The sequence below is a fragment of the Cyprinus carpio genome, chromosome A12 (genome assembly GCF_018340385.1).
Source record: "Cyprinus carpio isolate SPL01 chromosome A12, ASM1834038v1, whole genome shotgun sequence".
In the NCBI taxonomy this organism is placed as follows: domain Eukaryota; kingdom Metazoa; phylum Chordata; class Actinopteri; order Cypriniformes; family Cyprinidae; genus Cyprinus; species Cyprinus carpio.
The window spans coordinates 14,718,564-14,790,652 of record NC_056583.1 but is presented as its reverse complement, the minus strand read 5'-3'; the positions used below and the strand labels follow the sequence as shown (position 1 = coordinate 14,790,652).

Below are 72,089 nucleotides of genomic sequence, written 5' to 3'. Positions count from 1 at the left end.
ATTAGGGCAACAACTTGATCTATGACTCTATCCCTGCCTTATCACAGAAGGTATATTCTCTCATTGCATGTAATTTGGTATGAAGGCAGGGAAGCAGTGTTTCGGTTAGAGGAGATATGGAGAGAAGAAGTGGAGCCAAAAGAAGTGATTTTTTCCTGAAGATCCCTGCGTTCGATTAGCCGAGTCATTTCAACCATATCTTCAGATCTTCTCTCAAGGACAAGCCAACACTCTGGGGAGCTGAAATGTCCATGCATTTCTGTCGCACGTCAAACAAGCCCGAATGAGTCATAATATTTGCCAATGATGATAAGAGAGCCTAGATAAAATTCTTAAAAATAATTTCCTCCATATTTGTACAAAGGGCATTGGCTGGTTTTAATTGCTGCAATATAATGTCCAAGCGAGCACATCAGGAAAGAATGCTGGCCGCTTGCGTAGTGATTTCATTGAGCTAGCATGAGTTCATGAAAATGCTTCTGAAGAATGCTCTTTTTTTCTTTTGAAATTTAGATGTAGAGGTAACAATGTTTAGAATAAAAAGGAAAATCTTTCATTCAGAACTACAAAACTATGTAATGCCATTTACATCTTAAAGTTTAAAAAAAAAGTAAAAATAAATAAATAAATGAGACTTTGGATCTCATAGTTGTGAATTTATTCCTTAGAATTTAGAAATTTTGACTTTTTATGTATACAATGTATACAACATAATTTTGTACACCATTCAAAGTTTGAGATAAGTTTTTTAAAGGTTATTTTTATACCATTATTATTATTATTATTATTATTATTATTATTATTATTATTATTATTATTTTTGAGAGAGACAGAGAGAGAGAGAGAGAGAGAGAGAGAGAGAGAGAAAGAGAGAGAGATAGAGAAATTAAGCAACACAACTGTTTTCAACATTTATGATAAGAAATGTTTTTGAAAATTCAGCTTTGACATCACAGGAATTAATTTCATTTTAAAATAGAAAACAGTTCTTTTGAATTGCAATACAATTTTGATCAAATAAAGGTCAGTCTTGGTGAGCATAAGAGACTTTAAAACATTTAAAAATCCTACAAACTTATGAATGGTATTGCATCTCAAAATTATGATTTTATTTTTTCACAACTGTGGCTTTAACTCACAATGTGACTTTATATCTCAAAATTGACATTTTCTCACCACTGTTTATCTCACACTCCAAGTGGAGTCCTTAAAAAATTGGGCTCAATGTACTGTTAATATGAAGGATTTTTGGTGTTGTTGTTGTTGTATTCTTGATTATTGATTATTGTGTGTGTTTTACCCATATTTTGAATTATTGTTTCATGTTTAAAGGTTAAAGTAAATGTCTGTAAAGTTAACGAATGATTTCCTGGCAGAAAAATTACCAATACCTTTTACATTATTCTACAGATTCTTCCTTACAGTGCACAATGTGACTTTATATCATGAAATTATGACTTTATTTCTTATTTTAAATTTGATCTTAATTTAATTTTCATCAAAAAACAGGGGAGGTTTTCCTTTGAATAGGAAAACCTGCTCGAAAATTCCATTTGGTGACACCAGCAGTGCAAAAAAAAAGAAGTTTTGTCTTGATGTGTGCAGTCACCCATCACTGACAACAGTACAGCAGCTGTACCTCATGCAGTTAACCTCTGTGACCGTGAGGGTACAGATGGCAATGCCTGTTGACAGTTGCGCATCAATATTCTCGCCTAGTTTTGATTAACTCCTCTTTTCCTGTCTACATGTGTTCAGAAATGTCAACAAATGTCAAGGAAATGTCAAGGGCTGGTTTTGCAAAGCCAAATTTCTGGTCAAGCACTGGCCTGCTCTCTTCATTCCCAGTTTTTCGAAGTATCCTGGGACCTTCAACAGCCCCAAGGATGACAGTATCAGACTCAGCTCATCTGAGATATCAGAATCTCTTTATATGATGAATAAAAACATCCTGAATGCAAAAGCCTTTGGTTAACCTCATCCTATCAATAAAAATCCAAACAAAAATATAACTAGCAAAAATATAAAAAATCAAAATAAAAAAAACAAGATAAAACTCACATGACCTATACTGACCCAGTGAACAGTTCTGGAGAAAATGAGCAGGAGCGTTCGCTAAATATGACATATATATGAATAAGTAACAATAAATATTAAATATAAACAAATAACTAATAATGCTTCAGGTAACGAAACGGGGTCACGCTCAACATGTGCCTCATGGTCATTTGTATCATTAGGGCAGAATATGTAAGAGGAGGGCAGTGACGCTGCATATGAAAGGCACAATTGATTTTCCTGCCACCTCTGTCTGCTTCAGGTAACTAGGTTAACATGATAAACTAGTCTCTCCATTTTCCCACTAGCACCCATTGCTCTAGTTAGCATGAATCCCACATGCAAGAACATTTTGGTCAAACCCAATAAATCTTACAAGTGCGAGAGATGGGAGTTTCTGGCTGTATGTGGATAATTTAATGTGGAGGCTTTCTTATTGAACTTCATCCTCTGTAAAGTATAATTCATTAATAATATTAATAAATATTAGCTTTTAATGATCAGCGCATAAATAAGGCCAAGAGGGATCTACAAAGAGTAAACCTGAAATAATTAGAGACATTTTGATCATAAATGTATAACTACTGTGTATACTCCTAAATGACAACTGTTTGATTGCATTCACTGATTGTCACCCTTTATTCTTATAAGAGGGGGGAAAACAACAACAACAACAGATCTGCCTTCATAAACATACAACTAGATTAAACAGATCCAACAACAACAATGAGCCCATGTGAACATCACTGATACTACCCTATGGACACATTTGCAAATGTAAAGGACAACAGATGTTACAAAACCCAGAAATACTATCATCATTCAATTTTCTTTTCATTTTTTAGTGGTAGGCTAATCAAGATTGGCACAATATAACTCTTCCATGACTTTTGTATCATTACTAATATTTCAAGATGAACATTTACTGGACTGAAGTAACTTAGGTTTACTTGATTTTCCATACAGTATATTTTCTTTTAAGAAAAATCATGTTGAAGTGAGTATCAAATATGATACATCAGTCTTTGTAGAAACGTTTACGTTAAGTTACGTCTTCATCTCTTAATCATCATTGTATTACATTACGTTTTGCACCCCACCCAACCCAAAAATAAAAACTAATGAGCTTTAACGATAAATCTAAGGCTTTAAATATCATCTATGTCATATTATTGGAAGATATAGAGTGATAACTGATAGTTATATGCATTTTATGCAGGTATAGTCTGCTATACTTTTATAAACATCTCATCGATTTACATTACAATCTATTTCATCTTACATTTTGATTTTATAACCAGCAAACTGCACAAAATTGCACATTTTTGTTCAGGTGTTATTTTTTTGTGTTTTTTTTTTTTTTTTTTTTAGCTCCACATTCTCCTTTATCATACAATATGAACCATAAAAGCCTGATGTATCATATGCATATCATGTATATGATACTCAATAAAAAACATGGAATTTTTTTTAATAAGGTTATTTCATAAAGGTTGAGCACACAACTGTTTTTAACAATGATAATAAGACATGTTTGAGCACCAAATCAGCATATTAGAATGCTGTCTGAATGATCATGTGACACTGAAGACCGGAGTAATGACTGCTAAAAATTCTACTTTGTCATCAAAAAAAAAAAAAAAAAGTAAAATATATTAAAATAGATTTGTAATTATATTTCCCACTATTTATATTCTATTTATCCCACTATTTATATATCTATTTCCCACTGTTTATACTGAAAAAAAAAAATCTTGAAAGATTAGTTCACTTTCAAATTAAAATTTCCTGATAATTTACTCACCTCCATGTCATCCAAGATGTTTACGCCTTTGCAAGGCGAGCATTTCTGTTTATAAAGCATATACATCGTTTCGCTAGATAAGACATTTATTCCTCGTCTGGTATCGTGTAGAGCCCTTTGAAGCTGCACTGAAACTGTAATTTTGACCTTCAACCGTGTGGTAGCCATTAAAGTCAACTATAAGGAGAATAATCCTGGAATGTTTTCATCGAAAACCTTAATTTCTTTTCGACTGAAGAAAGTAATCCTTTGAAAATAAAGTAATCCTTTAACAACTTTAAAATCTTATATTAATATTTCAATAGTATGGCTGGCACCCATACAATAGAAGCCAAGCAGAAAACGAAGCGATTCAACACGTTAGGTCTGTTATTTTCTTATACACTGCGGGACGGAATTCTGGGATGGCATCACCTTGTAGGACTAGATCTTCCTGATCAAGAATACAGATATGTAATAGCCGGAACTGATCAGAAACAGAGCTAGGAACTGGGCACAGAGAGAGCTATGGCTGCATTTGATTTATGTAATGGTTTGAAAGAACGGACAAGAAACAGAGGCAGCCTCTAAACGCTGAAGGGATGCCGCACGACAGTAGGCATCTTCTGGCAAGAGCTCACTGACCTCACTTGACCACATCAGCTCCTTTGTGTCTCCTGTATATGATTACCCAGTTGCAACGCAACAAAAATGACTGACCTCTCCTTCCCTGCCTGCCGCTCTCTGTGTGTACAATATGAAATGTCACGTCTATCGCCGACCGCCGCGGCGCACTGGAGTGAATTTACTGCCTCAACACGGTCCCTTGTGTTTGTGTTCTTCCTCTCTTCCCTGACCTTTTTTACTGATGAATATGTATGGCCAGGTCCGTTCCTCAACAACAGTTCGTGTGCCGGGCACTGGGGCAACGGAGAATACTAAAATCAGATCAATCACCGGCAGTGTCAGTGCAAGCCCACCACACACTCTAGTCGGTCTAGCTGGAAACATTGGAAGGAAGAGAAAGTACATTACATGCTGAAGAATTAGGCTACCAACCAGCTGATGACACATGGAGTCACATTGTTGCTGCTATATTGTAACAATTTTCCAATTGGATGACACATGCTGCTGGTCAGGGAGTGTGTATTGTATGTGAGCATGTGGCAGAATGATGGCTAATTGTCTCCTCTGGGAAGAGCAGACCAGGGCAGAAATGCTCCACTGTGAAGACGGCCCAGCTAGCTTTGATGCACTTGCAAAAAGGGCCTAGAAATTGAAAGAGAAAACAACCAATCAGTCAGCATCAGGGAAAAAATACAAAATGGTTTTGGACAAGACAATTGTATTAACTTTAGTAAAGTTGAAATGTGATTTCTGTGCACTTAAATCAATTGTAAAAACAACAACAACAACACTTTCAAACAGGTTTCCCAAACAATTAAACTGTCTTCCAATGTTCAGAAAACATCCTGCACAGTGTAATTATCAGTAGTGAAAACTAAAACAATAACTAAATGAAAACAGTGGCACTAATCAAAATAAAAACATAGCTGCGAAAAAAAACTGAAACTAAAATGACTCCAAAACTGAAATGTAATTTATTTGTTTACGTGGTATGTAAGAAAACATTAAACTTTTGTCAACCTGTCTGCATTAAATGAAAATGCCAGGACAGGACAGGACAGGACAGGACAGGACAGGACAGGACAGGACAGGACAGGACAGGACAGGACAGGACAGGACAGGACAGGAAAGGAAAGGAAAGGAAAGGAAAGGAAAGGAAAGGAAAGGAAAGGAAAGGATTAAAAATTATATATTTCTAAGCAGCCATGCATTAGCAGCCACCAGACTCCGCCCCTTACCTGGACTCTTCCTTCCTGAACACTGCCCCACCTACACAAACCCCGCAGCAGGACAAGGACACCAGATTCCCCATTTATTTTGAACACTCTTCTCCTTTGGACACTTTATTCTCTGTTTTTGTTACTTTTCTGTTAATAAAAGCCTCTCCGAGGCATGACGCCACACCCACTGTGTGTGTGGTTTGCACCTCCCGCCACAGAGTAGAAAGCCATTTCGTTGACAGCTATGCATTTGTGTGTGTGTCATTGAAGCTGCGCTCACACAAATAGGCTGCTTTCACCGAAAACTAGAGTTCCCTGATTCGATTACAGGTCCCCTTCTATGAAGGCGGGCCTGCCTCCCCCACCCTCATGTTTCTCTTCTCCCAGTCACCTCGGAGAAAGGAACGGTGAACTTGCGAGTCTGAGCAATCAGACTTGAGTGATTTTTCATGCCGGCACCTGCCAGTGTGTTTAAACTGAGGATGAGCGCCTCTTGTTTGTCGAGCGGCTCAGTCCTTCAAAGCAGATCGGAGCAGAATGCTGTCACCTACAATTTACAATATCGCTTCTATTTGAGTGCGCCGCTTGGGCCACACCCACGCTGAGGCTGCACTCACTAGACAGACAGCTCTCATTACAAGAGTTTGTGTCTCACTCTGCTTTGCCTGTGATTCGCTTTCAGTGAAGGTGGCCACACCTGAGATGATGTGCACAGCACCTTTGATCTGCCCGACGTGTGAACACATAAGGATTTTCAGTACCCCTCTTTTAATGAGTGTTTTGATCTTTTTAGGCAGATGTAAAGAAAAGGTTGTCACAAGTGATTATTATCACTGACAGCTTCAGGGTTGGACGCTCAGACTGCCCATGGGGTCTGACTGCTCTAGCTGCAAGAGCTTTGAGTCCAGCAAAGCACTACAGCCTCTTTTATGCCTCCAAGCACCCTGTTCAGTTCTGGGTGCTGACGGCAGTGTGTTTATTGTAATTACGGTTGTGATCACTGGGCCCATTCAAATAGTGCCCACACAACCAGCCGCTGTTATAACGAGAAAAATAAAGACAAACATTTTCAAAGGGTACCAAATTTCTTCTCAAACTTATCACGAGTGTCTGGCCCCCACAAGGCGGATACCCGCCCAATGAATATCAACCCCTTGTCACACAGGCCGAGGCCTGGCAGGCCATCCCTGGAGTGTCAGATTGGGTTTTTGGGGATTATAAATGAGGGTATTCACTCAGTTCACTCGAAAACCCCCGCGATTCAGTGCCGTCGTCCCCACCTTAATACAGAGCACGGACGCTCATATCCTTTGCTCTTGCAAAAGGTTCCACCAGCTCAGAGCGAATCAGGCTTCTACAGTCATTACCTTCAAGATGCCTACCTTCACATCCAGATAGCCCCCCACCACAGATGATTCTTCAGATCCGCGTTTGAGGGAGTGGCATATCAATACATGGTCCTTCCCTTTGGACTGTCCCTAGCTCCTCGCACTTTTACAAAGTGCATGGATGCGGCTATTTCCCCACTGAGACAGATGGGAATCCACATTCTGGATTACCTCGATGACCAGCTCATCCTGGCCCAGTCCGTGGATGAGTTACTATCTCACAGATCCCTCCTCCTCAGCCACTTAGAATACCTGGGTCAATTTTGCCAAGAGCGCACTGTCCCCCACCCAATGAATATCGTTCCTGGGAACAGTTCTCGACTTGACCCAAATGAGGGCGGTAGTTGCACCAGAACATGTACTGGCCATACAGCAGCTTGCGGCTTCCTTCAAATTTGGAGCCTCTCACCCCCTCAAAGCGTTTCAAAGGATGCTAGGCCTCATGGCCTCCGCATTGCCGGTGCTACAGCTGGTCCTGCTTTGCATGAGACCCCTTCAGTACTGGCTGAAACCGCAAGTTCCACCCCATGCATTGCATCACGGACACTTTCGCATCAGGGTGAGACAGGCCTCCGTGGCAGCTCTGGCCCCTTGGAAAGACCCCCTGTGGTTTAAGCAGGGTGTGACCATGGGCATTATTTACAGAAGGACAGTAGTCTCAACAGATGCTTCCAACAAAGGTTGGGGAGCTCTTTGCGAGGGCAAACCGGCCTTCAGCTCCTGGTCTGACACAGAAGGTCGGCTACACATCAACTACCCCAAGATGACGGCAGTATGTCGAGCCCTTCAGATCTTCTTACCGGACCTGAAGAGACACCACGTGCTAGTCCGCTCAGACAGCATGACAGTGGTATCTTATATAAATCACCAAGGCGGGCTCATCTCGAAACACCTTTTCCAGATGGTAAAATGCCTCTTGGAGTGGGTACATCTCAACCTACGGTGATTAAGGGCAGCACATGTGCCTGACATATTGAACCAAGGAGCAGACATGCTATCTCGGATCAACATCCCGTCAGAGGAGTGGATGCTCCACCCACACACATTTCAGAAGATCTGGGAGATCTTTGGCAAGACAGAGGTCAACCTCTTTGCCTCAAAAGACAACTCTAACTGCTGAATTTACTTTTCAAGAGCAAGGATGCATTGACCCACGATTGACCCAACCTCCTCCTGTATGCTTTTTCCCCCTATTGTCTCTCGACGGGAATCAGTATATCTTCCCAAGAGTGTCTGAAATACTATATCACAGGCTAGAGCCCAGTCCACAAGACGCCTCTATGCCTTTAACTCTTTCCCCGCCATTGACGAGTTATCTCGTCTTTTAGAATACAACGCTTCCCCGTCAAAGATGAGTTTTACGGCTTTTTGTGTTTTAGGTGTTATACACTCAGGGGGACTATTACACATCTTCTGAATGAGTACAAAACCTCCCGAACAAAAACACACATGAACAGGACAGAGAAACAAGCGATCTCTCATGTAAACAGACGCATATTAAAAAAAATGTGACCCTTCCATGTTCAAGATCTATGTGGCAGCTATAGCAGCTTTCCACACTCCTATAACTGGACAGTCTGTGGGCCAGAACAACCTAGTTGTTAGTTTCCTGAGGGGGTCCAGGAGGCTAAGTCTGCCTCTGGCCCTACCGTCCCTATGTGGGACCTGCCCACAGTCCTGAGAGCCCTCAAGGGTTCCCCCTTCGAGCCACTACAGTTTGCGGATCTAAAAAACCTATCATTTATGTCACGCCCGGCTTTGTTGTGCTGGGTGTGCTCACTCCACCATGGACAGAATATGTTTGGGCCGTCTCTCTCCCCCCAATCTGAAGGGGGAGCTGTCTGTTTTCGGTCCATCTGACAGTAGCTGATTGGTGGAACTGTTTAAAAACATCTCCTGCCAGTTGTTCTGGGGTTGCTCTGGGCTGCGCGTCTCTGCTTTGCTCTGGCCTCCAGGCTGGTGGCAGCACCATCCTACTCCTTTTTGCCTTTTTGCATTACACATAATTTACACTTTACTGATCTGCACTACACTTTTGATTAGTTTTCTTTTGCTTCTCAATTACTGACTTAGTATATTTATTGATTCAAATTATGATTTCATTGTATAATTTAATGTTTAATAAATTATTTCATTGTATAATTTAATGTCAAATTATTTCATTGTATAACTTAATGTTTAATAAATTATTTTGGATTTAACTTAAAAAGCTGTCATTGCTTCCCTATGTCATTGCTACTGTGAGCCAGGTAGTCGTGACATTTAAAACCTACCAGTGTTAGCATCAGTTAAACAAGAAGGTGACTTGCAGGTGCTCTCGGTGAGCCTTGCCTACCTTGAATTTGTGCCTTACGGCTCCAAGCTCGTCCTAAAGCCAAGGCATGGATATGTTCCTAAAGTGCCCTACACCCCATTTAGAGCACAGGTTATCACTCTCTCGGCACTTCCTCCTTTGATGGAAGACCAGGAGTTAAAACTTCTCTGCCCTGTCAGGGCAATGAGAATTTACATTGAGCATTCCGCCTCGTTCAGGCAGTCAGAACCACTTTTTGAATGCTTTGGAGCTGCACCAAAGGGTCCCCGGTCACAAAGTGGAGAATTTCTTGATGGTTAGTTGTTGCGATACTCTTCCCCATAGGAGTTAGAGCCCATTCCACTCGGGGAGTAGGCTCGTCTTGGGCGTGGTCTAGCGGTGTGTCCATGGCTGACAATTGTGCTGCGGCAAACTGGGCTTGCCATCCACATTCACCAGGTTCTATAACTTGGATGTTCCGTCCTTACAGGCTCAGATCCTATTTGCTTAAAGGGGCGCGTGCCTGCTTAGGGCGAGTATATTCCTTGTACATTCTTGGCCTTTCAGAAGTGCTGAGGCTGTACAGAATTATTTGGAACGATTATCCGAGGCTGGCCTGACCTCAGTGAGCCCTCTTGCCTCCTGCGGGGCTCACCCTGCTTATACCTGGTCCCTCTGAGCCTTAATTGCTCAAGGCCAGTTCATGCCAGTTGTTCCTCTTTCATGGCACGGCGTGATGCATTGGTTCCCCATAAGCATCTAGCGACGCAGTACGAGTGTAGTATCGAAAGTAAACGTACCATTCTGGGAGGCTCTTGTGGGCTTCGTTGCCGTAGCATCTAGCAAAGCAGTACTTGTTCCCGTATCTCAGGGAACTGAGGTTAAGTTAGTAACCGAGTATGTTTTCTCGTGATCACAACTTATTTTTCTAGTGATCTCAACATAACAAAGGTTGCTCTCTAAGTTACACAACTGCACCAACAGGTGGCAGTGTAGAACTATCGATGGGGAGTTGTATACAATATCAACTATACTGTATGCGTTTGGGACAGAAGACCTTCTTCCTGATCGCTATAATTTGTGCAGTTTATTACTGACAATTAATTAACTTATAAATGTTAAATGCTTGAATAAATATGATAATTTTGCTTGAAATTGTATCTGTTATCTTACGTTATTACTGCTGCACGACTCATCACAGTTTCTCATTTACAGCGAAGTAGGCTTGTATACTGCATCTTTCTTATTTTTAATCTTTATCATTAATAAATGTATATTAATAAGAAATGTTATTTACATATGTTTATAATTTAGTTCAGTGATGTTATACAGTGTTGTAGCCTAATCTTTTATATTTTCTACATTTCTTTGTAAACCGCGCACAACAGCATCTCAAGCTTTTAACTCACATGATATCACAGCCTATCCTACACAACTAATAAAAATCACAAACAAATTATTATAATTTATTATTATATATAGCCTTATTTTATTTTAAACGAACTAGGAAAATAAAGTGAGTTAAATCCAAGCAGTTTAAGATTTTTAGAATAGGCTTCTTCTCTGCATTCTTCTGAAGGTGTTCCGTCTGCGCTTGCAGTGAATGCAATTTGTATTCAGACCATTTAATGTTAATTACACAAATAAAATATGTAGCGTAGCCTAACTCTGGACAAAATCACGTTATTTCTAAGTGAAGCAACATTTGCTGAAATACAAGATACAGTAGGCCTATTATCTGTCGATCATTTGCACCTCAAAGGGGGCATTGTAAAACGCTTAACATTGCTTAATGCGTTTAAAGAGTGTTTTTAAAAGACCAACCTCATTAAACACATTATTAGTAAATTATAATAGGCTATGTACAGACAAGCAGATGAGTCCGTGTTTTTCTTATAACGGTTTTCTATGGTTAAAATGCTTAACGCGTTAAATGCATTGCATTCTTTTTATGGGCTCATTTGCTTGTCTGTACAGAGAATGCTTTATTAATGAAGTGTTTACTGAGTCTGGTCTTAAAAACACTGCCTTAACGCATTACGTTAGGTGTTGTCCGTACAGGCTATTCTATGGGAGGAAAATAATTAACGCGGAATTAAATGCATTGCGTTCTTATTATGAGCTTATTTGCTTGTCTGTACATAGAATGAATTACTTATAATGTGTATAGTGAGTTTGGTTTTTCAAAAACAAGGTTTCAACTGCAACAACATAAACAAATGTTACTGCGCATGCACGCTTTTGTGGCCTTAACTTAACTTCCGTTAGACTCAGATGGACTTAGTGAAATGCAAATTCATTCTCTTCCAGCAGGAGGTGCTTTAAAGTGGGAGAAACAGAGGTTTCCCCAGTAACTGCAGTTACAAAAAGCAGCGCTGAGCTCACAAACGCTGCTTTATCAGGAATTACGTGCGAGATGAAATGAAAATGACATCAAAAATTTTCTAAAGATAGTCTTCCTTCAGAAATACAGTGATATAAAAACACCGCGCCTCGTTTTGATTTTTAAACGTGCAGTACATGCTCTAACCGGCGCCATAACCAGATTGTTAAACAAACACAGATTGGAAGTTTACTTAGGGCCAGGCGCGTGTGCCTGATGAAGCCAGCAACAGTAGACTCAGGATGCATTGTGTTTTAAAAAAAATCAAACAGTGGACCTTTTTCACGCTACATTAGAAACACCCTCTACAATACAAAGAATAGCGTTATAAATGTACATACATTTAAAAAAAATACAAATATGAAAAATTTTCGAGGATTTACGATGCTGATGACTGTTAAAAGCGTCATCACAGTCTTGTGAAAAGAGTCCATCATTGTTAAAAGAACCACTTTTGTTATGTCGAGATCACGAGAAAATGAAGTCATGATCACGAGAAAACAAGAAAGAAAAAATATATAATAATGCATGGCCGATTAGAACTTCCGTAGAAATCTTAAAATCAGCATTAGAAATAATGTGACATTAATGTAGAAATGTGTTAATCTTCAACAAGTGCTAAATTACTATTGGTCTTGCAATCTTTTGTACATTTTTGTCCACAATAATTTTTTGATATTGAAGTCATACAATGTAGCTAAGTATTGGGAGCAGTTTTTTGTGTGAATGTGTAGTTGCAATCATCGGCGATGTGATCCATAATCAATCAGCTGTGAGCGGCTGGTTCCTCTCTCTGGGGCAGGTATCCTACCAGCCATCAGCCAATAAGCCAAGGTCTCACACAGAGCAGAATCAATACACACACTCATACACTTAGCAGCTGAAGAGCCATTTTCCCCAGTATGCACTGACGAGGACTCACTGGAAGCTGCTTAAAGAAGCCTGCTTTTAAGAGATGGAACTGCTGGATGGACAGACTGATAAAGAGAGATCATTAAAGTCAAGTAATGGTTGTCAATAAAAGCAATTCAGATGATGAATTTGTTCTTTACACAATGATGCTAGCAGCGTACAGCACGTCTCACACATGGGAAATTCAAGAAAAACTGAATTTTCAGTCAGTGTTTATTTCTTTTTCATGCCAAACTTAAATCTATGGTTTGAAGTTTTCATTTGTTTATTAGAATCGATGGTTTGAAATATATAATATAATATAATATAATATAATATAATATAATATAATATAATATAATATAAATATAATATAATATAATATAATATAATATAATAAAATAATATAATATAATAAATATATAAAGTTTAAATAGAAGTACTAAAATTACTAAACCTAAAATGGACATAAAAAAATTATAAATCTATTATATGTATATATATATATGTGTGTGTGTGTGTGTGTGTGTGTGTGTGTGTGTGTGTAAAATTACAAAAGCATATACATTTCTAATTATCAATTAGTATATAAATGAACTAATATTCAAATGGAAACTGAAAATATAAAAACAAAAGCTTACTTAAAATATTACTAAATACAGTAATAGTATATACATAATACTACAATAACAGGGTTTTGAGTTAATTTTAATATATGGTTTGAATTTTACACTTGAATCTATGGTTTGAATCTTGCATTTGTTCATTAGGTTTGATTCTTTTTATTCATTTGTCATTCATCATATTCATTATATATTATTATAAATAAAAAATAATGAATACACAAAGACAATACTTTATGTATGTACAAAAATCTTTATAAAAAATACTACCAATATTTAAATCTATATTTGAACATCTTCCAATTACAACTCTTATTTTGGTATGATTCCATCATTAAATAATAAAGCTAATAATATCTGATACTCTATTTCATACTATAATTTCATACTTTGTAATTTTAGTAGGTTCAGTCTACCAGGCTGGCTCATGAACTGCGGGCACGGTGAGCCTCCTGTGGCCTTATTACTCAGCTGTCTTACAAAGGTAAGGAGGGTTCGGAGATGCTCACAAATCTTATGCAGTAATGATCTCCAAAGGGACTTTGCTTTTAGAGACCCGGCCCTTGAGCTACATGGCAGCTATTCTTTCAAAACGGACTTTAAACTAGAGTGATCTGTACACGAAAGCCCCCTCTAATGTGACAAGAACGAAGGTTCTTCCAGCAGGTAGCCTGTCACTGAATAGCTGTAAACAAAATACTGATTGTTGCAGGGACCACAGAAACAACAAAAGATGTCCTACCATGATGTTACCAAACTGAGGTTCCATAGGTCCCCGATACTGAGTTTCCAAAGAGCTTTTCATCACCCTCAGCTGGTTGAAGGAATGAGCAAAAATAAGACAGACGAAAGCATGGTTGTACAAACTCCTGACAAGACACAAAGACAGGACTCGACATAACTGGAGCAGAGCCCCCTTTTCACCTTCCTCCTCCGCAAAAAAAATCCGCTCTTGTCTGCACACAAACACTGGGAAACATGGCTCCCGGCAAATCTACAAGAGGGGAACAGGCAGCTGAAATCAGCATGTATTGACGATAGATATGTCTGCATTAGCCTGCCGAGTTGCATAGCATGGCCAGAGCAGATTTTCTCCCTTTTTCTCACACAAGAGATTGGATTGTTTTTTTCTTTTGTTGTCTATTTCCTAGCATTGGGCTATAATGGTGTCACTGCTATACACCATCTGCACACTGCAGTGCTCATACCGACAACACAAGAAACAATTGGCACACTCAAACCTAAGGATATTTCATAATGGACTGGCACTGTAGCTCTGCAGATGGGTTAATTTTGTCTTTCTGTGTCACCCACGGCTGGGAAAGTTGCGGGGGTGGAAGAGGAAGAGGAAGGAGCTGTCGCGCTGAAACAGACGCATGCCTCAGCAGCTCTCAAGAAATCCTACCAACTCAAGTAGTGGTGTTTCTTCTCCACATAACTGAACGGCATTATAATTAGACACATTTGCTCAGCGTGACTGCAATGCCACATTTCTTGATCTTTTTTTTTTCTTTTTTCTCAGCTCTTCCTCTGTATACTTTGCATTAGATGTTTATACTGCACTGATCCCTGTAAGTCTACCGGAGCTGTACAAGATCCTATCATTACATCTATCATTATATTATACTTTTTTATTTTTACTATTTGGTGCCTGATTAGAAAATTATAGATACACTAAACAGTGTATTTATGGCTTTTCAATGACATATTGCATAATATTACCAAAGCTAAAAACTATTCAACATTTGTCTCTGTTTTAACGTTACATTCATTTGGTAAGCTAACAGCTAAGTGGTAAAGAATAGTTCTTGTGGTTAGGTTAAATATTACGATAACACATTTTTGATCAGGCACTGAGGAAGAGGGACAGGATTTACACTCTTCAATTAAAATTGTAATAACTGCATTACACAATGGTCGTGTATAGATGTGTAAGAATTTTTGAGCAGCCTTCAAATTTACACCTAGGCACCATCAATGGACATTGAAAAACGGCGAAGGTGTATGTCCATTCATAGAAAACAATAGCTTCTAGTTGATTGTCATGTCTGTTGGGAGTACGTTTAAGGGATGAACAGATTAACCAGATCACACAAGGTTACTCAGACAAGGTGAATATTTATTATATGTAGTATACATACATTGTGTGTGTCATTCCACTCTAAATCTAGCATGTTGCTTATCCAGAGCTGATCAGCTGCACTGCGTAGAAAGGTTGTGGAGAAACATGCTTGATCGTTTAGAAAGCAGGTTGACAGAGATCAACTGAGCCCATGAGGCAAACCTCTGAAAGGTTTAATCTCAGCGTTCCTTCTCACATTACAAAGTCATTGTATTTCCATCTCCCAAGACTACCGTCTTGTATAACAGGTCTAAAATGAGGCAGAACATCACAACTAGGGCAGCCCCAGAGGTTTGCCTTGCCATTGTATAATGTCTTACAGTGCATTTCATTTACAGTATGACTGTTTTTTGATGACTGCAGTTTGCTACTTGCGTAATAGTATGAGATATAGCGGTCCGACTATGAAGAGGATCCCACAGTGATGTTTGTGTGGTGTGACAGCAGCTCTCACTCCAGCAGCAGTCTCCTGAGTTCCTGCGGGCAGGTGACTGGGAGGGCACAGGCGAAGTTCTCACACACATACGCAGTGGCTTTGCCCTCCTGAGCAACCAGGGTGGAGAGAACAGGCAGCCTCTGATAAAGGAAACCCTCTGTGTTACCATCTGCCAACATCAGGACCTGAAAACAAAGAGGGAAAGGGAAAAAAAACAGAGTCATAACTGTCATCATGATGACAATTAGGTGAGATGGTGGGAGCATGAGAGCACAAGTCATATACCTTTACTCTAATGCAAAATTTATGACCCAAAGGGCTCCATTTGCTTTCTTGGCAAGTAATAACCCACGATAATAATTTTGCTTTCCATTTGCTTTCTTGGCAAGTAAATTTTTTTTGTGTCAAGCCATAGGCAAAGCAGAACCCACGATAAAGTACAGGGCAGGGCGATTACAGTGACAGTCCCATCAATGGCCCATTTCTACAGTCTTTGTTTATATCTGGGACCTCTATATCTTTGGGGGTTACAGCAAGCCATAGGCAAAGCAGCTCTTATGGGATGAGATGACCCTGATCTTGTTCTTGGTCACATTCGCATCTTTAACTCATTAGCATAAAAAACACAATATTAATAAAACAGTACTAACGCAATATTACACCCTTGTGTGGCACAGTCACTGACCAGGTAATAATAACAAACATCAGCCACCCGAGCTCTGTGTGATGGAATTTTAGTGAAATGCTAAAATAAAAATACAATCTAAGTTTGAGAATGAAACCATAATGTTTAGCAGATGCTTTTTCACAAATTGACTCACAAATGAGGACAATTTGTAATGAGAATACCACTGTTAGGAAAATAAAGACAAAATTAGGATATTAGAGGCATGTTAATAAAGTATAAAAATATTTTGAGATCAATATAATGGCAAAAATCTAAATGACAAACAAGTTTGTTAATGCTCTGAAAAATAAGTCATAATGTGCTGAGAATAAAGTTGTAATATTTTGAGAATAAAAGTCAATGTTCCAAGAATAAAATCATAAAATTAGGAGATAAACCCTTGTATAGGGTTCAGATCTGTGGGACCCATTTTCATTTTTTATCAAAAGAAAAATGATATGATTAATTAATTTTTCAAACTCAGACTTTTTGGCCTTGGCTCATTTTCTGTGAAGAACATATATCAGAACAAAATTTCAATGACCACACACTGTTCAAGTTGAAGTAAACATCTGTTGAGTATTTTAACATAAAATTTTTGATTGTGTTGAATTAAAAACCCAAAAAACCCAGACCCACTAACACTGGCTGAATAACAAAAAAATCAACACCACACCAGGGTTAAAGGTGTGTGAATGAAGTATAAATTATAGTATATATTTTTGGAGGGGGAAAAAAACAATGTTAAGAATAAAGTTTGCTGTAATGTTTAAAATATTTAATAAAAAGCATTAAAAAAGCAATTGTAGCTCTGTGCAATAAAGCTTGTGCCTTAATAATTCAATTCAATTGATCCATGCAGACTGCAGCATCACAACCCTACTGCTCCTTTACCTCTTTCACAGGGGGGAAAGTCTGAAATAACTCAATCAGGGCCATGTCTAGTCAGGGGGGCTGACTGTCACATCAGCAGGGGAGGACACTGTGGTAGCTACACTAGATTCTCCCTCCTGTAGCAGAGAAGAAAAAACCTTTAACTGAACAAAACCACAGCAGGATGGCAGACAGCGAAGAGAGAAAAGCAAGAGGCTGAGCTGCCCAGTGGCCAAGAGTAAATCTACTTTTCCTCAGTGAGACGATTTTACCGCCAAGCCCAAAGCTCAGTGAAATCCAGGAGGAGAGCACAGGAAAGGACTCGTGAATATGACAAGAGGTTAAATCTTAGTAGAGCTCTCAAGGCTCAGTTTAGGGCCCGCTTTTTGGAAGATATTTCAGGTCTACCAAGAGCAGACATTCTCTCTGCTTTCTGGTTTTGACACACTCTTATGTGATTTTTTGACAGGTGTGGTTAACAACTCAACTCTGCGAAACCTGTCCCTGGACTTCTAAGCACAATATATTGTAACTGTCTGTTTGCGAGGATCTTCCCTTTATTGCATCTCAGGGGCCGAGACAATTCCGCATCATTACTTTCCCGCTAGCAGCCTGGCAAGGCTTTCTGTCATATTTGTTGTGACCTCACGCAGGCTGTCTCCAGACTGACTCAAAGAACTGTGACAGTCCACTGAGGCAACATATAAAAAATGACAAGCAGACAAAACATAAACTGAAAAGATGCATGAGGCCTGGGGTTAAGCAAAGACAGGACTTTCTCACAGTTCATTTGCAGTGTTCCAAATCACCCTTAATAATTCGCAGTTTAAAATTCCCAAAATTTTAGTGCCATGTTAAAAGAAAAAATATGATTTAGAGAACTTTTTATTTTTTTTTGATAATCTCATAACAGGGCTTTTACGAGAATAAAGTTGAGAATAAATTAACAACATTACAAGATTAAAATAGTAATATCTCCAGAATAAAGTTTCAAAATTATAAAAAAAATTATATAGTACTAAATATAAATACCAAAAAGTGTAACTGGTTATCAATGCATCATGGAGGAATACAATAAATCTAGGAGAGGTCTTAAATACACCGATCAGGCATAACATTATGACCACCTTCCTAATATTGTGTTGGTCCCCCTTTTGCTGCCAAAACAGCCCTGGTCTGTCGAGGTATGGACTCCACTAGAACCCTGAAGCTGTGCTATGATATCTGGCACCAAGATGTTAGCAGCAGATCCTTTAATCCTGTAAATTGCGAGGTGGGGCCTCCATGGATCGGACTTGCTTGTTAAGCAAATCCCACAGATGCTCGATTGGTTTGAGATCTGAGGAATTTGGAGATCAAGTCAAAACCATTCCTGAACCACTTTTGCTTCATAGCAGGGTGCATTATCCTGGTGAAAGAGACCACAGCCACCAGGGAATACTGTTTCCATGAAAGGGTGTACATGGTCTGCAACAATTCTTACATAAGTAACATCCACATGGATGACAGGACCCAAGGTTTCACAACACAACATTTCCCAAAACAACACACCCCAAACGCATCACACTCACTCCTCCCACATACCTTCTTCCCATAGTGCATCCTGGTTCCATGCGTTCCCCAGGTAAGTGATGCACGGGCACCCGGCCATCCACGTGATGTAAAAGAAAACGTGATTCATCAGACCAGGCCACATTCTTCTGTTTCTCCGTGGTCCAGTTCTGTGCCCACTGTTGGCGCTTTCGGCTGTGGACAGGGGTTAGCATGGGCATCCTGACTGGTCTACGGCTATGCAGCCCCATACGCAACAAATTGTGATGCACTGTGTATTCTGACACCTTTACATCAGAACCAGCATTAACTTCTTGAGCAATTTGAGCAACAGTAGCTCATCTGTTGGATTGGACCACAGGCCAAAAGGGGGGAATCTCCTCAACCACAACCAGTGTGCAGCATTCACCTGCTGCACACTGGTTGCCATATTGCACCAGAACGCCCACCAAATACTAGCTTAATGGTAGAGAGGAGACAGAGTGATGAAGCCAACAATCAGTTATTGTTGTTTGTTAATTGCTGCGAACTCATGTGAATGGCAGGTTGCTGGAGGGGAGGCACTTTTGCCTCAAATGAAGTTCCATTGGATATTTTGAAATGAAGCTGGAGAATTCTGTGTTATGGAATGCTTTGAGTGAACTTATGTATCTTAAATAAGCCTACTGAATCGAATGCCCTGTTTACACCTGGTTTTGAGATGCGTTTTGTTCAATCGGATCACAAATAAACAAGGTAGACATTCCCATTTCCACCTAGTGCTTTAATCCGTCTCTTTTGTCTGCTTTCACCTACTTCTGTCTTCATTTTTTCGAGGTGAGGGGAGGGTATATTGGTGGGGAAATACATTGGCTTTTTCAGATCTTTTGACGTAATGGACAAAATACGCTTTTGCAATATACATATGAACCCAAAATGATGACAGAAAAAGATAAAGAGAAGACTTGGCCATTTCATGGTATTACTACCGTTTGTAAAATTATATCAAACAGGGATTTGGATAACTTTCAGAACCCATGTCAGAATTTTGATCTCAACAGACAGGATTTTAATCGGTACCTACCTGCAGGTATGACACTTTTTCTGGACAGAGATCACAAGCCCCAATGAGGATATTTTTTCTAAGTTGATCCAGACTTTTATAGATGCATATAAGGGTGAAGATATCAAAGGGGTCATAGGCAAACTGTATAGTGCTATCTCTTCAAAGCATAAAAATTAAACTGAACACGTCAGACAACGATGGGAGAAAGACAAGAGGGAGGAAATATCAGAAGACATTTGGCTTCTTGCATGGAAAACTCAGTGTTCTATGACTCATTCATTAATCTGGAGAGATTTTGGACGTAAAAGTTTGATCAGACTTTTTATAACCCCTATGCAAAAATTTAAGTTCTCTGGGAAACAGCACCTTTGCCAGAAGGAGTGCGGTTCTGAACCAGCAGATTTTTTTTTTTTTTTATGCCCACATATTCAGTATTTTTGGGGAAGGGCAGGGCAATTAATATCAAGGGTAACAGGCTTTAACATATATGTGTCATTTCTTACTATGTTTCTGGGTGTCACACCGGAGGGTTTGAATATACAGTATGTGACAGTTATTTCTTAAAGATATTTTTTAGTTGCAAGCATGAAAGCAGTTACTAATTATATATAAAAATTATTGGATGAAATGGGATTGTTATATATCCCGAACAAGCAATGGCTAGACTTCCAAAGTGCACTTCAACTTTTATCTGTACTATGCGGTTCTTGATTTCTTGTAAGACCTCATGTAACTGTTGTCGGTTAAGTGTTGTTGTTTTTTTTTCTTTCTATTTATTAATTTATTTATTTATTTTTCTTTCTTGTGTCTTGTGGTAAATATTTTTGTTTACATTTTCTGTTTCTGTGTTCTAAAACAAAATCTGACAAAAAAAATTAAGTATATATATATATATATATATATATATATATATATATATATATATATATATATATATATATATATATATATATATATATATATATTAAAAAAAACCTTCTGAATGCAACAATCTACAGGCTGTTAGTGGTACTACATTTAAAACTCCTGACCTACTCGTTTATATCTGTCATATGCAATATTCAAATGCAAATGCAAATTAATGAATAGTTGTACAACAGTTTGTTCTGAATACAACATTGTGCAAAATTCTTGTCCAGAATTATTGCTGGTTGGTAGGGGATCAAATACTTTTTTCACTCACTGAAATGCAAATCACTTTCTAACCTTTATATACTATGTTTTTTTTTGTTGTAGTTTTTTTTTTTTGGGTGGGGGGGGGGGTATTCTGTCTCTATGTGTTAAAATAAACCTACCATTACAATTACAGACCCTTCATTTCTTTGTAAGTGGGCAAACTTACAAAATCAGCAGGGGATCAAATAAATATTTCCCCCACTGTAGCTGGCGAAAGACTAGTGTTTTGGTCTGTCTTTAGCTGCTGGCTTTGCTGGTGTTGTTTGGATTACATCTCAGCTTCTGTGTTTTGTGCTTTTGCTACAAACACTTCCGCACATGAATCCATCTCTTACTCCTCTGTTTTCTGATTCACAAATTCCAATGAGCTAAGTCGTGATTGCATCCCGGCTAGCATGCACTGATATCCTTCTTCCAGACTGTCAGCTCCTACCTACAGTACTCTCACCTAAACACACACACAAAATCAGGCCCAAACACTCACACACACAAACAGTTGATTAGTCTGGGGTATTTCATCAGCTTCTTCTCCTGGCAGGATGGAGCCTCTCTGGAGAGCTTGAGGCTGTCAGTGCGCACAAGTGGAGCACACAGCCATTAGTCATTTAATTATCTGCCGTAAGTTTATTTCTTGGTTGGAGAGGAATGGAGCATCATGACCTCATTGATTCTGGTGTCTTAGTCTACTTCCCTCAAAGGTAAAGGCCACTGTACAGAATAAGTAGGTGGAGTATAAGGTATTGTAAGTGTTTCTTCAACAGATACAATGATAAAACATCAATGGGAGTTTTTCATGTTTTGATTAAAAATATACATTTTTCTATAATGTTGTATCTGACTAATCTGTTGAAATATAAAATTTGTTAGATGGAAGTGCTTACATCTAAACATCCAGACAATAACAGCATATATAAAAACAATGTGTTTTGTCAAAATAAATAAATAAATAAACAAATAAAAAAATAACAAGTCAACCGCTGATTGTAGTAAGTGAAACTGATGAAAAATGAATAAATTCAACATGTCAAAATACTGACTAAAATTATATTTAAAAAAAAAAAAAACCTGGTAGGGAAAAGATTTAAATACAAAATTGAGGATTAAAACTGTAAAACTGTTTGTGAAAAATGAAAATGAAATATTGATAAAATTGAGAATTTTTGATTCTTTTCTGATGTGGAAGAAATAAAAACAAAGAAAAAAAAATAATTTTACCAGTAAAAATTTTTACCTGTTAACCATTGTTAACCATTAAAAACTGAAAACTGACCAAATTTAAAAGTTTTTTTGTCAAAAAAAAAAAAAAAACAATATAACAAAAATTATATTCATATATCAAAAAAGATATTCATATATCAAAAAAAAAAAAAAGAAAGAAATAAATAAATAAATAAAATCAAGGTGAAAACTGTGTTTTCAGAAATATCTGTAAATATATGGACAAGGCCTAAGACCTGCTTCACCTCACAACCACAATTAGCAAAGTTACACTCCACAGATAAGGAAGCAATGCGACTGGGAGAAGCTTATATTTGCCCACAATGACCACAAGTCAAAGTGAGCCAAAAAGTGTGAAAAGAGCAACCACCTAACATTTTCTTCTTATCTATTTCATCTGATCTACCGCCTGACCTCTGCAGACTCTGCTCTTCTGGACTGAGTGCCCGTGATCCTGTGGAGGATTCAATGATGTTAAGGGCTGACTGTTCCTGCAAGATTAATGCATACAGTAGGTCGGTCTATGCATACATCAAGATCAACTCGCAAGATAGTCAAAGCATCTTTGACCCTGACTCACAAGGTGTCCAGATCCCAAATGGGCAATACATAGGGTGAGCTTAAATCAGACTGCACCATTTTTAAAAAACAGCTAAGCTGGCTGAAAATGACGAACACTGGCTTGTCCGTCTAAAGCCCATTTCCTATTAAGCACTCAGTTCTCTCTTGGGGTGCTCATTAAAGCTTGTCAGGGATTTATCCTGTGGCAAAGAAACTCTAAAGTGACAATTTCCCATGAGGTGGAGTACCTGCGGAAATACTCTCATAAGGAGGATGAAAGACTTGCAAGGTATTTTAATTGTCTAACTGTAGGCTTAGGCTAAAAGTCTCTCTCTGTGAGGTTTTTCCAGGGTGATTTCAGGTAATCGTAACAAGTTCTCAACTTAGTTTAGCAAAGTGAACGGAAATGGAAGTATCTTGCACTGTGGTCAATAATATTATTCAATTCTCTCCAGAAGGTGCACATTATCAAGCCTTTCACTAAGCACTTTCAGTTAAAAGGATTGATTTGAAAAGTGATATACAATAAAATGATTTTCCTCTACTTTGTCCTATACTTTCAGAGGAATCAACAGTACCAAATTAATTTGATTAATTATTTCTAGAAGCTTTTTGCTGACTTTTCCTACTTCAGAGCAACTCAAAACAAAAAAATGGCTTCTGAGGAAATGAGACAGACTGAAGTAAAAGCATTTCTCCTCATGATGCTGATTAACACAGACAAAGATCTTGTTTAATCTGAGTGCAGCTGATTTAAGAAAGATGGACAAAGACACAGCTGGACTGCAACATCCCATCCCTTAATTTCTCTCATGGTCCACATCTAAGGTTATTTCATAGGCCGATGTTATCTGGTGTGTGAGTGTGTGTTAAATGCAGAGAGCTGGTGACATATCACAGCTGGTGACAGGCCGAGCCACTACACTGGTCTGAAATCAGGACAAATAAACAAATAAAAACTAGACTGAACACAGCCTGTAAATCATAATGTCCAATAAGATTTTGAAATCAACTTTGATTTGCTCCCTTTGCTTAAATTTGGCACAAAACAGCTAAATTACAAGTTTAGTTAATACATGAACAATATCCAATCATGCTTTAGTTCAAGTGTTTTCAATTGTCTGGATGCCCAGAACTCCAAAATATAGCGACCTCCTTGAAAATTTTTTCAACAAATAAATAAATAAATATAAATGTAAATAAATAAAATAAACGAATGCTAACATTGTTAACATAAGAAATTACAGTAGGGTTAAAATTAAATATATTTGATAAATTTGATACATTTTTCTAAATAAATATATAATATATAAAAATAAATAATTATCTTATTTCTTGCCATTTCTAAACTGTCAAAATAACACAATTATCACAATTAATCTCATGGCTTCTGACTAGTCTTCAGAAAGCAGAATGGCACAATAATATCAAATTCTGTTTAAAAATATTGCATAACACATGTTTAATTGATATTACTAATAAATAGAAATAATTAATAAAAATGGCTTTTATCATAGATATTACAAGCTAGACTACCGGATATTACTTTCAGGAACTGTTTCTAAACACAAATCTGTGTGACAGACGTAACTGAAAGTATTGCTGATTGTGTGTGGGTGTATTTTAGCATCTCCCCTGAAGAAAAAGACGCAGAGTTAGATTGTTCATTAGACATGAGTGATGATGATGACGCGTGACCTGACTTTGGGAATATGAGACAAGAGATTAGCTGACATTAATTATTATTATAAAGACAAGGCAAAAAGTAATCAGAGACTCTGCCAATCTCTTCCAGAAAAATCAGAAATGTGAAGTTTTTAAACAATATGCTGGCACTGTGTGTTACTGCTCCACAATTTCGTTTTCTAAGATCTACTATAATCCACCATTGTGTTATTTCTGAGATTCTAAGGCTTTTTTAAACCTTTGCTTTGTACTCTTTCGTTCTGGTTGGGTTGTCTGGGGACCTCTCTGGCTCTTGTGATGTCTCAGCGGCCTTGTTAGGGATTCAGGACCATTTGTCTTAGTAATCAGACGAAGTCTAGAACTCTTGCGGTACAAAGGTCCATGCTCTACTGTACTGCTGAAATCCCATCTCAGATGAACACTAGAAATATTAGCACTTAAAAGGTTCCAGTCTCCTCTGTACTTAAAGGAATAACGTGTATGAAAACCACATCCCTGGATTGCAGTTATAATTAAATGAACTTTTAAATGAACAAGCGTTTTCTATATTTGGCAATAGTACACCTGGACAGCGTTAATATATGCTTATGCATCTGGATGAACTAAATTGATCTCAGAACAGGCTTTCTATGAGCACAAGGAAATCACATGACTGAAGTGAGCAGCTGGTTGCCATCATCAAGGATATGGAGTCAGTGGCTGTTCTAATGCCTCATATTCTACTGTAACAAGCCCCATGAGGATCTGCACCCCTACCGTACCACCTTTATAATCAACATGGGTTTTTGCCTAATTAAAGTATGGATAAATTAATTCCAACGATTTTAATCATGCCTGCAGAACGCAACGGGTGGGATTAATTGATTTCAAAAAGTGTGTTGAATTCAAGTGTCCCTCTAGCAAATTTGAATTAAATAAGTAAGAACAGATTAGACCGGAGACCGCAAAAGCAGGAGATTCTTATACAGCACATTCCCCACAATTAAACTCTGCGCCTCAACATGAAGGAACAGATGATACAATAATTGGATTTAAATTAAAAAAGATTTTCTAGTTTGGTTGGCTAATGTATCGTGAAAAATGCTCTTTCGGTATGGTCCTAGCAACACACTCTCGAGCCTCTCTAGGTCTGTCTTCATAAACCTTTAATATACTTTGCACCAAATGCTCAGTGAGGTTAAACACGCCATTACCGCATCAAAGGCACGGCGATCAGGGGATACCCAATATGTACAGTGGAACGAGAATAATTCATTTTGTATAACTCAGTGAAGCGTGCAGTAAGGTCTCAGGTAACGAACAGAGAATTAGTTGCGTTTCTCAGATCACTTCAGGGCCACATAAGCTGTTCATAAGCTAATTCAGTTTACATAGACTAGCATCCACCATTTTAAATATTAGAGTTGTGCACCATTAAGAACAAAAATTAAGAATGCCATTTCAATTTATGCAGCAAACCTGGTGAATAATTGCAACTTTAAACTGCTTGAAAAAGGTTTGTTTGAAAACTTTAAACAAAAATCTAAGCCTAGAACGATGGATGGATGGATGGATGGATTGCAGCAAACATTAGAACAATAGACAGACAGACAGACAGACAGACAGACAGACAGACAGACAGACAGACAGACAGACAGACAGACAGACAGACAGACAGACAGACAGACAGACAGACAGACAGACAGACAGACAGACAGACAGACAGACAGATAGATAGATAGGTAGATAGGTAGGTAGATAGATAGATAGATAGATAGATAGATAGATAGATAGATAGATAGATAGATAGATAGATAGAACATGATACATTCATATAAATAGATATGGATGGATGGATGGATGGATGGACGGACGGATGGATGGATGGATGGATGGATGGATGGATGGATGGCAGCAAACATTAGAACGATAGATAGAATGATAGATAGATAGAACGTTAGATAGATAGAACGATAGATAGATAGATAGATAGATAGATAGATAGATAGATAGATAGATAGATAGAACGATAGAACGATAGATAGATAGATAGATAGATAGATAGATAGATAGATAGATAGATAGATAGATAGATAGATAGATAGATAGATAGATAAATAGATAGATAGAACGATAGATAGATAGATAGATAGATAGATAGATAGATAGATAGATAGATAGATAGATAGATCGACAGATCGACAGAACGATAGAACGATAGATAGATAGATAGATAGATAGATAGATAGATAGATAGATAGAACGATAGATAGATAGAACGACAGAACGATAGATAGATAGATAGATAGATAGATAGATAGATAGATAGATAGATAGATAGATAGATAGATAGATAGATAGATAGATAGATAGATAGATAGATAGATAGAACATGATACATTCATATAAATAGATATGGATGGATGGATGGATGGATGGATGGCAGCAAACATTAGAACGATAGATAGAACGATAGAACGATAGAACGATAGATAGAACGATAGATAGATAGATAGATAGATAGATAGATAGATAGATAGATAGATAGATAGATAGATAGATAGATAGATAGATAGATAGAAAGATAGATAGATAGATAGATAGATAGATAGATAGATAGATAGAACATGATACATTCATATAAATAGATATGGATGGATGGATGGATGGATGGATGGATAGATGGATGGATGGCAGCAAACATTAGAACGATAGATAGAACGATAGAACGATAGATAGATAGATAGATAGATAGATAGATAGATAGATAGATAGATAGATAGATAGATAGATAGAACATTCATATAAATAGATATGGATGGATGGATGGATGGATGGACGGACGGATGGATGGATGGATGGATGGATGGCAGCAAACATTAGAACGATAGATAGAACGATAGATAGATAGAACGATAGATAGATAGAACGATAGAACGCTAGATAGATAGATAGATAGATAGATAGATAGATAGATAGATAGATAGATAGATAGATAGATAGATAGATAGATAGATAGATAGATAGATAGATAGATAGATAGATAGATAGATAGATAGATAGATAGATAGATAGATGATAGATAGATATGGATGGAATGATGGATGAATGGATGGATTTCCAGTGACGCTAAACAAACAGGTTTGATAATAGAAGGGGTACTTACTTACTATGAAGTGCACACAAAAGGCAGCCTCTTACTGCAGACAGGCGACCCAGACAGTGCAACTTTAAATGATAATGCTGTTTTGATAACCCTTGGTGAGTTCAGGTTAAATCTATCACAGCTATATCTACACAAACACGCAAGGTGAGCCAGTGTCACACTGATGCTCTTGGTTTAGAGATGGGAAACAGAGCGCAATGCCGCTCTAAATGCTCTCGCAATGTACGAGCAGGAAATCTCATCAGCTCCACAGTCTCCAGGCCTGAGATTCAATTTCACATTTTTCACACAGGAAACCAGATTGTGCCTTTAATATTTGCAAGTAATATGTATGTGTGTGTTTGAGGAGCACTGATGCATGATCTTTCCATTGCCAGGATTTATATGACTATAATGAGTAAGAGCAAGCTCTGTTTTTCTTTGTTTATAAAGAATGCCCAATGCCATGGAGACAAAGCGCTGGTTCTGGCTGATTCAGTGACTTAAGATGATGGCTCTCATTACGTTTAATTCATGTCCTGACTCTGCAGGTGAGAACCATTTATCCCTCTCTAATTACGTGTCTCTCTTGTTACAAATGAAAAACACAGATTAGGAAAATAGAGAGAGAAATGTAACTTAATCTTTCCATGTAACTGAAAGCAGACATGTCAGCCCACCGTACATGAAAGCATCCTCTAACATCCCTCTCTGTTCAAATCAGTGCAAGAATTTTCTTAACACAATTCAAAAACGTTAAAAGTTACATTTCAGCCATACTAAAGCGCTAATTGATCTTTTTGTAAACTCTTTATTCTGACCACAATCACACCCTCTGATTTTTGCAAGCTGAACTAACACATCTACACTACCGTCCAAAAGTGTGAAGTCGGTATGATATTTTAATATTTTTGAAAGGAGTCTCTTATGCTCACCAAGACTTCATTTATTTGATCAAAAAAGTAAAACCAGTAATATTGTAAAATATTATTACAATTTAAAATGCTTTCTATTTTAATATATTTTACAATGTCTCCATTACTCAAGTGTACAGTGTAACATGATCCTTCAGAAATCATTCTAATATGGACATTCCTTATTACTATCGATGTTGAAAATGCTTAATATTTTTGTGCAAACTGTAATACATTTTTCTTTTCAGGATTCCTTGAATAGAGAGTTCAAAAGAACAGCATATATTAGAAATAGAAATCTTTCATAACATTACAAATCACTTTACTGTCACTTTTGATCAATTTAATGCATCCTTGCTGAATAAGACCATGAATTTCTATCACTAAATAAATAAATAAATAACATGTTACTGACCCCAAACATTTGCACTTGTAGATAAAGCAATTGTATCTCTGCCTTATCTATCATGTACTGGATATGCATTTATTGGATTACAATTGGCCTTAGATTTGTGTGTGAAAAACCACAAGTTGACTGAAAAATAAGGTTTCCATATTGTCTCAATGTTAAATAGCTGACTCCTTTTGTTTGGTTTTGCATGCTAATATGACGCAAAAGACTAATATTACACAATCATGATTCAACAATGCAAAATCCAGCTGTAGGTTGATTATAAACTGACTGCATGAGCCAGCACTAACTAACATTATCCATCTTGAACAATGCTAGTCTAAGCTGGTCTCTTAGCAGAGAATACGACACGGTAAAGCATGTCGTTTATTCATTTGTCTAAGAATAGTGATACTCGAGGGATTTAAGGCAGGGATGATGATTTGACTGCTGGTTCAACTCAATAACACAGAGTCATCTATTTTTCAGTACGCCCTTCCGACTTTGCAATCAATGGACTGATGCGGGCGGATCTTTCTATCATGTCCAAGTCAATTAAACAAACAATTCAGACCAGGGTCCATCTGAGGCTTAGTCACAGCCAGGCAATGAGAAGCGTGTGTGTGAATGTGAGTGTGTGTGTGAGAGAGAGAGAGAGAAAGAGAGAGCAGTTCTTTTATCAGTCCATGACCAGATGAAATTCTGCATTTTTTTTTTTAACTGGCTTCACTAACACAAACTCATTACTTGCAGCCTCCTCTGGTTGTCGTCTTGCTGTGCCTAGGCAACGGGGCCAAGTTCTTCTCTCCATCAAATCCAAGGGATATGTGAACCCTGTTTAACATGTGAATTGAACACATGAGCACATACAATTGAATTTAGATTAAAAATGAAAAGGGGACTGGGCTGCTGTGTTCTACTCTTAGCAGATGCTCTTTCTCCAGAATGACAAGTACGACTGTATTCAGGAACTGCATTTGAAAGGACAGTGAAAGACAGGGAGCTCTCAGAGGCCTTCAGTACTGTGTTTCTTTCATAGTGTATGTCATTATGATGGATTTGTTTGAGCTCAAATGCTCTGGGTAGGAATGAGTGAGACTCCATTCACTCAGTTGGCCAAGGCAAATCACTTGTCTAGATGCTTAATTCAATTATATTAGATTTTATATAGCTGAATAATGCATAAAAAAGACACACCAATGTAACCGATATAAAGTAGAGATAGTTCACTCACCCCCCAAAAAAGAAAATACTGTCATTTTTAATCTCTATCATTAGGGATGTGAATCATCACTGGTTTCATGTTTCGATTTGATTATGATTGTCATGTCAACGATTCGATTCAATTCGATATCACGATGCATCACGATACATCACATCCTCAATTTTCAATATTACTGCACATGGCTACATTTTCATATTCACTTTATATCAGATTTATTTTGTGCATTTTTATTAAATTATACAAGCAGGCTTCTTTAATTTTTTTTTTTTTTTTTACATTATATAAGGGAAACAAAGACACAGATTACAATCAAAAAAGGGAAAAATTGCTTACAAGCAAATATGATGCAAGTGCATTTAACAGCAGCCGTGAGCTTCAGGACAGACACAAAGCGCTCACGAAAGTCTGCCAGTACATGAGTTTCATGCATCTAATACTTGCTTAGATGTTTGGCTTCCCTCTGCCATTTTAAGCTAATGTGATGAGCGCATATGCGAATGACGTCAATAGGCTATAATCGATTATGGTCTATTACTGCATCGATGCAGAATTGTCCATGTCCGAGTTGCGATGCATCATACAACACCCTTACTATCATTTCTGCAGGACATACTTTATGAGGTGAATTTTTAAAGAATAGTGAGTGAGTACTGGGGCAATAATTGACTCATAAAAGTATTCCATATGACTTATGCAATATATTCCAAGTCCTCCGAAGCCATACAATAGCTGTGTGTGACAAACAGGCTGGAATTTAAGTCATTAATCACTACAGATCACTAAACCACAGGGTTGAACTCAAGAAATGAATACCAGTGTTTTTTTGTAATTTATTATTTTGATTTTGGAGTTTTACATCCCTGATCTTCAATTTCTTATTGTTATATTGAACAGATCAGGCAGGATATTCTTTAAATATGTCCCCTCTGTGTGTCCCACAGAAAAAAACAAACAAACACAAATCGGTCCAGGGACCATAACTAAACAAGTCAAATATTACATCTGGCCAGGAGCAAGAGACATTACATTTCTCATACCTACTAGACTACTATGAAAACCGAAAAAGACCAAGACTGCAGAAACAACCTACAGTAGAGCAACATTTAAAGTGCAATTGTAAAATGTGACACATTTCTTAAAGAATATAAATTGGTAAACAACGTAGAAAAGGACTTATTTTTTCCATCTGGATTTGACGGAATAATATATTTATACTGCTTATTTTCCTACCTACACAGATTTGGTTATGTCAGCAGAAAATTTGTTTTAGAAGCAAAGAAAGTTATTAAATCCCAATGAAAGATTATGAAAACCAAAGAAAATGCACAATAAGAGTATATTAAAGTGAATAAATCTTTAAATTAAGTCTTCAAATAAAATACAAACAAAAAATAAACCTCTAGGTCATGGAGCCGACTGAATGAATGAATGTGACTTGACCTTACATTTCTCATTCACAGAGTCGGTATCATTAAGATTACATAAGTGTGGGTATAATGAGAAAAAAAAGATGAATGTGCCAAAGCTTTTGCCCCACCAGGGAGGAACAAATGATGCACCATGAGGAGATCAAATATAACCTTTGACATTCATATGACATTCAGGGTTTACTGATGGAGTGTAAGGTCACATGCTTACATCCTCCAAACGCCATCCTACAGAGCCACCTACTGTAACAACAGAAATAGAGAGAAACGGGACAAATTTTCCATTTGTGATTTCTCTCATCCATTCAGTTTAAATACTAATTTTTGCACTATTCCTTCCTAAAGGACATTGATGGTTAACATCACAATAAAAGATGTTAGACCACTGTAATAAATGGCAAAAGGTTAGACCCTGGGGTGTATTCTGTTGTGCTTGCTATTGGTATTTCACACTTAAAACTTGTAAGGCCAGGTGCGCCGAGCATGTGCATGTTTGCTCTTTCTGTCATCATGTGAGAGAAGAGAGGAGTCGGAGGAGCATTGGGGTAAAGGGCAGGAAGAGTGCAAATGCTATCCTGAGCTATGACCTTTAGCGAAAGAGACAAAATCCCCACAAAGCCAAGCCTAAGGCTAACGTCTACAGAAAACTCTTAACTATTTACTAATTATTCCAAAATGTAAAATGTGGTGTGGTGGGTAGCCATTGTCCAAGCCCTTTGCTTTGCACTGTCTGCGTCAGCATGCATAGGTTAAAAATCGGACAACTTGACCTTTCGCTGGAGATGACTTAAGTGAACTCATTAGCATGACTGTGCTCCAATGCACAAGGCATTCTGTGTAAACCAATGAACGTGTCATGTATGAGAGAAAAAAAACGTCTACATACAGTGAAATGCCACTAATGTTATATCAGCCAGTGTTGCAAAAAAAATGATCTATTATATACCTCTCTATTATGGAAGATTAAAAAAGACATCCATTTCAGTTTTTGGCATAGTTGTAGACATAAGTTTACAAAAAATTCAAAATAAAGCTAAGATTAAAAAAAAAAAAAAAAATTATCTATATATATATTCAATTTGGAATTTTCTTTTTTATTAAAATAAATTAAAATATAAAAATTTGTGAAATAAACAAACCATTTCAATATTTATTATGTTAAAACATAAAACAAAAAAACAAAAATCTTTGAAATGTGAAGTTAAAAATTAAAAGTCACTTGTGGGCAGAAAATTTGTATTTTAGTTTTTGGTAAACTATAATAACCCTGTCTCATATAGTATTTCAAAGTTGAATGGACTGATTGAAACACCCAATTAGAGTGACCTTAATAGCCCTAACAGTGCTCTGTCATAGAGTGTAAAGCACACTTACTTTATGGGGCAGAAATAGAGAGTTGACACAGGAAATCAAACTTGCAGTGTCCTCAGCATCAGGCTGCCCACAGATAACAATCTACAAGAAAAATAAGAGATTGTTACACACAGAAAAGAACAACAAACTTGTGAGCATAACAAAAAAAAAAATTATGGACCACCAAATGAACAAATGCGAAAAGAATGAAAAAGAATACGAAGAAAGGGTCAGGACTGCTTGTATGGTGCTGTAATGAGGTGGGCAGATGTGATGTGCAGTGGGCTGCCCTTAGCTGGACCTCTAGCTTGTTATTCCTCCTACTCTGATGACTTCTCTTCCGATGGTGAGCTCTGATGGCCATGACACATGTTCACAGCTCATACAATTGTCCAGGAACAGGAGGAAACTTTGGAAAATTGGCTTGACAGGGAAAACTTTAATCCAGCAGCATCAGTCTAGTTGATCTGTGACAGATCCAAGCACTAACGGTCCTTATAGTAAGGACGGATGAACTTTCTATCAATCCTACTACAGTACCTACTAAGTAACAAGGGTCATACTGACATCCCAAAAAAAAGCTTAGGAATCAGGGATCAGATATACCAAAAAGCTTAGAGATTAGGGTCCAGAAGTTTAGGGTCAATAAGTTTCTTTCTTTTTTTATTTATATTTTTAATCAATACTTTAACAATAACACTATGTGATGCCAGCATATGCTGTGTCCCGCATGCTGATTTGTTGTTTTCCCCACCAGATTTCTTAACAAGCAAGACTTTTGTGGTCAACCAGCTTCACTGGCTGGTTTTGACACCTCTATGTTCAAGAGGGCCCCTAAGTTGTATCTTCCAGACTGCTTCTCATGGCCCACACATGCCTAGAGAAGTTTAGGATGGCTCTCCAGATGCTGAGATCATTAAACTTGCGTGCACAATTGAGAGCTTCCTGTCAGCTTGCATTACTATCTGGTACAGTAGCAGCAAAACATTGGACCGGAAAGACGTACAGAGGGTGGTGCGGTCAGCTTCATATAACACCACAGGTGTATCGGTCAACCTGCAGGACATCTACACCAGGTGGAACAGGAAAATCATTAAGAACTGAGTCCCTTGATCAATGGTCTATCCTCAGTTCAGTTCAGCCTGGAGTCATAATCAATTTTTTATTTAAGGCAAAAAGTATTGTTCACTAATTATTTAATACACTTCTGGATTTAAAAAAGCAAATTAATAAATAATTTGTAAACAATATTTAATAAAAATAATAATAATTATTATTATTATTATTATTATATATAAATAAATATTTACATATAATATACAAATAAATATCTTAATAAATGTAAATATATTCGTAAATAAATACGTAATGCTAATACATAAAAATAATAATATAATAACGTAAATTAGAAAATAAATAAATAAATAACAAATAAGTAACAAACAAACATACTTGATTTATAGTTCAAATAAGTTTTACTTCAATCATAAATATTAAAAATACTTAAAATATAAATCTGAGAAAGATTATTTATAAAGATTGTTTATAAAACTAGTCACAAGCATATAGTGAAAAACTGTCAAGACTTGGACTTGAGATTGGAGTCTGACTCTGACTTGAGAACATGTCTGTCTTATTGTAGTATTCACAGTCAAGGAGGGTTAAAAAAATAACATTTCATTGCCATTGCATCAGTTGGACATGATGTGACAAGTGAAACCAGACTTTTAAACTCCATATTCAGTAGTTGTGGACAAGACTGCAGTTACCTGTTTAAGGGTGTAATGCTGGGCCATGACACTGCGGACCATGTCTGGCAGGGCGACTGGCACCTTAATCAGTTTATCAGAGAAGGCAGTCAGTAATTGCTGCGAGCGTTGTATCCAGTCCTGCCGGCCTGTGAGGTGGGACAGTCGCAGCAAGTTCATGGCTGAGACAGAGTTTGCACTGGGTTCGGCGCCGTCCTGATCTGTAAAAATAAATAAATAAATAAACAAGGGAACTGATACAATAGTATTCTAGTCAGATAAGTCCAGTCTAGCGTAGCAGCCATGTTTTCAAACACACTGACGTAAACAGTCTGGCTTCTGGAAAAAATTGCATCATAACATTGATGGTTCCAATATCAATTTAACTGGAGCACATTTATCAGTTTAAGCCGAGCTATAAGTGTCTGATAACACAAGTGAAGTGGCTCTAGAGCTGTGAGTTGATTTACTTTATCTGTTCTTTGTTTGTGTGCAAAGGGGGTGTTGGGAGTGGGTTCCCGTGCCTCGTGTCACAGTGTAATGAGCTGATTGCATCTGGGAGCTGAGAGGGATGGAAGCGATGACTGATGAATAGAAGCAATGCCTTTCCAACTAAACTCATGCAGATGATATCAGGTAGCTTGCTCCTTAGAAGACACATGCACCACACATGGCCATTTACTGCGTGCAAGTCAAGTCAGAATGATTGCATTTACAAGCTGAGCACATATGAACGGCATTTGTAATGTTACAAAGATTTCTATTTCAAATAAATGCTATTCATCAAAAAATCCTGAAAAAAAGTATCAGTTTCCACAAAAATATTAAGCAACCACTAGCGACAATTAAATTGATTTCTGAAAGATCAAGTGTCAGTGATTGTGGAGAAGAGTGGAGTAATGGATGCTAATAATTCTGCTTTATATGTTAAAATACAAAATATTTACTGTGATAAAATTTCACAATATTATTGTTTTTACTTTGTTTATGTCAAACAAATGCAGCCTTGATGAACACAAAAAACATTCAAAACATTGAAAAATCTTACCAAACCCAAACTTTTGAATGGTAATGCAGCTTCTCAAAATGCCTCCTCTCTTTGCGTGGAAGCAAAACAGCTAAATAAATAATGACTATACTCATCATGATTTTCAAACTCATAATGTAGAACTTTCCAGGAGGACTTGAACACAGCATTGCATGTGTCCAGTATGGAAAACAGGCTTTCTATAAAATACTTAAAATATTTAAACAGCAACAAAAATCTTTTGAAGGACTCAATCCCAAAATAAAGAAACCCAATAGCTTTGTTTTCGAAAATCTAGTGGCTACACAGCCTGTGGTTTTTACAAAATGGCAAAGCTGACTCGTTTTGGTCTTGTCTAGTTTGGGCAAGGCGTAAAATGTAGAGTGGCAGATGCTTTGGGAGGCAATCCATCTTCCACCGACAGAGAGAGGTGAAGGGACTCGGTTCTGACACGTGACGGCACTGCATGGCTCCTAATGGAGCCCACTCTGCCTCACTATATTATGGCCCAGTCACTCAAAAAAGATGAAAAATCTGTCTTATGTCCATTTTAATTTATCAGAAGCAACAACAAAAACATAACAGTTAGTTTTCTCAGCTCTCATCCATATCTCATTGGTGTCAGTGCCATTTTCACAGTGCCATCAGTCATGGCCCAGGCACGCTGGTGCGACTATTTGCTCACATCAGCTCGTACTACCAATTCCTGCAGAGAAAATATGGAGCCAAGTCATTCGTGACATTAAGCCCCGGCACTTATATAGTTTGAAAGTATGTGTGCGGATATTTTTTCTTTTTTGTATTGTAGTGGGAGACAAAAAAAAGAAAGAAAAATCACTCTCTCATTCCACTTCCATAGCAAAGACATGCTGAAGGTGATAAATGGTGCACAGCGTGAAATAAAAGGAATGTGGTGTTACTTCAAGGAAATATCAATTGCTTTAACAAAACAGTCTTTGATGTACTGGATCAGTCTTCTATATTGGTCAAATTCTACCCAGAAACACTGAGAGGGTGGAGGAGGAAATATTCCTCAGAAGATGGACTGGAAAAGAAATGGTGTGAAAAAAGGCAGTGTGTTTGGGTGAGATAGAAAAGAGAGAAGGACATTACAGCATAATAAAAGACAGTGATGAGGTTACGTAAAGAGAGAATGGGGCGGTTTCAGCAGGGTATGTCTGGTTGAAACAGAGTTACCCGGGCGAGGGTCCATAAGAGCGCAGTGTGGTGGTGCTATCAGCGGTGGAGTGATGCAGAATGTAGACTAACAGCTACAGATTTTCATCATCCTTTCCGTGACTCATAGCCACCCACACACTCCCAAAGTAAAAAGCCTAGATCCATAGGCTTTCCACACCCTTAATACAGGTAGCATCACACATGATGTCACATTTCTGCTCCTCACCCTGTTTGAGAGCTAACAGCAGCGTTGGATCTGAGGGGTCACTGCAGAAGTAGCCGCTGCCCTGGGAATCCCAGAAGAGCTGATCCTGCCTCAGCTGGAGTTCTTCAGCCCACTGCAGCCAGTGGACCCTTTGCGTGGCCTCAAATAGGTCCAGCAGCCCACACACCACAAAGGCATAGTCATCCAGGAAGCCTGCAATGGGAGATGCACTGGAGAGAACATTATAGAGAACATTAGTAGAGAAGGTCAAGATCTTCTGTTCTTCCACAAATACAAATTCAGATTCTTGTTAATGTTGGGTTGACCTGCGTAATAATGTCATGTTAACCTATGCTGGGTTGATCGACATAACATACGCTCTATTGACTGCAACTGTGGCAGTCTGCCAATTTCCAGCAGAAATAGTTTAAACACCAAAAGAATGGAAAATGCATTTATAGCGATGCATATATCAGTGGAAGCCTTGCAAACAAGAAATGAAGAGGGTTCACAGAATGAATTCAAAACTCATAGACTCTATGAATAACTTGTATTCACTGTAAGCTACTTCCTGTGAATGTGCGAGACTTCCAATTCATTAGCCGCTGCTGGTAAATAACTACTAGAATAACATGCAGAAAACAGTTTAACCAGAGTTATTTTAGTATCACTAGAAACTATTATGGTTTTATATTTTGAATTAATTTTCATTTTTATGTTTTCCATTTTCATTTTTAGTTAATGTTAAAGCAATTTTGTTCTGTTTTTGTCATTTGTATTAATTTTTTTTATATGTCAATTTTATTTCGTTTCAGTTTTAGTTATTTTATCAAGTTAAAATAAATTAAATTGAGAAATGTTGTCTTGGCAACTAGCAGAAAAAAAAAAAAACAAGTTTACGTTTTTTATATATTTTATTTTATTTCACTATTTTTTCAGTAACATTTATTTTATTTTAAGTAGTAATGTTTTTAAGGTTTTAGTTATCTATAATAACCCTACCTTAATATTTATGACTGTACAATGTTTATGACTGTAATTGCTTTTACGTTTTTAAAAAAAGTATTTTGTATTTTACAAGCAATTCTATCATATCATGTGACTTGCTTAAATCACAATAATGTTTTAAATGTTATGGTTATGTTTTTGAAATCTGACTATGTGTGTCATAAACATAAATATATTAATGAAGTGTGTAATTTCTGTATAACTAGTGACATATGGAATTGCAGAAATAAGTTTCAAACACTTCCCCACTCCAAATTCACAGCACTACTTGAGCCAATGCACAAAAAGAAGTCTTGATGAGAGAAGTCTGTCATTTCTCTAGATTGTTGACATTTTGATTAAAAATTAGAGATACATAGCTTACAATTAGATCACTAAAATGCATAGAGAGGGTGAATTTTCATTTCACACCAATTTAATCAATTGCGAATCAAGCAGGGATTATTGACCGCATGCCACAAATGCAATATAAAAAGATGACTTTGACTTGAAATTACTACAACACAGAATCAGGATGCACATTGAAATAAAAAGTAAAAAGATTAATCTCAATGAGCTTCAGTGATATTTCACTGACTTCTATGGCCGGATGTAAGCTTAATTTAAATAGTACTTTAAGAACTAAAGGAAGTAGGTTCTCCTAAACTTGTCTAATAAAATAAGACAAAAATAAGTGGAGGCAGAACAGTCTCTGTTTACTGAAAGTGAAACTTTTTCCTCACTGAATCTTTGTGTGAGTGCATAACAGCCCCATGGGAAAAATACACATCACACACATTCACAGGGTAGAGTTACTGCATGAATTACGTCCTATTTCAGTCTATTACAACTGCTCATGTCCACATGGTACTTCTGTTCTTATTTCAGAGAGCTTCATGTTGATTTGCTGCCAGAATTGGCTGTTGCAATCCATGACATGAAATTGGAGGGAAACGTCAGAGGCAGTCGTTTTGTCTGTCGCTCAACTTCTATTATAAAAAAGAAAGTTAAAAGGGAAAAAAAAGGATGAAAGCAAAAGTTCTACTTACTGTATATTGTTTGGGAAAAAGAAGAAATTGAACATTTTGTTAAATTAACAGGTTTGAAATTACATAAAGGCAAGAAAAATATAAAATAAATTTTATTTATGGGTGATCTGTCTCTTTAATCAGTAAGCATGACAAAAAAGGGTGAGATTCAGATAGTTAAGCAGTCAGTATGACATGCCCTACCAAATCACTTTGCGCACTGATTGAAATGCATATAAAGACATTTACGTAGCAGGACCTTTGTGGTATAAAAGCCACAAAGGCTAAGTTCCAAGGCTAAGTTTCTTTTTTCTCAAAAAGAAATTCCTTTTGAGGTGGTGTCACTCAAAAAGATTGCAAAAGTCTTTGATGTTTAAAATAAATTTGATTCAGATCACATCAAGGCCCTTCAACCCTTGTTCTCTGACCCTTGAACAGAGGTGGCACTGTAGCCAGCTGAGTGTGAGGAAACAGATAGTGACAGGACTGAAGATAGTACAGTGTCGGCAGCAGGACGGACGAGACGGGTTTAACGCTGGGAACTTAGCCTTCATAGTTCTTAGCTCAAACAACAGACATTCCAAAGGATGAAAAATGTCATGAGGTGCCTGTGAGAAGAGCACCCTCAACCTCTGACCAATACCTCAAGCTGTCAGCTCTAATGCACTATTCAAATGTCATATACAATAAGTGCCAGGTGAATTTAGATAAAAACCTGGTGACTAGGTACTAAACATCTGTGCTTTAAAGTTGAAGGAGTTCTACATTACTTGGAGAAATCCATCATATCAGTGACAGTAACTCAGATGAAAATATCCAAAAACGTTGAGCACTGGTAAAATATCTATTATAATATAAATGGCAAATGCTGAGTCTATGGTTATGGCATCTAGTAGCAGTGGCTAAACTGTATATGCTAACTAGACCTTTATTGGACCATGAGGTAAGTTTCTTCTCAGGTATTTTCGACCCACAGCTAGGTTTATAGGTTCAGAGAAAAATATGACTCGTCTGTTTCAGTTTCTTCTTTGTAAGACAACAAACAAATCAGCCTGCCAGGCGATTTTTAAAGAACAACTCTCCCTGGATTTTTCCATTCCTTCCTTGTTCATTCTCTGTATTCTCACCAGATGATACAGTCTCTTCAAAGTGCAGCAAAGCCACATCATAACTTCCACACAAACCTGTCAGGAGACCGAAGCTTTAAAAAAAGAGTCTAACCTCTTTCTATCTCAGGAGCCAGAAGGCTTCTTGTTCCAAACTGATAGATCTACTCACAATGCAGTATGATTTTTATACTGCTGAACAAGATTTGGACCATTTGCCACATTCCTTGGAATAACAGCACAGCCACTGGATGGTTCATGAATAATTCACCTGGCACTACATTTTTTACCTGGCCCAGATACTTTAGCATATTTCTTCTATTACAATAAAAGGCCCTTAATTCCATTTGAGAAGTACAACAGTCAGGTAACCTGTCTCATTTTTATCAAACATTCATGCCAGATTTCTCTCTAAATGTTTTCACTGCATGGCACAAGGCTCTTTAAAGGATTAGTTCAACCCAAAATGAACATTCTGTCATCATTTACTCACCTTCATGTCGTTCCAAACCCACGTGACTTTCTTTCTTCCGCAGAAGACAAAAGCAAAGGCTGTTTTCCTTGCTCTTTTCCAAGCAATTACAATGAGTCAAAAGCTTTCAAGCTCCAAAAGGCACCATAAAAGTATAATAAAAGTTTACTTCCCCATTCAACTGCATGGAAAAAAGTGACTAGTACAATTTTCAGGATTTCTGATGGGATCTTAAATGGCTTGAGAGTAAATAATGACCATTTCATTTTTGGAGAACTATCTCTGTGAATGAGAAATATTCAAAGTGAGGAACAATGCAAGACAGTAGTTCCTCTTGAATGGATGAAATCAGGTGGCCAGAAACACAACTAATTCCTCAGTAATTCATCTTCTAGCTGGGATGCTTCAATTATTCCCTGTGAGGGAAATTCTCCAAAGGAAATTAAAAACAGACCGACAGAATTTTCCAGCTCCCTTATGCAAACAGACCGGAGCAGAACTGCAAGAGAAGAAACATCTCATCCTACGCTAAATTCTAAGTATTAAGGCCAATCAGATTATTACAGAAGGAGTGTTCCTGATTAAGCATTATGCGAGGTGACAGCATGACAAAGCTACTTCGTCATTATCCCATTGTGGAACACTCAATGAAAAAGGTCTGAAAACAGCCAGTTGAAATCAGTTACAAATGGTGTGTGGGTTAACTCATAAAAATGATCAGCGTGACCTGACAAGCACACTCGGCATTGTGGGATGACCGATGTGCTGACACAGTGTGTTAATGAAAGGTACAAATGAGAGGTTATCCCAAGAATGAGGCCAGTGAATTTATGTGTGTGTGTGTGTGTGTGTGTGTGTGTGTGTGTGTGTGTGTGTGTGTGTGTGTGTGTGTGTGTGTGTGTGTGTGTGTGTGTGTGTGTGTGTGTGTGTGTGTGTGTGTGTGTGTGTGTGTGTGTGTGTGTGTGTGTGTGTGTCTGTGGGCGATTTAATTGAAAAGCTTTGTACTGTGCTGATTTTGGGTCATTTCTACATTGGCAGGATATGTGCCAAGGCAATTAAGACCTGGAAGCAAGACAGAATGTGTGCTAGTTTTCGTGCCCTACTGTAAAAGTACATACACCTTGCTCATAATCCATGTTATTTTTGCATTATTTATATAGTATTATAGAATTTATTAAGACGCGAATTAGTTTTTATTTGAATGTTAGTTTTAGTAATTTTGTTATGTCCTTGTCATTTTTATTATTCTTTAAATAATTTTATTTAATTTCATTTTAGTACTTTAATTTCAACTTAACTTTGTTTAGTTAGTTGCCAAAACATCACTTCTAATTTTCATTTAAATAGTTAAAGTTAACAACATCCCTGATAATAATATGTAAAAACGTCCCTAAACATCCCTTCTATATTCTCCATTGACAAACTTGCCAAATTAACATTCAAATTAGGTTTTCTATTTTAAATAGGCTTTTCTTTTCATAATGGTGGGAAATCAGATTGAAGCTAAAAAACTAGCAGTTTACAATCCATAACTATTCTTATATCAGCCTCAGTGCTTTTGCAGGCTGAATACATTTTATTTTGGGACAGCCAGAAATGTTCCTTACGCTTGCTCCACCTCCATATTATCTCCACGGTAACAGGAATGGAGAATCCTCTGGCCCTCTTCGTCCCACAGGTGTTCTCGGAGAAAACAAGCTGCTCGTTCAGCTCTTTCCAGCAGAGCTTTGTCGCCCAGCATGGCTCCGACACGTGCAAACCCGGACAACATCAGCCCTGACCAACCAAAGAAATGGGAGTGGACACAGATTAGAAGCTTTGGAAAACCTGACCGTGTTCAATTTAGAAAACAAGTTTCTTGGAATGCCAAAGCCATATTCTGACTGTGGTTTCTTAGGCAAAAAGTACTAGACAATCAAACTTAACAACCTGCTTATTTAAAAATTTCCAGAAGAGTTCTGAATTTCAGATAATGAAACTCACCCCCAACAAGGGCTAAAAACATTTTGATAAAGATGCAGTAGGTGCCAGCCAAGACAGAGGAGTTTTAAAAAAGGAGACATTAAGAGTCTATAAGATCTAAAGTACAATGTGTTCAGAGGGCTGGGGATCACGAACAATAGTCCTGTCAGAGCTCCATGTGCCTGTAGCCCTGACATGTCTCATGGCTATGCGAGTGGGCCTATCAGGTTTGATTAATGCAGAGAGTTTCTCTGCAGGTACCAGTATCCAGTCGGTATGAATTAAGAATGTAATGGAGCGTAGCTCTAGAAGGAACAGTTTCATTAAACAATGTCTCAGGCTTTCTTTAATTAAGATATCAGCTCATTAGTCACTATTCTTTGAGCTCTTTTGTCAGCCAGAGCTCTAAAAGGGCCTTGGCACCCTGCGAAGGCTTTGATATCCTTTCATTAAAGACAACGAGGGCAAAGACCACAACCCAGAGGTCCCCTATGTAGGCTTTTGAAGGCTTGGCACCACATCTAAGCACCCCATGAAAGAACTCTAACATTATAGTGCTGCTATTAAGGCATACCCAGTAAAAAAAAAAAAAAAACATTAACAAAGCTTGTCGAACACTGGACCTTGTTTGCAAAATTAAATCAATAAAATTGTGAAGATAGGACAGTGGTCAAATAGCTTTAGGGGATGCAAGCATTGTGATTTTCTTCATGCCTCAGCCTCTCATTGATTAATTGATGGATGTTTCCATTTCAAAACATTGTAAGAAATGCAATTAACTCTAATTAAATCTTTTCTTGCTCAGTCCCCTGGAATTTCCAGCAGTTTATTACTGGCTGACACATTTACTTTCTTCCAATCAGGATGCGGGAAACTTACCATTCCAGGAAGCTAGCATTTTGGTGTCCAGGTGAGGAGGTGGGCGTGCTCTCCGTACCTCGGCCAGCTTGGCTCTGGCATCGGACAGCAGCTCAGACAGTCTGTCCACGCTGATGCCAAAGTGAGCAGCGGTGAGCTCCACTGAGTAACGCACAATCAGCACATTTTGACCCTGCAGCTCTCCATGGGGGTCCTACAAAAACACCAAGAGCACAAGATTTAGTAACAAATCAGTAAACGCACATACCAAACAAAAATCCCTGCCATTAAAAAAAAATTTGCATTCTAATATATTTGCTAAACTTTTCTTTTTGTAATAGTACTTCAATAATTATTTTAGTAGTTGAAATGTAAATTTGTAAATAATATTTTTGTATATTATTATTTTTGAATTACAACAACGGAAATGGTAAGGAAATGGAAGAAACAGGTAGCTACACATTAACATAATTTTATACCTTGGATCATGCTTTAAAAATTAATCCAAAATAATTCTTCAAATACATAAACATTTATTTGTATTATTAATATTATTTCATTTATTTATTTATTTATTTGTAGCCAAGAGTCTTTCTAACATGGTTAGAAAGGTTCTGGCTCTCATAAAAACCTCAAATTCCCGAACCTGAGCGGGGTCCACGTTGCCTTGCTCTTTCACACCGTAATGATGCATGAAGATATTCGCCTGTGTTATGGCTCCTGTGGCACCTTTCACAATGTCAGGAAGCAGCTCTCTGATCTCTCCTGCTGTCCACACACAAAACGCTCCCTCTCTCTTCTCAGTGGATTCCACCGTAGGAAAGGAATCTGCATCCTCAGCGCTATAGAAGCCACCAGACTGCAGAGGGCAGCACAATGCTCATAATCAAATGTGTTTTATTTATTTTTTGTCGCTTGTAGGCTGTTTTCGAAAGTACATTGTGTTTCTTGAGGGGATCATTACTTCTTGGCCACAAGTTATCTCGTAAAACATGTTACATTACATAATATCAGCATACAGTGAACCTCAGGTTCTCAATTACAGAATAATAACAAGGGGATGATTTATAGTACAGAGAGCATGCAACGTTTTCAGCTATTTTATGTATTCTTTTCCCAAACAGGTATATTTTGCGTCAGGGAAAACACTGACCTCTAATGTAACTCTCACAACCAAAATGAATAGATAACTAAGGTTCAAGGTAAGCATTGTTGGTACCTAATTACTCCATAAATCATCAAAAATAAAATTTTCAAAATTTGATTGTGTGTGTCATCAATTCATTCATTATCACAAGATGGCTGGCACCCTGTGCAGTATAGTGGAGGAGGGTTGACCTCAAAAAGGGCTCTGACCTGGGCGATTTTTCCGTGCTTTTGTGGGTTGGTCCTGATACAGCATGACTGATGCCAAATGCGGGATTCTAATGAAGGGGAAGACAACTCACCTTGTCACTTAGGTCTCTGGAGACATAAAGCAACACGTCACGAGCCACATCTGCAAGTAGGCATTCCCCCGACACCTGCAGAGATCAACAGCCATAACAATACCACACCCAGCAAAGCCAATGCCAGATACATAACTAGAAAATGTCAATTGATTAATTATATAAATCTTAAAATCATCTTAAAACAACTGAAAATTTGCTACAAATTTACTCTCAGGCCACCCAAGATATAAATGATTTTGTTTCTTTATAAGAACATATTTTGGGGGGGGGGGTCACATTACATCTCCAATGGATCCTTTGCAGTAAATGGGTGCCATATAAATGAGAGTTCAAACAGCTGATAACACAAGTACAAAAAAGTCCATCCACTGTTGTCCTCTCACATCAAAATGCACCCACATATTTATTTAGAACTGTTTTCTGGACTTGTTTTTGCTTGTAAACTGTGCATGATCAGTGCATATTTCTCTCCTGATTCAGATGAGATTTTTTTTTTCACTGGAGAAAGCAATATTATGGATAAAAGACTCATATTTTAGCCAGAAGCAATGGTTTGAAGTTAACACAAAACAAACTCATCTATATCTTGGATGGCCTGAGGGTGAGGAAATTTTCATTTTTGGGTAAACCATTTCTTTAACTTTTGATACAGAAACACAAAATAAGCAATATAAAACACCAATAAAGTCCTTATTCTGTCTACAAACTCCAGAAGTACAGCACAGTATTTCATTATTGCTTTCTAGATATAAGCAATTATCTGGACAGATAAGAGACACAGAAAATATATCACATATTAAAATATATAAAATGCATATAATGAGTACCCCCACAAATATATTCCCACCTGGTAAGCAGTGATATAGGCCACTGCAAGCTGGCCTTGATCGTATAACATCTTTTCAAAGTGAGGAACATGCCAGGAGGAGTCTGTGGAGTATCTGTGAAAGCCCTGAAAAAAAAGAAGATTTTTGTGTTTGGTTATGTAATTAAAAGGGAAGAATTGATATTTAACATCTGTTATAGTTGAGACAGGTTCTGAATACACAGTATTTTCGTGTAACCTGTGCCACATGGTCATGAATGCCCCCTAGTGCCATCATTCGGAGAGTGTGAAGGACCATTCGCAGTGCTTCTGCTCCCTCAGAGCTGGCACGATTTACTGCCCAAAATGACATCAGGAACATCAGATTCACTGGAGAAAAAACAAACAAACAAAAAAACACAAGGTCAATACACATTATTAATGCAGATGCATATTTGACAGGTAATTAAGACAGGTGTTCAACAGAATTTTGTGTTTACACTCTTTGTGACTCTGTTCTAATAATAAATTAATGACAGACTGTAAATACTGTATAAGCTTTAGTGATAAATCCTTTCAGTTCATCCCAGTGTTTTGTTTACCAGGGGAAGGAAACTTTGGTGCCTCTCGAAAACCTCCATATTCTTCCTCATAAGAGTGAGCCAGCTGCTGGTAACATCTGTTGGCAACATCTGGGCCGGATGGAAGAGTTTCTCCAGGGCTGGCAGAGATTTCTGTCCCCTTCCTGAGGGCTTCCAGTACTCTCTCTCCACTAGACTCCAGGGTTTCTCTGTTGCTCTGCCACTAAAACACACAGTATGAAGGTACTCAGACATCAGAGCACCACAGTACGAGGTTTCCAAACTTAGGATGCCATTGTCAATATAAAGACAGCTATATATTTGCATGTATAAGGCCCATTTATACTGTAAAAAAATACTAAATATACAATACTGTTCAAAAGTTTTTTTAAAGAAAGATTTTTTAAAGTTTTTGAAGTAAAGTCTCTTATGCTCAACAACGCTGCATTTATTTGATTAAAGGTAAAAACAGGAAACACTGTAATATTATTAGGGCCAAGCAATATTAAAAAAATAAAACCATCTCGAGATTAAAGTCATTATATTGCGAAATTAAACTCATTAAATTTCGAGAAAAAAGTCGAAATACAATCTTGAGAATAAACTCATTAAATATCGAGAATAAAGTCATTGTGTTTCGAGATTAAACTCGTTAAATTTCGAGAAAAAAAGTCGAATAAATACAATCTTGAGAATAAACTCATTAAATATCGAGAATAAAGTCGTTGGGTTTCGAGAAAAAACTCGTTAAATTTCAAGAAAAAAAGTCGAAATACAATCTTGAGAATAAACTCATTACATTACACGCCATTAATGGCAATGCCGTACGGTTTTAATTTATCATAGCTGTCCAAGTGCCAGAGTGCATTTGGGTGAAGCCAGCGATAACCTTGCATGTTGGACGAAAGCGAGTAGCCTACATCGCGCAAATTGGACTGATTTTTTTCTTCTAAAAAGACCTAGCCGCTTGCAAATTCTCTTTAAAGTTTGTGTGCTAATTATTATTGTGTCATAATTAGTTAAGTTGATAGTATTTCTTTGTTACTGAAAGAAAGTCTAAAATATAGCTTGACTAAGTGATCCAACTCTGCCATGTCCTCTATAGGCTATGCAATGAACACTGATCGAATGCGTTATTCTCTACATTTCATTTCGACTTTTTTTCTCGAAACACAACGACTTTATTCTCTAAATTAAATGAGTTTATTCTCACGATTATTTCAACTATTTTTCTCGAAATTTAACGAGTTTTTTTCTCGAAACACAACGACTTTATTCTCGAAATTTAATGAGTTTATTCTCAAGATTGTATTTCGACTTTTTTTCTCGAAATTTAACGAGTTTTTTTCTCGAAACACAACGACTTTATTCTCGAAATTTAATGAGTTTATTCTCAAGATTGTATTTCGACTTTTTTTTCTCAAAATTTAACGAGTTTAATCTCGCAATATAATGACTTTAATCTCGAGATGGTTTTATTTTTTTATTATTGCTTGGCCCTAATCCTCTTCCGTACTAAACATCATATTATAGACACAAAAGTACTAATGTTTTCCATAAAGTAAAAAAAGGACATAAATGAAGTAAGAAAACACATATGAAGAAGTGTAACATATTCAAAATATTAAAAGAATCTTTGAGAAAGAAATCTCAGCTCTTACTTGTTCTATAATTCGTAAAAGCACCGTTTTCATTCCAGGTCTTCTTCCACTGTCTCTGGGTGGAAAGTAAGTGCCACCTATGAATGGCCTGAGGTCTGGTGTGAGCCACACACTCATTGGCCAACCACCACCACCACTGGTTGCCTGATCAGAAGACAGTCATCATATTTCAATCATCCATGACACTTTGTAAGTTATGGCGTTGACAGCAATGAATTCTACTGGTACAAACCTGCACAAATGTCATGTAAACTTTGTCCACATCAGGCCTCTCCTCTCTGTCCACCTTTATACAGACAAAGTTCTTGCTGAGGATTTTTCCAATCTCCTCATCTTCAAACGATTCCCTCTCCATCACGTGACACCAGTGACAGGTGGAATAACCCACCAAGCAATAAGAAGCGGTAAAGACTGTAATATTTAGGCTTATGCATTAAACAACAATAATAATAACATGTATCCAACATGTTTTCAAGTATACCAATATGTTACCTGAAAGAAAAATGGGCTTGTCTTCACTCTTTGCTTTATCAAAGGCTTCTTGCCCCCATGGATACCTGTTAAGGAAGAAAACACCAGAAAAATAAATATTTAATGGCAATATTAAATTAACTAAAGTTAAATGCATTAAAATCTAATAGAAGTGTTATTTGATTTCCATACAGTAATACAGGGAAAATACAGGGATGTTTCATTAAGAATAGTAAGACTTATAGTAGTATATAAAGAACTCACAGGGTGCTTTTTGTTGACAATTTCAAAAAACTAATAATAATAATCTAAATTGACTTTGTATTTTACAGTAAGCCGAAAGATCTCACCAGTCCACAGGGTTATGCGCATGCTGTAATAAATAGGAAGACTTCTCTTTACTCAGGCGATTGGTGTGTTTTGGGGTCTTTGATCTGTCCGGTCCATTACTTCCTGATGCCATGCTGAAGAAAATCACTCCAGAAGACCTAAAGCAATCACAGAACATATCTGTGGAAAATGAAATCAATATTGAAATGCTCTGAGTGCCTCTGCGCACTAGGGGACCTTAGTAAACAGGAGCCGGGAAATAATACAAGAGAATGGTTTAGAATGGGATCTTTTCAGATGGCTGTTGTCCAGAAAAGACCAGCTTACACTAGCCAGAAAACCAGTTTTAGGAAGGATATGCCAGCTTTTATTTGTAAACAAACTTTAGAACAGTTACAATATCAATAGCATACGTTTTACTGCATATAAACAATGGCTGTGTGTGTCTCAGAACGTAGTAAGCTGCCTATCTAGATAGCATTTTTGTATGCAGTCAACATTAATAATTGTCCTAGACAGCATTTTTGGGCTTCAGCTTACTTATTTGAAACATATAACGTTAATCAAGGTCTCTGTATTAGCTGTAGTGCTAACGAAACCTTCAGCGCTTTATGATCGGTTGTGCAAGCAGACATGAAGCACTCAGCCTGGAGGCATGACCAGTGCCTACCTGGAGCTGTCCCAGAACAATCTGGTACTGGCAAGCACTGACTTTTGGCCAAACTGGAGGGCTTTTGGTAGTCCAGAGCACCAGTTGTTATATAAAGTACGAGGACTGTTTTTTCGCAGAAGGGATCCGGTGGAGAGCCTGGCCTGTGCGATGTGTTTGGTGGTGGCTGATGAGGTAGACCACGCGAAACCCAATCTCAGCATCATAAATCCGCACCGACCTCTCCGCTGTGCGGATTCACGCAGGGAACTGTCAGTGGAATGACCTGACATTCATATCTGCGCCACTAGATGTCGCGCTAGATCTCTTAGCCTATATAATGTAATATCAAACAGTCAAACAAAAAAAATCAAACCTTCTACTCTTAGCATTTTTACGTAACTGATCTCTGAAGTGAGATTTTGAGTCCAGAATTCTTTCCTCACATATCGTCGATAATCTTTAGGTTGTATTTACAATATGAGGCAAAGTGATGACGAATTTTTGGCCAAACATATCACAGTATAATTATTTATTTTTAAAGATTATATTTAGTGTAATTCAAGTTAAATTATATTAGAATTGAATGTATTATCGCCATGTATTGTGTATTAAATATGTGCAAGATAAAATATGTTCAATTATATATTATTAATATTATAGTTTATAGTACGCGAGTTTTAAAATGTATTCACAAAAAAAAAAAAAAAAAAAAAATAATAATAATAATAATAATAATAATAATAATAATAATAATAATAATTTAGCATTTCAGTACAGGTTTTGGATTTGGATTTGCCCTAGAGGACGCTTGTAACGTAACCCGGAATTAGAAGTTACGGAACAAGCGGAACCGTTGTCACTTTCTTCCGGTGAACGAAACAATAACATCGCTGAAAAGATGGCAAATATCGTTGAAGACGAGCTCAAAAACCTCGAATATTTGTCCTTGGTGTCTAAAGTTTGTACCGAACTTGACAACCACTTAGTAATCAACGATAAGGACCTTGGTAAGTTTATAAATGTAACTTGACCGCGTGTCAAGTTGTTGGTAAGTTAACTTAGCTGTATCGTAAAAAGCTGGTTAGCCTGTTTCTACACGTGGAATCAGTGTTTGTGTACAAAATTTAACTGGAACAAACCGCTAATTTGTGTTATCAAATACAATTCAGTCACCCTATTATGTTGCACCGTTCGTTTATCTAGAATCCTTTTATATTAATAATAATGTAATAATCTGGTTGCTGCCAGTAACGTGGTCGTTTCAACCGATATAAAGTTGGTTCGACGTTTGACATTTTGTCAGAGATTCAGCCTCGGAAATCTTCAATAATTCTTTAACAATTTAGCACAATGACAAGAAACATACTGTGTTGTAATTGTTTTCAAATGTAGAAGAGAACACACATTGTGTTTTATTGGTTTTAATCTGCCTTAAGGAATTATAACTAATAGACCTTATAATGTAAAAGTGCAGGAAAGGGACTGTCTGCAAAGTGCAAAACGAAGAGAAAAAAGCACAATTATTACATCTAAATGCTTCACTTGTGAAATGTATAAATAATAAATCTCAAATCAAATGGGTGTGTCTTATTATTTGTCCATAAAAGAACATTTAGCTGTTGGTTTTATTCACAGAACTGTAGCACAACAAAAGTTATTGAAATGTACCGATTGTGCAGTTTACCGCCCCCTAGAGGAAGATATTGCACTTGTTTTGACTGAGTTTGACATTCAAACGTATACAATTAATTTCAAATCAATAAAGTCTTCTATTTCAACTTCAAAAAGTGTGTCTTCTTACCTGGGCCTAAAAGAACATTTCCATGAAGGTTTTACTCTCATTTGTTATTCAGGATACATGCTATTGAACTAAATTCAAATCTGTTAATAAATTAATTTAAAATGCATGCAGTTTTCTTTCTCAAATCTAAAGGGTGTGTCTTGTTACTGGTTTCTAGAAGAACATTTTGATAGTGGTTTTAGCCACAGAACTATAATAGAACACATACTATTGAAAATGAAACCAATACATAATTTAGTTTCAAATAAATAAAATTTTCTATCTCAGCTACAAAGGCTGTGTCTTGTTACAGATTTAATAAATTATATTTTGCAGCAGTTTTCATTGTCAAAAGTGATGCCGAAGTCATGCTATTGACATTCAAAAAACGCTTGCGCAGCCTTCCATCGAGTCTCCAGTATTACTGCCCCCTAGAGGAATGTGCTGCAGTGGTTCTGAACTAGTATGACATTCAAAGTTATAAATTATTTTAAAATCAATAAAGTCTTCTATTTCAACTTCAAAAGGTGTGTCTTGTTTCTGATTTCTAAATGAACATTTCAATTCAGGTTTTACACTTGTATGTAAATCAGTACACATGCTATTGAATTAAATAGGTTTCTTGAAGTATCTCGTTGTCACAGTTCTTCTGGATTTATTCTCTCTCAGTTTGTACAGTATGTCAATCCAGACTGATGATGATCAGATCTCTGTGTGGAGCACTGCCTGCTGTCAGACAGAAATCTCACTGGATTATTACAATTAATGGCAAAATAAATGTTTGGAAATGTAAACTGATATTTCCTACTGACACACTACAGCAAAAGATAGAAATAACTGAATTAAAACCATTTTTAGCTGGTGAAAATACTAGTGTTCAAATAATTTTGGCCACCACTGCATACTGTATGTGAAATGTATATTAGTTTATTGACATATAGTACATTGTTTTTTTGAAGCATATAAGTATGGAACAACATAAATTACAATTTATAGATCTATAAATACACATACATACACACACATATAAATCAGCATAAAATTTATATCCATGCATTACCACCAACAACACATAAAAAGTAGTCTTGCACTCTTAAAATAGCTTTTTTTTTAAAAAAAATAAGTTACTGTACTTTTGAGTAAAATATAGAGGAAAGTCCCAAATGTTATTTCAGTGACATATACAAAAAATATGTTCAAACAGGAAATGATTTTGTTTAATGAACATCGTTATTATATATATATATATATATATATATATATAAAAAAAAATAAATATATATATATATATAAAATAAATAAAAAATTACAGAAAGTATTTAAAAATCATGCATAATAAAAAAGTCTTGTAAATACAGAATATAACTGTCAAAGCAAAAAAAAATGTTCAAAGGGTCCACTTGACTGAAGTTTATTCTTATAGTTCTCTGAAGATATAGTTGTGGGCAAAATGTTAATTATTTTATCAAAATAAGAGGTATTACACAAAATGCATTTTATTTTTTAGTGCTGCCCTGAGTAAGATATGTTGCATCAAAGATATTTAAATATAGTCCACAAGACAAAATAATTGAATTAACTGTATAAACTGAATTATGTCAGAAGCTTCAGAAGAAACCTATATACAATTAGTACAATTTATCCAAAGAGTTTGTGAGACCTGGAGAGTTTTTATGAAGAATATTGGACAGTTTAACTGCTCAGGAAAAATAAGGGACGCATGAACAACTATCAAAAAAAGAAAGAAATTGAATGGAATGGAATGGAATTTTTGAATTTAATTCAATAGCATGTGTACTGATTTACATACGAGTGTAAAACCTGAATTGAAATGTTCATTTAGAAATCAGAAACAAGACACACCTTTTGAAGTTGAAATAGAAGACTTTATTGATTTTAAAATAATTTATAACTTTGAATGTCATACTCGTGTGGCTAAAACCACCATCAAAATGTTCTACTAGGAACCAGTAACAAGACACACCCTTTAGATTTGAGAAAGAAAACTGCATGCATTTTAAATTAATTTATTAACAGATTTGAATTTAGTTCAATAGCATGTATCCTGAATTACAAATGAGAGTAAAACTTGCATGAAAATGCTCATTTAGTCCCAGGTAACAAGACACACCCTTTGAAGTTGAGATGGAAAACTGTATACATTTTAAATGAATTTATTAAAATATTTTGAATGTCAAACTCAGTCAAAACAACTGCAGTATCTTCCTCTAGGGGGCAGTAATACTGGAGGCTCTTTGGAAGGCTTTGCAAGCTTTTATTGAACGTTAATAGCATAACTTCTCCATCGCTTTTGACAATGAAAAGTATTGGAAAATGTTTTCTAGGAATCTCTAAGAATACACAGCCTATGGATTTGAGAAAGAAAGCTGCATTCAATTTAAATGAATTTATTAACAGATTTGAATTTAATTCAATAACATGTATCCTGATTTATATATGACAGTAAAACTTGCATAGAAATGGTCTTCTAGGATACAGTAACAAGACACACACTTTGAAGCTGAAATACAAGACTGTATTGAATTTAAATTAACTTATTAAAATATTTTGAATGTCAAACTCAGTCTAAACATCTTCCTCTAGGGGGCAGTAACACTGGAGACTCTTTGAAAGGCTTCAAGATTGATTTTTGAAAGTCAATAGTGTCACTTCTGCATCTATTTTGACAACGAAAACTACTGCAAAATGTTCTTAAAGAAATCTGTAACAAGACACAGCCTTCGAAGCTAAAATAGAAGACTGTATTTATTTTGAACCAAATTCTGTATTGGTTTAATTTTTTTAATATTGTGTGTTCTATTATAGTTCTGTGGCTAAAACCAACATCAAAATGTTTGTCTAATCTGTAACAAGACACACCAATTGAGGTTGTGTAATAAAACGGTGTGTGTTATAAAATAATTTATTAAAATGTAGATTTTCAAATTCAAGTCAAAACAACTGTAAAACAACACTCTTCGCCAGCGTTGTCTTATTTGTTGAATTTCAATAGCATGTTTTCTGTTATAGTTCTGTGACTAAAACAAATATAAAAAATCTTCTTATGAAAAAATAACAAGGCACACACCATGAGGTTGATACAGGAGAGTGTATTATTTTAAATTAATTTCTTTATTGGTTTTAATTTTAATACCGTGTACTTATTTGGTGTCATACTTCTGTGAATATAACGGGGGAAAAAAGGTTCTCACAAGGACCTGGAATCAGCCTACTGCATAACCACTGGATTATGGAATACTACTGCTTTTAATGTTGTTTTTCTTTTATTAATATATTTATTAATAGTAATAATATAATAATAACTACTATCACATATCTTGTTTACAATATTTCTTATTTAAATTCAAGTGAGCATTATAAGTGTTTGTCTTTATATCTTTCAAAGACCTTGGGTGCACAAATTGCTCTTGTTTTGTTAATTATAAAAAACATTCCGGTGGGAAAAATTTTTTATATTCATTTTCATGTACTTTGTAGACGGTCCCTAGCTGGCCTAAGTGCTAGCACGCCGCTGCTAGAGTCTTTATGTGTTGCAACAAATCGAGGAGAATTAAAATAATTAAACTGCGATGTGTGTTCAGTTCTACGTTCTATTGCTTTTCAGATAAGCCATTTTTTATACAATTATACTCATCCACTAAGAATTTATTGAATTTTTTGAACATCTGAATATCTGTCTAATATCCAACGTCAAACATCGAACCAACTTTATATCGGTGTCGTTTCATGTGGTAGAGCTCCCTTGCTAGTTGTTTCTTTGGAAATGTCTTTCCTACTTTGAAAATCATTTGAAAGCTGTTTTATGGTAGAAATATTTCTTTTTAGGAAGTATTTTAGACTGTCACAGTAAATTTTGGTAAAGTTTAAGTTAGTCAACTTATTTAATGATGTTAAAGACAGAGGCGCAATTTGTGTGTCTATGGAAGTCTGTAGTAACAGTCTGTTGTTTTGTGTGTTTTTCAGCTGAGTTTGTAATCAGTCTTGCTGAGAAACATCCAACCATTGATGAATTCAAGTCAGTGCTGGTAAAAAAATGGAGCCGATTTCACAGTAAGATTTTTAAAATCTCATCTCTGTCAAGAATTTGTTCCTTCAATTTTATGTGTTGTGATTTTACATTTGTAGTTTTAGTAGTGTCTAATCTGTCCTTTAGGATTCACTCGTCATTAATTTGTGGCTAAGCCAAAGAATGAAAAGGACAAGTTGAAAGTGCTGTTTCCAGCTCTGTGCAGACCTGACAATCCTAATACTAGGGTAATTCTAAATATACATTGTCTATATAAATAACTTCAAATGTGTTTTTAATCAACAGCAACCACTTATGGGTTATAAACTGTATATGTTCTTCTAATTAGAATATGCTGGATGAGGATGATGTGAAAGTTGCAGGCGACGCCATGAAAGAGTTGGAGATGTTTATGCCTAGTGTTAGTGGTACAGAACCTAGCAGCAGTAAATACAGGTGAGGAACTTTTGTAACATAAAATAGATGCCATTGAACTTGATGCTGCAGTGATTGCCCCGCTGCATCATATTGTTGCTTTTTAACATGTAAGTGGCATCCGTCTTAGATCTGAAACCAGCAGCAGCGGTAAGAAGAAGAGGAGGAGCAGAAGCCGCAGTCGGAGCAGAGACAGGGATAGGGAAAGAGACAAAGACAGACGGAGACGGCATCGCTCTCGCTCCCATTCCAGATCTCGCTCTAATGAGAGAGACAGAAGGAAGCGCAGGAGCCGCTGGCACTCTCGCAGCAGGTCCAGGAGTCCTGCACGGGGAGACAGAGACAAAGGCTCCGACCGCTGGAAGAACAAACATGTTGACAGGCCCCCACCGGAGGAGCCATCTGTGGGGGATATCTACAACGGCAAAGTCACCAGTATTATGCAGTTTGGCTGCTTTGTGCAGTTGGAAGGTCTCAGGTATGTTTTTAATACAGTAAATATACTTCAGAGGTCCAAAAGTTAACAATTTAGAGAACAGTTAAAATTTGCATTTTTAAATCTGTACATTTTATTTACAGATTTGTTAAATTCTTTATAAAAAAAATATTTAGAGATTCTGCATATTTTTGGGCCACTAAACAAAAATAAATTTACAAAATAGTTTTTTGTTTATTTAAAGATTGCTACATTACATTACTTTGCTAAATTCATTGTAATGATCATAGTAATTGTAGTAATTATTACTATTATTATTATTATTGTATTATTGTTTTGTCTTTTTATTTTATATATATATATATATTTTTTTATTTTAGTGAAAATAGTATTGGTAGTAATAATTATTAGCAAATGAAATAATAAGTAATAATAATACTTTTTATCATTATTATTTTATTATTATTATCTTAAGCATTTCACTTGGACTCTTATACCACACTGTATACATTTTTTGACAACAATACTTTTTTTGTGCTCAGCTTGTTTTTTATATTGATTGATCACTGTGCGTTATATGTGGGCTGATTTTTGTTGGGTTGTCTTGCTTTTAAAAGGATGTTGACCAGGACACTGGTGAAGATCTGAACCCTAACAGAAGGAGAAATGTGGGTGGAGAAGGTCAGGAAGAGTCAGCCATGTGGAATCCTGACAGACCCACTAACCTCAACCTGGGCCATGCTCCAGAGGTAGAGGATGACACATTGGAATGCAAAAGACTCACAAAGATATCCGATCCGGAAAAGTGGGAAATCAAACAGGTACATGGCCATCTTTAATGTGATGTCCTTTCTTGTTATAACATTTATTACTAGAGCTGGGTATCATTTAAAAATGTTTGATATTGATACCGATACCTTGACTGCGATACCAGTTCCTGGACGATACTTTCGTTACCAATTTTATGGAATCCAGTGTAACAAGATTACATTGCACATTACCTCAAAAAAGGTTTTGGTTTTATTTCAGCTTATTGATGTTTTTACAGACTCATCTCCTGAGCCACTGCACAAAGGAACAAAATAAACAGAATAAATCAGTGCAAATGATTTTAATACAGTTCAAAAAGTTTTCAGTTTCCACATCTTTTAGGCCACATTTACATTAGTCTGTTTTTGTTTGAAAATGCAAAGCTTAGACAGAATCATAATTTCTATTAATTTTCCACTGATTTACTGATGACAGGGTGTCCGCAGGATCTTAAAAAGTATTAAAAGTTGATAGATAAATTTTGGGAAAATTAAGGCCCTTAAAGGGTATTTAAAAGTCTTAATCCCGATTTTATGAAGTATTACATTTTTTTTCAAGCTTTGTCCTAAGAGTGTGACTCCAAAACGTATGCGTGAATATATCTACACTATTTATACTTAACTGAAGTGGCAATGAGGTCTTTAAAAAGTCTTAAAAGGTTATTGAAATTAAATTCAGGATTCCTGCATATTACCTGTAATGAGCATTAGCTGCTTCCAGTGCTGACTACCTGTGTTTTCTCTTCCACGATCGCTGTTCTGACTCAGAGGAAGCTCATTCACTGCTCATATCATATGTCAATCATATTACGCATTCATAACCTGCCTTGTCTCCTGTGAGAATGTCCATTACACTTCTGCATTCAGTTCTGTACATAAGAAACCCAGAAAAACATTTCCACTGATGAAACATGAAGCTATAACACACGATTACGACAGTATGTGATTTTAATGAAATTCTGACTATTTTCATAACAATACAGAGTGTTTACATAAGAAATGCTAAGCATGTGTAGCGATTAGCTTGATATAAAAGGATACAAATAGCATATTTGAGCAACATTATATGGCCAAAACACACATTAGTTTACAATCGGAAGTTATTATAAACACTCGATGGTGGTTTAAAGTGAGTTTTGAGTAAAAGCGTAGTATAGTAGCATGATTCTACAGTGTGCATGAACGGTCACGTAATGCACATTTTTGGTCATGTAGTGTGGACTTTTTTTCTTCTTTTTTTTTCTTTCTGAAACGCCAGTATGGATGAAGATCGTTTTTGTTTTCAAACGCGATACCCAGCCTTATTTATTGCTTATGTTCATATTTTAACATGTTGATCTGTCTGTTCTTAGATGATTGCTGCCAATGTGTTGTCTAAGGAGGAATTCCCAGACTTTGATGAAGAGACCGGAATTCTGCCTAAAGTTGATGATGAGGAGGGTATGAGCTGCATTATCCTTGAATTCAATATTTTTAACATGCCAATAAATAAAATCCCATCACAATTTTTTTTTTTTTTTAGTATCACCTCTGGCTGCCTGAGCAGCCACCTCAAATTTGGTCTTGTGTTGTGGTTTGTCTGTCAGATGAAGACTTGGAGATTGAGCTGGTGGAAGAGGAACCTCCATTCCTGAGGGGGCACACCAAACAGAGCATGGACATGAGTCCTGTCAAGATTGTCAAGGTAGGCCAAACCACCTTCCCTCTCACTCTCCAGCTGCCTGAGCAATGTAGGAAGCAAAGCTCTTGATTTTACTGATCTAGACATAATCAGTGTTTTACATTTTGTTTTTTTCTGGCAGAACCCAGATGGATCTCTCTCCCAAGCAGCCATGATGCAGAGTGCCCTGGCCAAAGAGTGACGGGAGGTGAAACAGGCCCAAAGGGAAGCCGAAATGGACTCAATACCCATGGGCCTTAACAAACACTGGGTGGACCACTGCCTGACAGTAAGACATTCAAACTAAATTTGAAAAAACACCCACAAAGCTAAAAAAAAAAATTAAATCTTCCAAGTGCACAAATGATTATATGGTCAGAATTCTGAGATATCAAACAGGAATATCACACATCTGACTTAGATTAGAATGCATCATTTGAAGACTAAAATTAAAAACAGTCTTCTTAACTATACAGTGAGGTACGATTGTGTGAGTAATCCTAAGTTTTGCTGTCTATGATCTCCAGTTAAAAAAAAACAAGAGGTAATGCAATATGAAAGACTGATAATTCCAGATAAACTTCCTTCCTATTTGTCCATACTGTGGTTAAGGGAGTTCGTAGATGGCCATCTGATTTCCTGCGCTCTGCTATCGAAGCAGATGGTGGCTGGTCTGCACATAAGCCTATCTCTGATGCCTGTATGCCCTCTGGCTTTATATGAGCTCAAGTCTGTAATCATGTTTGTGCATCTCTAATAAATGTTTTTTTTTTTTTTTTTTCAGTTTTCTCACGCTCACCATCCATACAGCCGACGGCAGGCAGATAGCTGCCAACATGAGGGGCATAGGTATGATCCCAGAATGGAAGAAACACGCCTTTGGTGCCAACAAGTCGTCCTATGGAAAAAAGACTCAACTTTCTATCCTAGAGCAAAGAGAGAGTCTTCCTATCTACAAGCTGAAAGAGCAGCTCATTCAGGTGTGACTTTAACTGATATGTATATTCATCCTGAGCTAGATTTCAGTTTAATTATGTTCACAGATTTGACTATTGTGTCTTTTCAGGCTGTCCATGACAACCAGATCCTGATTGTGATCGGTGAGACGGGCTCAGGGAAGACCACTCAGATCACTCAGTACCTGGCTGAGGCTGGATACACCACACGGGGGAAGATCGGGTGCACACAACCCAGAAGAGTGGCAGCCATGTCTGTGGCTAAAAGAGTGTCGGAGGAGTACGGTTGTTGTTTAGGTCAAGAGGTAGATGCTATCTTATATTCATTTACACAACATAGGCATCAGTGATCTAATATTTGACCACAGTAGTTTGAAATGGATCTCTTTCTGTGTCTGTGGGTTGGCTACACCATCCGTTTTGAGGACTGCACAAGTCCTGAGACTGTCATTAAGTACATGACGGACGGTATGCTGTTAAGAGAGTGTCTGATTGACCCTGATCTGGGCCAGTATGCAATCATTATGTTGGATGAGGCCCATGAGAGAACCATTCACACAGACGTGCTCTTTGGCCTGCTCAAGAAGGTACGGTTCACAAATTGAGGCTTGCTTTACCCAGTCAATGAGTGTCAGGGTCAATAAATATTTGATTTGATTTATTTGTTATTTATTTGTAGTCTTTTGAACTTTCTATTAATCAAAGAATGTATCGCAGTTTTCACAAAAAGAGAAGAAATGTTACTTGAGCACCTAATCATCATCATCTAAATTTCTGGATGATCATGTGACACTGAAGACTGGAGTAATGGCTGCTGAAAATTCAGCATTGCCATCAAAGGAATAAATTAATTTAAATATAAAAAATAATTTAAAATGTATTAAAATAGAAAACCTTTATTTTAGATTGTAGTAATATTTCACAGTATTACTGGTTTTAATGTGAATCATTCAGTGCAGCCTTGGTGAACATAAAAAAAAAACTTCTTTCAATATTAAATTATAATGCATAATATATATAATTTATATAAACTATTTAAATTATTATTATTATTAAGAGTAATTATTATTTTTATTTATTTTTTACTTTTTTAAATAAAGTGAACAGTATACAACTTAAAAAATAATTGATAAAAATGAGGCATGCAAGATCTAAACTTAAAGATTTTGAACCTGTTGTAAACACTTGCTTTCTAATCTTGAAAAACATGGGGCAAAAATGTGTTAAAGTGACAAACTAAGGTGCTTAGATTTGTCCATCTCTTTTGAGGCATATGTATTAGTGTCTTGTTTTTGTTTTATTTAGACTGTACAGAAGCGAACTGACATGAAGCTCATCTGCTACGCTGGATGCTGTGAAATTCTCACAGTACTTTTATGAAGCACCTATTTTTACTATCCCTGGTCGTACATATCCAGTGGAGGTTTTGTACACTAAAGAACCTGAGACTGACTATCTGGATGCCAGTCTGATCACAGTCATGCAGATTCACCTCACTGAGCCTCCAGGTAACTTTTTGAACAGTTTTTCAAAGAAAAGCCTGTGAATGCCTGTGAAATTGAGCTTCCAATAATAAAAGTTATTTAATGTACAGGTGACGTCTTGGTGTTCTTGACAGTGGAGGAGATTGACACAGCATGTGAGATCCTGTATGAACGAATTAAATCCCTCGGTCCTGATGTCCCAGAGCTGATCATCCTCCCAGTGTACTCTGCCCTGCCCAGTGAAATGCAGACCAGGATCTTTGACCCAGCACCACCTGGAAGTAGAAAGGTACTATCCAAGCTTACTCCTCTCTCTAGTCACCTCTGACATGTCAAACAACTTTGCCTGAAAATTTGGATCACTGTATGGACCTTAACAAACATGCTGCTTTTTTAGGTGGTTATTGCTACTAACATCGCAGAGACATCTTTGACAATTGATGGGATCTACTATGTGGTGGATCCAGGTTTTGTCAAACAGAAGGTGTATAACTCCAAAACTGGGATTGATCAGCTAGTGGTTACCCCCATCTCCCAGGTAACATCCATTCCTGATGACCCTGACTACTTTCAGTATACATTTAAAGTACACTTTGTCTTCTAAACCTCATTCTTGTGGTCTATAGGCCCAGGCTAAGCAGTGGGCAGGCAGAGCAGGTAGAACAGGCCCTGGGAAGTGCTACAGACTCTATACAGAACGTGCCTACAGAGATGAGATGCTCACCACCAACGTACCTGAGATTCAGAGAACTAACTTGGCCAGCACTGTACTGTCTCTAAAGGTACAATTAAACTGTTCTAATGTTGAGTCATCTTGGGGTTTTTAAGCGATGCAACCATATTAAATTCTTGTACAGATACACCGATAATTACATGACTGATATAAAAATTTAAAAAATCCAAAATTATAAAAAAAGCTAAAATCAAATATTTGAAATACTACAAGTAAATTTAGCATTTAACAACATTATAATGTACTGTTTTATTATAAGATTTGTAATTAAAATTATTAGTGTTATTAAACGTACAATAGTTAAGACAATGATAAACTTTTAATTGAATGTTATATGATAAAAAGATAATCTTAATGTAAAAAAAAGATAATGCACAGTTAAATAGACAGTAATAGATAATTACTGATAAATAAAATAAAAAATAAAAAATAAAATTAATAAAAACTAAAATCTCTAATACTGGATTTGTATCAGTGTATCATTAATATTATGTGCATTTTCCTCCAATCAGGCAATGGGCATCAATGACCTTTTGTCATTTGATTTCATGAATGCTCCGCCCATGGAGACGCTCATTAGGGCCATGGAGCAGCTGTACACTCTAGGAGCATTGGATGATGAAGGTTTGCTCACATGCCTCGGTCGTAGAGTAAGTGTGTCTCTTTGCTTAAGTTTGTGAATGTATGTTTACTGAGGTTTTGGCTGTATCTGCTCACTTTTCAAAATGAAGTATTAAGTGTCTTGTCACTGTTCCTATCAGATGGCTGAGTTTCCTCTGGAGCCCATGCTTTGTAAGATGTTGATCATGTCCGTCCATCTTGGCTGTAGTGAAGAGATGATGACCATAGTGTCGCTCTCCGTACAGAATGTCTTCTATAGACCAAAGGTACTCCTTTAGCCCACACACATTAACAGATCCATGAATGGTCAAGGAACGGTTACATCATTATATGGAGTTTTAGGTATCCTAGCAAACTGATCCTAAAGACAGTAATCATGATTTTACTCTGAATCTCAGGACAAACAAGCTCTGGCAGACCAGAAGAAGGCTAAGTTTCACCAGCCTGAGGGGGACCACCTGACTTTGTTGGCTGTCTACAACTCCTGGAAGAACAACAAGTTTTCCAACCCCTGGTGCTATGAAAACTTCATCCAGGCGCGATCTCTCAGGCGTGCACAGGATATCCGCAAACAGATGCTGGGCATCATGGATAGGTGGGGGGTTGAGAATAACAGCAACTTTATATGACTTCCTTACATCATATTACACACCCTAAGCCTTAAGGCCTATTCACACCAAGAGCAATAACTATACTAGCGTTGACACCAACGGATAACAATATTCACTTTATTATAAATATGAGCTGCAGTTATGTCATTCACGGTTTTGCTCGAGTTCTTTAAAGTTGAATAAATTCTGATTGGGCATGTTTATTATAGGAAAAATCTGGAAGTGATTCCATTGATATCATTCCTCTGTGTCATTATTGTTATAGTTGGTGTGAACTTCCCTATTCTCATAAAATAGGAATGATTTTTAAAACTTTATTGTTGTAGTTATCATCCTTGGTGTGAACGGGCCTTTACACTCTATAATTACACATTTTTCTCTCTTCAGACACAAGCTGGATGTGGTATCATGCGGTAAAGCCACAGTACGTGTACAGAAGGCCATCTGCAGTGGTTTCTTCCGGAATGCAGCCAAAAAGGACCCTCAAGAAGGATACAGGACCCTCATAGACCAGCAGGTGGTCTACATCCACCCCTCCAGCACGTTGTTCAATCGCCAACCAGAATGGTATGTTTGCCACCAACAATGTTGCCAGAAGAGATTAACAACACAACTAGTATCCATGCTGCTTGTACTAAAGCTGGATTCAATCCTTTCCTTTCCCCAGGGTGGTGTATCATGAGCTTGTGCTGACCACTAAAGAGTACATGAGGGAGGTGACCACTATTGACCCAAGGTGGCTTGTAGAATTTTCTCCAGCTTTCTTCAAAGTCTCTGATCCCACACGCCTCAGCAAGCAGAAGAAACAGCAGCGGTTGGAGCCCCTCTACAACCGTTACGAGGAACCAAATGCCTGGAGAATATCAAGAGCCTTCAGACGACGCTAGGACCTTCACACAAGGTCCTCATAGACTGCGAGTGTCCCATACTGCTGCTGAACAAAACATCAACTTTGTGGTGTTGGCAGAGTGGAGGATAACATGAACAGAAGCTAAAAATGTGTGTAAAAAACGAGGTGCCCGACTTCCGCTTCCGCCCGCATGGAGTGAGTAGCAGAGAAAGGGAGCTCCTCGAATAAATAAGTGATAATTGCTCAATAGACTAGCCAGTCATGTAAAACTTTATCATTTTTGTTAAGGAGACCTTGCTGCGTATATTTTGGCATGAAACCGAGCTCGTGCAAAAAAGTTACATCGACGATCCAGCGTAATACGAAAACGGAAAGCGGCGAAAGAAAAATGGACGAACATATACAAGACGATGACTCTCCTATCTCACTGAGAGCACTTAGAACGGAACTGCATGCACACCGAGAAGCTGTGATTAAGGACATTAAGTCACAAATTGAAAACCTACATCTGGAAGTGCAAAAGAATCGAGAAGAGATGAAAAGAAGACATGCGCGCGCTGCGAGAGGAAATCTTTCCTGAGCTGGCCGCCTTACACAAAGCGCAGGCCGAATCGGCGAGTGAGTGCACGGAGATGGGGAAAGCGCTGAGTGACACGATGGACAGGGTGGCAGCACTAGAACAGTCCCACGAAGTCATGACCAAAGAACACAAGAAAATGCACGAAAAATGTATGGATTTGGAGAATCGAAGTCGGAGACAGAATTTACGTTTCGTTGGGGTTCCAGAAGGAGTGGAGGCGGGAAACCCGATTCGTTTCATTAAAGACTTGCTGTTGGAGTTATTCGGAGCCGATGACTTGGGGGATTCCAGTATGATTGTAGACCGTGCGCACAGGACTCTCGCGCCAAAACCGAAGCCGGGAGAGAGGCCCCGAGCAATAATTGCTCGTTTTCACTATTATTCTGACAAGGAAAAAATTCTGAAACTGTCGAGAAATAAAGGCCGTCTTTACTACAAGGGATCACCGGTACACATCTTCCCCGATGTAAGTCCAGAGGTTGGCAAACTGCGCGCCGCGTTCAATCCAGTGAAGGCCAAGCTGCGAGCCGCCGGGATAAACTACAGTTTGTTCTACCCAGCCAAACTGGCAATCACCATGGACGGAATCAGGTACACGTTCGAACACCCTCGAGAAGCCGAGAAATTCATCGAGAAGAAAATTCAAGCCTGATAGCCGAACTGTAAGTTTATACTATTTGATAGGCTGAGGTGCCGCATCTGTTATCATTTACAGCACGTAAGCAAAGACTCTTATCATTTAAAACATCTCTGAACTCTTATAGTGGCTAAGTATATATCGGTCAAGTTCACCAGGAAAAGAACTGTAACCTAACCACTGACTATGTTAAAGTGAAAAAAACATAAGAGTGTAAATAGGTCTATAGAGCATTTTTTTTTTCTTTATTGTTTCTAGAAAGGAGCTAAGTGGTAAGTCAGATTGATTGCTAACCTTTTTTGTTGGAATGATGGGTAAAAAAAAGGATTTCTAAACTTGCTCCGTTTTTTTTTGTATAACTCTCAATCAGAGAAAAGTGAATGGAGCTATTGTTCAAACTGTTCATGTTGTTCGAAGTTAAGGAAAACGAATTGGCACTTTTTTTTTTTTTTCTTCTTTTTTTTTTTTTTTTTCTTTTTTTCCTTTCTCCTCTCCCGTTTCCCCCCTTCTCTACAAAAACCACACTTTACAGTTTCAAGTTTACTTTTCAAGTTTCTTAGCCTGAAATGAAAGTAAATGCTGCTAGGAAAAATTCAGTTCAGTTTGTCTCATGGAATTGTAAGGGACTTAATGGGGCTATTAAACGGGGTAATGTATTATCTCATCTTGGAAGACTGGGGGCTGATATTGTGTTTTTACAGGAAACGCATATAAGGAACCAAGACCATGGCCGATTAAGAGGAAAGTGGGTGGGACAAATCTTTCATTCAAATTTTAGTTTTAAGTCTAGAGGTACAGCAATACTCATAAAGAAAAATGTACAATTTACTGCAACAAAAGTTATTTCTGACTCCAATGGGCATTATGTTATAGTAGCAGGAAAACTCTATAACACATTAATATTGTTAGTTAATATATATGCCCCTAATATAGATGATGAACAATTTATATCATCTGTTTTAAACATTTTGCCCAACCTAGATACTCATCAATTGATAATGGGGGGGGTGACTTTAACTTTGTATTAGACCCATTCTTGGACAGATCTTCAAGTAGAACGGTACCCCTTGCTAAATCAGCCAAATTGTTACAAACGTTTATGAAAAACTTTAAAATTATAGATCCATGGAGATTTACTTTCCCAAACCAACGAAAATATTCTTTTTTCTCACCCGTCCATCACTCCTATTCTAGGATAGATTTTTCTTAAATTGATTATAAACTTTTGTCAGCGGTTTTACATTGTGATTATGAAGCAATGGTATTATCTGACCATAGCCCCCTAGGTCTTCAGATATTATTTGAAGCCAAATATGATGCTATTAAATGGAGGTTTGATAATAATTTATTGGCTGATAAGGTATTTGTAGAACAAACCAAAGCTCAAATTGGATTGTATTTAGAGACAAACTATACGACTGATGTTTCCAAATCCACAATTTGGGAGGCATTTAAAGCGTATATGCGTGGACAAATTATCTCTCATAGTATCTCGATCAAGAAACAGCATAAAGAACAAAAAAAGAAATTAATGGACAGAATACTAGAAATAGATCGCGAGTATGCAAGTTCCCCCTTACCAGAATTGTATAAGAAGAGGCTCTTTCTCCAGTCAGAATTTCAGTTACTTTCCACCTCAGAGACTACTGATCGGTTGAGGCGGGCAAAAGCCACATATTATGAGCATGGAGAGAGAGCAGGTAAACTCCTGGCTCGGCAAATTAAAGAAACAACAGCATCAAGACTGATAACGGAAATTAGGAAAGATACAGGACAAAGTACATTTGACCCACAGGAAATAAATAATATTTTTAAGAGATTTTATGTCAAATTATACTCCTCAGAATCTATTAATGACCCAGCATGTATAGAGCAGTTTTTTTGAATCACTTGACATTCCATCTTTAAGTATGGAAGACAGAGATATCTTGGAACAACGGCTAACTATTAATGAAATAAAACCAAGCAATATCCAGTATGCAAAGTTCAAAGGCCCCAGGTCCGGACGGTTTCACAACCGAGTTTTATAAATCTTTTAGTGATCAAATCTCTCCGTTACTTTTAGAGGTCTTTAATGAATCACTTGAGAAAGGCTGTTTACCACCAACATTTTATCAGGCAAATATTTCTTTAATACACAAGGTAGATAAAGACCCTTTAGACCCTGGTTCATATAGACCTATCAGTCTTCTTGATGTTGATAATAAAATACTGGCCAAGGTTTTGGCCACTCGTCTTGAAAAAGCTCTTCCAACTGTGATCTCCACAGATCAAACAGGATTCATCAGAAATCGTCTTTTATTTTTTAAATATTAGAAGATTATTAAATATTATATACACACCTAGTCCCAATCCCTCCCAACCCGAGGTACTTATTTCTATGGATGCAGAAAAAGCATTCGATAGGGTTGAGTGGGATTACCTCTTCGCCACTCTGGAAAAATTTGGGTTTGGTTCTAATTTTATTTCATTTATTAAATTGTTATATGCCCACCCCCAAGCTTCTATACAAACAAACAATAATAACTCTAGTTATTTTCAATTAAATCGCTCTACAAGACAGGGATGCCCTCTTTCACCCCTGCTATTTGCTTTAGCAATAGAGCCCTTAGCAATTTCTTTACGTGCATCTACAACCTACAGTGGAATAATGAGAGGGGGGAAAGAACACAAAGTTTCATTATATGCTGACGACTTGTTAGTTTACATCTCCAACCCTTTACAATCAGTGCCAACCATTATGTCAATCTTAGATAAATTTGGGAAAATCTCAGGGTATAAGATTAATTTTTCAAAAAGTGTTATGTTTCCGATCAACCCTAAGGACCAACTTGAAGCAATTTCCTCCTTTCCTTTTAAAATAGTAAACTCATTTAAATACCTAGGAATTACCATAACTAAATGCTTTTCTATGCTTTATAAAGAAAATATTCTGAAGTTGTATGAATACACACAACAGATTTTTAAGAAATGGTCCAAACTTTTTATTTCTTTAGCAGGTCGTATTAATATGGTGAAAATGAGTATTTTGCCCAAATATTTATTTGTTTTTCAGTGTATCCCAGTTTACATTACTAAATCATTTTTTAGAAATTTGGATAGAATAATCACCCAATTTATTTGGAATAACAAAACCCCCAGACTAAAGAAGATATATTTACAGAGGATCAAACTGAAAGGAGGGAATGGGTCTGCCACATTTCCAATTGTATTATTGGGCATGTAATATAAGAGCACTCTCATTTGGCTTACAGGAGGGGTCAACAGAGTGGTGTGATATGGAAAATAAATCATGCTCACCTTCCTCTTGGCCAGCTTTAATTTATTCAGCTTTGTCTGCCCCCCTCTCTAACTCGACTAAATAATCCGGTGGTTTCCAACTCTCTCAAAAATTTGGAACCAGATAAGAAAACACTTTAAATGGCCGATGTGCTCTATTTTAAGTCCTTTAACGGCTAATCATTCATTCTTCCCCTTTCCCAAATTGATTCAATATTTCAGACCTGGTTCAAAAAAGGAATATGTTCCTTCCAAAATTTGTTTATTAATAAATGCTTTCCAACATTTCAACAGTTACAACAGATATTCCATCTACCTAATTCACATTTTTTTAATATCTACAAGCTCGCAGTTTTGCTCAAAAGAATTTCTCATCATTTCCTAATGAGCCATTAGCCTCTCAGATGGACTCACTGTTTTTACAGGATCCATTTATTAAAGGAGGAATATCCATTATATATAATAAATTGTCACAGTTGGAATGCGATGTTTCATTAGAGCATTTAAGAACCGCATGGCAAGATGATCTTGGAATAGACATTGCAGACTGGCAATGGGAAGAAGCACAGGAACGGGTTCACTCTTCTTCTTTGTGCATTAGACATGGTTTGATACAATTCAAGATCTTACATAGACTTCACCTGTCTAAACTAAAGCTTTCAAAGATGTTTTCTTCGGTGGACCCAATATGTGACAGATGCAGTCAAACACCAGCTTCACTAGGACATATGTTCTGGAATTGTCCTAATATTCATAATTATTGGATTTCAGTTTTTCAATTACTATCAAAGGTATTGGAAAAACCACTAGATCCAGACCCAATTCTGGCTATTTTCGGTGCCAGTAGTGACATTGTGGAGCTCTCTAAAAATCAGTGTATTGTGCTTGGAGTTGTTACACTCTTGGCACGTAGATTGATTTTGCTTAATTGGAAACAAAAAAATCCACCTCACTACTCTGTCCTGATTAAAGATATTATGCACCACCTTCAGCTTGAAAAGATTAGATTTTCTTTAAAAAACAAGACTGATCAGTTTTATGCAGTATGGAAACCTTTTATTAATTATTTTAATAAGACAGCAATAATTAAACCCTAATCTCACAACCCCCCCCCCCCTCCTTTTTTTTCTTTTTTTTTTCTTTTTTCTTTTCTCTCTTCTTTCCTTTTTTCCCTTCTATATCATTTCCTGAGTTCAAACATAAATCATTTACATATGGAAGAATATTATTGCACATTGTATCAGCAAAGTGAATTTTGTTGAATTTTTCTTTCTTTGTGCCAATGTTAAAAAACCAAATAAAGAGAATGTTCAAAAAAAAAAAAAAAAACGAGGTGCCCCATTTTTTCCACTACTGTGAACAACATGTTTAAATTTATAGGAGACTTTTCATCAAAAATTGTATCTAACCTGGTTTTCTCCTTTCGCTTTTTTTTTTATATCAGAAGCATTTTATATTTTTATTGTGGATGTCTCCCTGGGATTTATGATTGAAATTATCCCTACCTTTGTATTTAAAAAAATAAAATAACCAGAGGGATCAAAATATGAAATAAAATTATCTGGGTTATTTTACCCTGTGTTGAATGCTAAATCCAGTTTGACTTTTTAAAACAAGCTATCTCTTTAACATAAGTTATTTGCATTGTATAGTGCAGCTCTTTTTCACCCAGATTCAACGGAATGACCCATTTGTGTTGTAGAATGTGTGGACAGCATATCTATCTGGTCTGTGGATGTTGGTTACAGTGCTGAGAGGGAAAGGGTTTTTATTAATTCAGTTAGTTCCTCTGCAGTCTGTCTGGTCATGTACAAGTGAACAGGATGTTATATATCACACATAGATCTCATCTTTATTTACGAAATCTCTTTTGTTTTAATGTTTAAATTACCACACAGGATCAGTGTATTGGACCACAGTGGAGATTTTGTATTATAGCTCTTCCATTAGAGGAAGCGAGGGGAATGGAAATATCCTGCAGTTTTTGATATTGTTACAGCTTATGTCATATTTTGGAGTCATTTTGATGTCAACTTAAATTAATACGTTCTTCTTAAAAGTCCTACTTTCGGGGTTTTTTTTTTTTTTTTTATTTATTTATATATAAACACATAAATAAACATAAACACATAAAAGTGTGTGTGTGTGTGTATGTATGTATGTATATATATATATATATATATATATATATATATATATATATATATATAAAAACAGAATTGTAAGTAAATTAAAAAAAGATGAAAATCTGGCTAGTTAGGCAAGTCTTGATTTTCAATTACACAGTTATTTCAAGCTTCTGTTATTTGACATGGTATGTAGAAAATTATACAACTATATAGGCCGCGGTGAGAATCTCTTTAGCCAATCAGAATGCTTTTGGTACTGTCTGCCTGTCAGTCATTTTGCGCGCTCACAGCGCACTGACCATAAATGAAAGATTAACTTGTGGTGTTCATTCACATTGTTTCTACATAGAGTGATCAGATGCATTTTATATAATTGCTAAAAGCTTCATTGGCCAAAAACTTTTCAAAAAAAAAAAAAAAAACTAATGCCCCCCCACGCCCATTTTTTTTTTTTTTAATCCTGACACAAAATGACCAGGTAACATTAATTGACTTATCATGTCCGCTGCACATGTGAAAGTGTGAATGAGTACTAGTCAGGTGAAATCACTATCATACTAAATAGATTGTGCTTCCAATCATTGTTTTCTTGTTAGCAATGATTACCTCCAAAGAAAATGGCCTCACATGCAAGGAAATTACTACAAAGAATATTGAACCTGAAAGAACCATTTACCGGATCATCAAGAACTTCAAGCAGAGAGGTTCGACTACAGTGAAAAAGTCTTCAGGACGAGGAGGGCAGCAAAGAAGCCACTTCTCTCCAAGAAAAACGTCAAGGTCAGACTGAAATTCTGAAGGAAGCAGAGTTATTTTCTCTAATGAAGCTCCCTTCCGACTGTTTGGGACATCTGGATAATCGAATGTTCAGAGAAGAAAAGGTGACCACTACCAAGAGTCCTGTGACGTGCCAACAGTGAAGCATCCTGAGACCATCCATGTGTGGGGTTGCTTTTCAACCAAGGGAGTGGGCTCTCTCATAATTCTGCCCAAAAACACTGCCATGAATAAAAAATGGTAGCAAAATGTCCTGCAAGAGCGGCTTCTTCCAACAATCCATGAGCAATTTGGTGATGATCCCTGCAGTTTCCAGCATGATGGAGCACCATGTCACAAAGCAAGTGTGATAAAGAAATGGCTCAAAGATCATTACCTTGAAATTTTGGATCCGTGGCCAGGAAACTCCCCGGATCTCAATCCCATAGAGAACCTGTGGTCAGTCCTCAAAAGGCGAGTGGACAAGCAGAAGCCCACAAATTGTGATCAACTCTGAGAACTAATGAGGCAAGAATGGATCGCCATCACTCAGGATTTGGCCCAGAAGCTAATATCCAGCATGCCAGAGCAAACTGCAGAGGTTACGAAGAAAAAGGGTCAACACTGTATGTATTGACTCATTATCTTTTGCCAATAAAAGTATTTAAAACTTATTATATGCTCATCGTTGTTTTTTAGTAAAACATATAAACGTGGCCTTAACACAGTCTACATAAAGAAATGTGTT

At 37.0% G+C, this 72,089-nt stretch overlaps 2 protein-coding genes across 2 annotated transcripts; one reads left to right on the top strand and one right to left on the bottom strand.

Moving 5' to 3' along the window:
- Nucleotides 1–15,364: 15,364 nt before the first annotated feature.
- Nucleotides 15,365–49,880, bottom strand: LOC109058218 (spermatogenesis-associated protein 20). The gene is made up of 16 exons (XM_042767766.1): nucleotides 49,577–49,880; nucleotides 48,927–49,064; nucleotides 48,598–48,662; nucleotides 48,338–48,492; nucleotides 48,106–48,249; nucleotides 46,466–46,667; nucleotides 46,123–46,253; nucleotides 45,906–46,010; nucleotides 45,056–45,130; nucleotides 44,254–44,466; nucleotides 43,629–43,821; nucleotides 42,395–42,563; nucleotides 37,216–37,424; nucleotides 34,805–35,004; nucleotides 33,057–33,137; nucleotides 15,365–16,009 (listed from the first exon to the last, which is right to left on the bottom strand). Exons 1-16 carry the CDS (start codon nucleotides 49,846–49,848, stop codon nucleotides 15,839–15,841), a joined length of 2,523 nt encoding a protein of 840 aa, XP_042623700.1. The 5' UTR covers nucleotides 49,849–49,880; the 3' UTR covers nucleotides 15,365–15,838.
- A 514-nt stretch (nucleotides 49,881–50,394) lies between these two features.
- Nucleotides 50,395–70,042, top strand: LOC109058217 (ATP-dependent RNA helicase DHX8-like). Its single transcript, XM_042768283.1, is given in 24 exon segments — nucleotides 50,395–50,565; nucleotides 55,323–55,483; nucleotides 55,542–55,613; nucleotides 55,715–55,821; nucleotides 55,931–56,294; nucleotides 56,854–57,057; nucleotides 58,398–58,485; nucleotides 58,632–58,729; nucleotides 58,848–58,977; nucleotides 58,980–58,994; nucleotides 59,516–59,685; nucleotides 59,772–59,966; nucleotides 60,063–60,248; nucleotides 60,967–60,995; nucleotides 60,997–61,169; nucleotides 61,256–61,434; nucleotides 61,543–61,683; nucleotides 61,772–61,927; nucleotides 62,391–62,528; nucleotides 62,640–62,765; nucleotides 62,898–63,094; nucleotides 63,498–63,677; nucleotides 63,778–64,125; nucleotides 69,790–70,042. Coding segments are annotated over 23 exon segments (3,438 nt in total). The 5' UTR covers nucleotides 50,395–50,456; the 3' UTR covers nucleotides 63,998–64,125; nucleotides 69,790–70,042.
- Nucleotides 70,043–72,089: the final 2,047 nt, after the last annotated feature.

What these genes read in the sequence shown, in the direction of transcription:
- LOC109058218 (XM_042767766.1), bottom strand. Translation starts at nt 49,848, where the DNA reads ATGTCAGGTCATTCCACTGACAGTTCCCTGCGTGAATCCGCACAGCGG. An exon ending in AATATGGAGGTGGAGCAAGC is followed by an intron (nt 37,425 to 42,394) that starts GTAAGGAACATT and finishes TGTTCTCTCCAG; the next exon opens with TGCATCTCCCATTGCAGGCT. An exon ending in CTCTATTTCTGCCCCATAAA is followed by an intron (nt 16,010 to 33,056) that starts GTAAGTGTGCTT and finishes CTTTGTTTTCAG; the next exon opens with GTCCTGATGTTGGCAGATGG.